At 38.8% G+C, this 72,089-nt stretch overlaps 1 protein-coding gene and 1 pseudogene across 1 annotated transcript; one reads left to right on the top strand and one right to left on the bottom strand.

Moving 5' to 3' along the window:
- Positions 1-35,122: 35,122 nt before the first annotated feature.
- On the top strand, positions 35,123-35,801 carry LOC149152780 (putative disease resistance protein At5g63020). Its single transcript, XM_089443602.1, has 2 exons — positions 35,123-35,426; positions 35,542-35,801. Exons 1-2 carry the CDS (start codon positions 35,123-35,125, stop codon positions 35,799-35,801), a joined length of 564 nt encoding a protein of 187 aa, XP_089299728.1.
- A 23,418-nt stretch (positions 35,802-59,219) lies between these two features.
- Positions 59,220-59,767, bottom strand: LOC149152779 (DNA replication complex GINS protein PSF3-like; annotated as a pseudogene).
- Between the last annotated feature and the right edge of the window lie 12,322 nt (positions 59,768-72,089).

Genomic DNA, 72,089 nt, shown 5'->3' with positions numbered 1-72,089 from the left:
GTAAACCTGTCGCTATGTTTTAGCGAGCCTAGTGACAGTGAAACTCGCTCTTGTCTGCATGGAGAAGTTTGTCACTATTGTTTTAATGAGTTTAATGACAAGGATAACTTAGTGCTTTTCAATTTTAGAGAATCTGAAAAGAGATGGAAAGGAAACTCCAGTAATCCTTTTTCGTAGTATAATCCCTTAAGCTCGAAAAAGTATAAAATAATATGAAAGGGATGGCTTTTCCATAGTTTTAACAATCCAAACAAGGCAAGCACTCGATCTTTTTGTGTAATGATCCCTCAGGTCCAAAAATATTAAAATCTAGAAGAGGGATGGCACTTCCAATCACTTTAACGAGCTGGAGAGGCCAATTTCTCAGCAATCTTTTCATATTTTACGAGTTAGATGAAAAGAGATTAAAGGAGACTTGTTTTTGAGGAACGAGTGATGTTTTCGAATAGCAACTGGTTCCAGGTAAGGTTTGGAACTTTTTAATCACAGCAGTGTAAGCAAAGTGGCTAATAGAATCACTCATCGCAGCTATTCCTCAAAAGGGTAAACAATCAAATGGAGGTGTATGATTGGCTAAAAAAGAGTGGAGGTGATGGTAAGAACATGACCAAGGTTCAAAAGCTGATAATTATGAGATCGCAAAGGTTATTTACCGGAAGTGGGTTCATTTTTTAATGAGCTTAAATTCTGGGGGAACATATGCTGATAACTAGATTTATTTTTTAACGAGCTTGAAATTTGCGGAAACATTGCTCGTGCCAGTGGTATAATAAGGATGTCTCATCAGTAGATTCATTTTTTAGGGATCTTGCCCCATTCACAACTTTACTCTGAAGCCTTTTGTTATGCAAGCTAGGACCGACCAACCTACGAGTTTAAAGGGTTAAGAGCCTACAAACTAAGAAAATAAATGGTCTCTTTTCACTTGCATGCAAAAATGTTTGCATGCCCCGAGGTATAACGAAATAGAGCTCCCAGGTTACCATATGGAAGTTCTTGCATTAGAAAGATTGCTCCATCCACGTAGCAGACAAAACACTTTCCTTGGAGATGTCCATCGAAATGGACAAAGGTGACTGTTGTCAATGCCAATCACATAACCTTTGATGAGGGAATCATTTTCCAGTCTGATCCATTTTCCTAAACGGACAGGATTTTCAAACTAGTCATATTCCTACACGGAAACCTACCTTATATCTGGGGTTTTCCTACTGAAGAAGACCAGGGCGCATGCCTCCTGGGTTTCAGTCACAATCACCGAATCACTCGCGCTCATCAAGTGGATGGACTAGAGATTGATGAGACATTCCTTGTGCAAAAAAGACCAGTTAAGGATGGCACTTGACTAGTAGCTATGTTTGAACTGGGGAATGAAAGCTGGTCTACGAGCTGGACCACTCTGCCTTCATGCAGGAAACACATCACTCGAAAGAGTGAGGAAATAATAGCTCCCATGCTATAAATGTAGTCACGCCCAAGGAGTAGATTATAAGCTAATGGCCCTTAGATTACCACCACGTTTAGATAAACGGTTTTCCTTCTCAAAGTTATAGGAGAATTTGGAAGGATCCCTAATGATCGACTGGTTCTTTTGTTGAAGCCTGACATATTTCGAATCTTAGGCAGAAGCGATGGCGAACCAAGCACTTTCCAAGCAGTGGAGGAAAGGATACTCATGGAAGCCCCTTCATCTATGATAGTACCAACCATGACCATTTTGTAAGCTTGTATTATGATTCGGAATGGTACATTAGATGGTAGGTGGGGTCTCCCTAGTAGATTCCAATCGAAGGAAATGACTAGATTGATTGGAGGAGGGACCGAATAGACGGCCAGATGAATCTCTGATGAACTTCATTCTTGCGGTAAAGGAACGAGTATATTACCCCCAGGTTCATCGGATTCTGTGTTAACAAAAAGAATTTGAACAGTTTCGTTCTCATTATCTTTGGTGACTGTATCATCTGAAGGTAGACCTTCTGAAGACAAGACTGGGCTGACTGCCTTCTCAACCTGTTGACTCTGGTCTTGTGTGGACTCAGAGGGTTTATCTTCAATGATAAATGCTTCAACCGACAACAAAGGTGTGTCAGTCGGATTTTCAACTAGTGATGGACTCGGCAAGAGTTTCTTGTATCCAGGAGGAATTCGTAGCAGTAAGCAGGATAGTTATCCAATACTCTTTTAGCTTCGTCTAAGAAGAGACAATGGTGGAGGGTATGATCGCCTTCACATAGTATACAAGGAAATTTAGATCTTCCATTTTGTCCATTGACTTTGTTTTCACTAGTTGACGGTGTACTTTCAACATGATCATTAGAGGTTGAGGACACCGGATTGTGCAAGTGGGGAGACTAATCCCTTAAGATCTGTGGGATGGAAGGACAATCTTGATGATAGTGGTCTCCTTTGCAAATGACACATGAAGATTTAGGTTTGGATGGTGCAGTGTGTGGATTTTTGCCAGACGATGCATGGTTGCCCCCTTTTGCCATTGGCTTCTTCTTCTTCTTCTCCTTCCCTTTCTTCTTCTTCTCAGTTACTTGGTTTTTAGTTTTACTAGCTTCACCAAGCGAAGAGGAAGAAGGAGAGGGAGAAAAAAATGAAGTAGAAGGTTGGGGGGTAACTCTAGTATCATCTGGTTGATGATTTGATTACTCAAGAGTCACAGTGTTTTGAATGATAGAGGTCGAGAAAAGCCATACTGGCAGGCCAATTGTAAGTCCTAGAAAGGACAATGTAGCCATATGAGGTGCACCAACATCTCCCCAAGGGAAATCCTTGATTGGTGGACTCCATTTTCTCAACCTAAGACCAATGAGGGAACAATGACGGTATTCCGATTAAAATAAATTTTATGACACTTTGACACAACTTGCTTTTTCAATTTTTAAGAATCAAGAAAAAGCTAAAGATGACTCTAGTTTCCTTCGATTTTTAATGAGCCTGAAGTGACAAGTGCTCATATGGACCTTTTCTTTTAAGGAGTCTAAAAAGGAATGAAAGTGACTACTCTGGAAATCTAAACAGAGGATTACCAAACCAATTGCAAAACTGTAGAATACTTTTTAAGATACGACAGTCAATCTTCCCGAATGTTGTGTTCAGTGCATTGCAATTGATAGGGCGGCAAACACGGCTTCCTAAGGATAATGGATATAGCTTATTGTGGTCTCCCAATATATACTCGACGGTACGTGGAAGCACAAGTCCGTACTGCCACTTTTCATATCAAGGAGGAGGAATCACCCAACCTACGATGAAAATGATAGTTACCAGGCTTTACGACATCGGAATACATCTCTAGCCTAGACTTCTAGATGTTGTGCATTAGATTCCAAATAACTTTTATGTTCATTGAAATTTATTTTACAGTTGATATTTCTTAAGAAGTTTGCCTTTAGGGTTCACCACGTGATGTAGATAGACAATTCCTAAATATGCAATCTAGGATGATAAACAGTCATTTACTTTTTTTTGCAATGAAAATCCTAGCTACTAAGGAAAGAGAAGTAAAATTCTTTCAACATAGAGTAGAGATCACACACTAAGATGCACTATCCTAAACCAATTTCCGCATGCAGTCTAAATGCAAATGCACATGCATGTATTTGTTTTTTTCTTTCTTAATGTGTGAATGACAAAAATAATGCTAAGTAAAAATCTGAAAAATTTTTCTTTCAAAGCGACAGTACTAACAATTTTCTTTTCAAAAAACGAAAGGAGGACTAAGACGACACTTTACAATTTCGAATTCAAAAACAAAAGGAAGACTAAGATGACACTTTGCGATTTCGAATTCAAAAAATGAAATGAAGACTAAGACAACACTTTGCGATTTCGAATTTAAAATTGCTTTCGACACTTGAAATACTATTAATTCAAATCAAATACAATGGAAAAAGTGTAATCGACTATCAAAAGAGGAAGACTTTACGACACTCTTTTCTTTGACTAAAAACGACACTTGTGACACTTTCAAATCAAAAGACGACATTTCGATTAAGCTACTATTTGCAAAGGAGAACTGTAAATGACAAAAAATACATAAAAACATTCACAATTGTCTATCAATGGAGGCTGAACAATGCAAAGGAAGAGAGTTTCAACAGCGATATATTGATCATAGACAACAAAGCTATTGAATAAAGCTGAAGGCAATGAAGAGAAAACCAAAATCTGGAGGCAGAAACAGTCTCACCTAATCATTGCACCTATAACACAAGGAAAGAGGGATGCATCTCACCTACAGCACACGGGAGGTGTGATGCATCCAAACTGCCAATGAGAGACAGTGTGATGGTCCAGGGACAAGACTAAGCTTGGTTTTTGCTCACAGTTTGCAGCTTAGTTCAGGGATTGAGGGTGAGCTAATGATAGGCAGTAAACACAAAGCATAGGGACTGATCTAATGAGGTTACATGAGCTACCACCAAGGCACTCAGGATGTTTGCAAGTCAGATGTTCAGTTCATAAACTAACCCACAGATTGACTGAAGCAGCGTTGATCTACTTTGCAGTTGCATAGCAAAAGCAGTTCAAAGGCTAGCTAGCTTAACTTCAGGCTCCATCTGTAGTTTATAAAGAAAACAAATAGAAACAAGCAAACAAGATATTCGTTCCCTAGCATAATTGCCATTTTGTTATCGGGAAAACTAGTGTCCATTCAGAGCTGCTAGTCCCACTAAGACGGGTAGCTATCTTAGAAACAAACAAACTAAAGTTACTTGTGTTTTCCTTTATGAGAAATAGATGAGAGAGAAGCAGAGAGTACCAACCCCAATCTTTCACTTCGCTCCTTGCTTGTTTCCTCCCTCCTTTGACAGCGCTTCGCCACTCCTTCCTCACTTGTCTCACTTCAAAGAACACTTGTAGAGTCAAAGTAGCATAATACCATCAAAGCATAGAGATCTATAACCATAAACAATATGGGATCAGATGTATATTAACCATACAAATTCATATATCAATACGAGATTCAGAAATATACAAGAATATGGAGGAAAACTCAAATAGCTTTATTGATAGAAGTAGTAGAAGAGAGTATTACAACCCATTGGTCTGACGCAGTGCCATCCTCCCAGCATGAAAGCCCTCTTCACCTCATGAAAAGCTAGATCACCCAACACTATGATGTTTCACAGAGAAACCAATAGCACTTCCTTACAAAATATAAAATTCCAGCCCTTGGATCTCGAGGATGAGGGATCCATATATAGATATTTGTAGGTGGGTGAGTTAGCTTCTGGAATTTTGATTAGTGTCATTTCTCTGATAGTTCTTGGTTCCACTTGGATATTTCATGATCTCTTACTCATCCTTGAGTGAATTTAGAGAGGCAAGTGTCAAATGAGCAGTTTCTAGAAGATTCTATGGGTTTCCACCTAGCAAACTTCCTTTACCATTTGTCTACTCTCTCCCATCGTACCCTATAGAAGGGCTTTTCAGTATGCATGACACCCCCCATGTGCAATAGGTGAGATGCATCGCACCCTGACCATGGAGCAGGTGAGATGGTCCAGTTTTGACCAGTTCCGAGTAGTTTTTTAGGGAAAACTTCTAGGAGATGATGTAATTAGCTGACCTTGTTGCTTTAGGGTGTGAAACAACACTTTTAGGGGCTTAGAATCCCTCGATTTATGGACATATGAGATTGGGGTTACAGTGCCCAAATATGTCTATAACAAAGGCGAGGTGAATAGGTACAGCAATGAATCCAATTAATAGAAAGTGAGTAGTGGTCGTTTCTCCGGATTTTCTTTCGGCAAAGTGTGACGGAAAAAAGGAAAAGTGAGAATAAAACATCTTGACATGGACAAGGAAGGAAGAAAGCAATATGAGTGTGACCAAAGAAAAGGAAAAGCAGGAGAGCTCAAAACCATGAAGGCACATGAGTGTGACCAAAGAAAGAAAAGGGGGAGAATAATAAAAATGCAAGGCTAGTAATGCAACGGAAAACAAACTTGCAAACATAGCAAAAGTAGAACGAATATGAAAAAGAAACTTGCAAAACAAAGTAAAACATAGAAAAATAAACTTGCAAACAGAGCAAAAGCAGAACGAATATCGAAAATAGAAGCAATATGAAGAAGCAGTAGATATTTATAGACAAAATAATATGAATGGAACACGAGGTAAATAGGCCCAGGAATAACCCAAGTAATATAGGGCGAGCAGTGGTCATTTCTTTGTTTTCTCTATTTCCGCAGAGTGTGAGGGGAAAAGAAAAAGTGAGAAAAAACATCTTGGGAACAATAAGGAATGTAGCAGTATGAGTGTGACTGAGGAAAGAAAAATCAGGAGAGTGTGACAGATGGAGGCAAAGGAGGAGAATAAAAAACGAGGAAGGCCAGAGAATAAAACTAAAAAAGTATGGTTCAATCATTTCGCAATCGCACAGCTTCTCGTCTAAATTTCTTTTGGAATTCCAATCTCAAATTTCGTGCAGATTTGAATTGTACAAATACCATTTCATGAACAGTCTTAATAGTTGACAATTGCGATTTCATGAAAAAAATTTGGTTCAAATATCTCATTAGAGTCACCACGTAAATTATCCTATTGAAAAGGAACTAAACCATTCCCCATTATGTTAATTTGACCATGACTTACATAACTAGATTCCAATGTATTGTAAAAAATATAATAAAAAATTACATTTGCATTAATTATATTATGACATTTCAAAATGAATAAAGTATTTGGCAAAACTGATATTAAAAATGTCATTTAAACAATATAAAATTATAATTTAACTAATCATTATATCAAAGACTTTGAAAATAAATATGATTGAAATCTCTCTCGGCAAAAAATGGTTATTTCCGCCATTGTCAAGGCCGAGGTATTCCATTGTCTGTGAGATCCTGAACAACTAGTGTAGGAGTACCTAGTCGAGGGAGGTGGCCTTTGATGGAATTATTTGAAAATCACGAGATCAACATTGGATATGGAGTAGCTGGTGATTGAAGGTTGATTGCAGCATGGGACGAATCTTGGATCATGCTCGCAATAAGCCCAGAAAGAGATTCAACTACCAAGTTAGGGAGCAAGGATGAGGAGTGTGGATGTGCAAAAGCAATCGAAGGACGAAGAAAATAGGATCCCAGGCATAGGGAGGAGTAGAGATCGAGATCCAAGTTGGCACGAGTCATTCCATGAACAATATTACAATGTTATCTTATGAATGCACATTGATTATGTGACATCCTTATTCTTGGTGGGAATTTTACAGCAAGAGGAGGTTGGACTCAAGTGTACAGAGGATTTCTTCTCGAAAGACAATAAGTGGGACTAAAAATATTGAATTATTCAACAAAAATAAAGAAGGTTCTTGAGATTCTTATTCTATTTAAGCACATTCACATCATTATGGTAGCAATTATATCGTCATGTGTTGTATGGTGGGGTCTTTCATTTGCTATTTTATGAAATTTTGTTATAGCCCTATTTATGGACTACATATATTTTAGGAGGCAAGGCGAAGCTAGTCCTTCCTTGGACAACGCACTTGGAAGTGGTTGTAGGAGTCATTGAATCATTAGATTACATGCATAATGGCTTTCCATGACCTACCATTCACAATGGCATGACGTCTTGTAGTATATTTCTTTTTAAAGAGTTTGACCGACAATAATAAAACATTTCAATGAAATCAGTGCAGATTTTATAACAGTTGCCATATCTTAGGCTGGAAAGGTGGCTACCAAAAACTTCAAATATCACTTGTAGTGATGGGTTTAGAATATTTGTGTATGTAAGCATCTTTCTAGTTTCAATCAACCATTTTCAAATTAAGGCTACCAATTTGTAGCCATATTGCTTAATAATTGTGAGTATAGTTGACAGGTTAAATAAAAAAGAAGTAAAGGGAGAATAATTTCTAAGTCTGTGGCTATAATATGTTTGGCTAAAAATATGATTAACAGAATCTCGCTATGAAGAATTAGTATGGGAGAAGATGGATCATCTTGAAGAGACTTTGGAAAACACCTAAAAACTTCTTGACGAACTAATGAGAATATATGGTCCTTTACACAAAACTACCTCTTTATTCCAAAATAATGATCAAAGAAAAGTAGTAGACCTTTCTCGAAAAGTGTCTATGATAATTTGTAGCAGAAGCACCCATGGGAAGCGAATGAAGGGCAGGGAAGAGGGGCTAAGCTCTTTGCACTTGAACCTAAATTGTAGAAAACAAAGTTAGACATAGACCTTCATAAGTTTGAGGAACTAGACACATGTCTGTCCAAGGTGGGGCAACCAGAATCATAGAAACCTAGTTGGGCTCCCAAGCCATCCATGCTTGCATTAATACAACCCAAACTTTGGGAGTGTCCGTGTGAAGAGGTCAGGCTCACAGTTGCCTCTTGTCTTAGTTGGATCATAGCTTTAACATCGCCTCTACCACCTTACAATAATGATATCATGATAGAGATATTGCAACTGATAGTAGAAGCCCTTCAAGGGTTGAACAACATCATGCCTCCTACTTTTTAGAAGCGGTGCAAAATTTTAGAGCTCATGGTAGAGTTTAGCTTTGGCACATTCATGTTGAATCTGGAATGTGAGGACTTAATCTTTCAGGTGTTCTAGAAATTTTACACCAACATTACATTAGCTCATCCAAAACATGTCAAAACAAGCATGCAGAATATTATTTCATTGTTTTTAGAAGGAGATGCCAACATCTGCAAGATACTGAGATCCAAATTGTGTATCATTTGGAGAAAGGAACTAATTGTATCACAAACTTCCTATGATTTAGTTGAAAAGTTGGTCATGAAAAACATAAAGTTTCTCAGAAGAGTGCTCACTAGGAAGCAGCTGAAGATGATTGAAGGAGGAAGCAAGAACAAAGAAAATAAAACCTATAGCAAGAATGAACTAAGAAGAATATAACTATGCTTTATCTGTAAAGGACCTTGGGCACTTAACCATTCATGTCCAGGTGATAGGAAGGAGGAAAAAAGGACAGAACAAAAAGAGATTCCATCAGAGCATGAGGATTCATCTAAGGGATCTGAGTAGCCAAGTAGATATGGTGAGCAATAACACAATGTTATTCGGAGAAACTTGCAGGACAAGCTAATGATAATCAGTTAACTTAACAAAATACATGAGGAAAGGAAGGAGGTAATTCTTCCTAATGATGTGGTAGACTCTTGTAGAACTAGGTCCATCCATGAAGAATATGAGCAGGCAATTAAAATGAGAGTCTACCAGTACGTCTATGTTTGAAAACCAGAGAGGATGGACAACAAATTGTCCCCACCAGTGGAGAAGATCAGGAAGAAGACATTCAAGGAGACTTAAATTAGGAACCAGTAATGGTAAACCAAGATGTTGAGCATGATCATGAAGGGGAGAATGACAAACATAACATGCAAGATGAACCATTCCCAGAGAGCTAGTCAAAGGCTCCAATTAAAGTGGTGGTCATAGGGCATCTATTGTGGACATGTACAAAGATATTCAATAGGGCACCATAATCAAAAGTAGAGGACTTTAGGGAAATATCCCACATTTCAAGATAGATCTTATGATGTTAAATCAGAGAGTTAGGATAGCTTGAGACACTATATTATAGGAGAATAGAAAAATTGATGAGCTCATAGGGGTATATGCTAAGTTAGCAGCTAAACTGTCTAGTGTAGAGGAACATCTCAAGTCCCTCAGTAGGTAGTATGAGGAATACAATTAGGAGTTTCATAGAAGCTCTCTACAATATTACATAGATAAGGCTTGCTACACTACCAACCCGCATGTATACATCGGGGATAGCATAGCAAAGTTCTACAAATGGATCTATATATTTTCCTGTAGATTCACAAGCTCATATAATCTACTAAAACAAGAGACAAGAATCTAATTCTACTCTTTACAGCAAAACAAAATAAAGATCGAGAAAAACAATAATAGCAAGATGAAGAACATCAATGGAACATAACACAATAAATATCTGAGGAAAGAAACAGCTCAAAACCCCACTATCTGTATTGCATTAATCATAAATCCAAGATGATAATGTAATGCTTGTTCTCCCAAGAATAATCCAAACACTCAGTCAAATCAATCTCCAACTCACAAGAAAACTCTTGGCCAACACTTAGCCAATTCTTCTACTCTCCAAGTCCCTATTTCCTTGTGCAATTCCTATTACTGATTAGGCCATAGTAAAGGGAAATCGGTGCATCCAAAAGTGCACAATCCCTTCTAATCTTAGTTCCTGATTGCATGCACAATTTGTACAACTCAGAAAAATCTACAACAAATAGTACACTATCCCCGCACTCTAGTCTCAACTGGGTCTTTCACAAAATTGACATGCATGAGTTTCTGATGAGGGAATCTTCAGTTTACTGGAGTAGCACTACCTAAGGCATTAGTGCACCAACTGACTGTTAACTCAATATTAGTTCCTCAAGCACTAATTTAACTGGACTTAACTCAGTAAACTGAGTTAACTAATTAAAAATCATAACTCATCCTGGACCCATATAATATAGGGAGAACATATACATGACTTTAGAAATACTTCCAACTCAAAATTCCTAAGTTAACTAAGTCAACTCACTCTTGTTAACTATTACAAGTTGCTATGAGAATAAAATTCGATTTTAATTCTTAGTTTAATTCAAGGACAAATTAAACAGGAATTCTTGGATTCTATTTTTATCATTTCTTGTTGTTATGTTCAACACATGTTGGGTGATCACGTAGAGCAACATGAGTTGAGCATCAAGCAGCATCAACATGGTAGACTTATTCCATGTGTAGGCATTCATGCATTATATCCTTCCCATGAGATGGATTGGCGAGAGATTATGAGTTGGAACTCTATTGTTGGGATACTCTTACCCAAGGGCATATTGCAGTTTGGGCCCTTAAGCATGAGAAGTGATGAGATCGTATCAAGCAGCATCAACATGGTAGACTTATTCCATGTGTAGGCATTCATGCATTATATCCTTCCCATGAGATGGATTGGCGAGAGATTATGAGTTGGAACTCTATTGTTGGGATACTCTTACCCAAGGGCATATTGCAGTTTGGGCCCTTAAGCATGAGAAGTGATGAGATCGTATCATAACCCACAGATCCCAAGAATTAGGTAGCATTGGGACCTGGGTGAATATATCAAGGGAAGGATTGGTTGGAGGATTGCTTGGGATCTAGGTATCCAAGGATCTATTTAGGATCATTTGGCATGGAGGCATGTAATAACACATTGGGTTGTATGGGATTTTGGCATCAATGGCCAAATGCTTCTATTGTGGATAGCAGTGGATTGCTTGAGGGCAAGTAATCTTTGGGCGAGAGGATTTGTAATATTCCTTTTTTCTGGATATTTTCAAAAAGGATGGAATCTACCCATGGTATTTACTATGGATTTTCCCATGGTATCTGCCCATGGTATTTTCCTCAATTTTTCAAGGGAAAATAATAAAATATGGTTTCTAGAGAGTCCATCAATCCTATAAAAGGGGATAGGAACTAGGCATTGGGATCATTTAGATCTTTTCTATCTTATTATATTTTGTTTAGAACATGGCTTAGCTAGTTCCAAGTTGATCTCAGGACGAAAACACCACGGTGAAATTTGTGGGGTGGATCCATTCATGTTTCACAAGTGGGATTTAGTGTCTTGTTTTTGTATTGCGTTGAGCAGCCATGCATGCCATCTATAGGGGTTCCAATATTATTGCATGGGCATGTGTTATTTTCTTCAACTAATAATATAAATAAAGGGATTCAATTCTAGATCACATTTGTGTTCTTGTTCTTGTTGAAGGTTTACTTCAATCAGAAAACAAAAGTGTGCTAGATCTATTAAAATTTATAATGTTTGGGATATTACATTATTATTATTACCAACACCACTAGAATCATCATCCCTTTTAGCTACTACACCACACTAGCCTTATTTATCTTTCCCTTTATTTTTGTCGAATCGAGACTCCACCTACACAACAACACAAACATAGCCTTTTGCAACTTCGAGCATGTTATCACTCAGTGAAAACCCTAGTTTTGGGGGTAAAATCTAAGGTAACCTCTAACCACTTTGGGACTAAAGTTTTCCCTTTAATCCAAAGGGGGACCTCTCCTCAAACTCAACTACTCTAGGTCACAAAAATAGCAGGTTTGTTAAATTCTTTATGACCATATTAATGTGGAAGTTGCTAAACTTTGTTGGAGTATGAGAAGAAATCATAGGGAAATGGAGTCAAATAATTTGACTTAAGAATCTTTGGAGTTTGGTTTGTAATGATTCAATGTTCCAAATGCATGTATTTCAACAATATGCTAGAAATTAATCATCTCTAGCATGAAAGGAAGAAAAGGAATACACTCGGAGCTTTGAACACAATGCATGATAATGATGAATTTTGTATTTAACTCATCAACTAGAAGGTGAATGATTGAATATAAGATATAGAGCACTGTGACATGAATTCTACATCTACTTCTTGATCCATATGAGAAGTTTAAACACTCAATGAATAATAAAGGAAGAACATAACACTAAGAAACAGACCACAAATTCTAAAAAATGAATTTTGGCACAAAACCCCTGTAATTTTTTCCATAATTTCTTATATTAATAAAATGCACATTATTACAATAGGTTTTCTCTTCAAAGTTCAATGCTTTACATTACAGAAATGGTAGTCTTTATAGGCTACTTACAAATTGTTCAAGATCCAAAAATAATGGATATCAAACCTCTTCATATATTTATAGCTTACTAAATCAAATAATCAAGGAGATGAGATCTAACCCCAAGTCGAGTTGATGTGGTGGCTCTCCAATTGATTGGGTGTTTTTTTTTTAGATAGAAAAATATAAATCTAGCAAATTCTTGAAAAATAAGCTTCAAATATCCATTCTAAACTCTCAAATTGTGATATATGTCAAAAATATGAAAGAGTATTTTGTTAATGGGTCTGTAACCGAAAAAAACCTCTTATTGTTTTCAAATATTGATCCCCAGTTATTTGAAAAATTCATTTTTGAAATAGTGACTAAAACAAGAAAAACTGAATTGAAAAATCCTGAAAAATAGGCTTCAAAGATCCCTTTGAATATCTCAAACCATTACACTTATGTAAAAACTAAAAGAAGTTTTTTTAAATAAGTTTATTACCAACAATTTTTTTTGTTTGTTTTTAAAATTTGATTTCCAATTGTTCGGAATCTGCACCCAAAGTTATTGTCTTTTATAGGAAAAAGACATATTAAAACAAAATTTTATCACTGACAAATTAACTATCAGTGCTCGCTTGATCAAATTCCTGCTCTTTCAATGACATGTGTTCCACCAGTGCATTATTTTCGACATAAAACAAAATTTGAATTTTTCCTTTACTGCTGATACTCTATTTGTTAGTCTAGTTTAACTAACCATTTTTACACATATGTGTTCCTACTCTTGTTGTCAGTGCATTTTTATTTTGAAAACTTACACTAGCACTAATATTCTATTTGTTAGCACTTTAACATTGTTTCTTACAACTCACCACTGAGACTGAAACTGCCAGTGCATTTAAATTAGTTTTTACAAATCAATGCTGAAACTAAAATTGTCAGTGCTTTAAAACTTATGACTAAGATTGTGATAACAAAACATATCATCTCCTAATTCTTCCATGCACACTCATGAAGATAGTACCCTGTCGGCACATCAAAGAAACCCATAGCATTGTGAGATTGTAATCCATTATGCAATAAACTAACAAACACGCTCTTCCAACAAGTCAATCCAAGTAATCACCATAAATTCCCTTTGAATGTTATAGAGTTAATTCGTTTAACTGAGGTTATGGTAAACATGGTTTAGTATGGACAAATTCACATCGTTAGAAAAAGTCAACTTCTATGGTATGCTACGACAACATCTCATGAGACCAAATAAAAATCAAGTAATTAATATTAAAAGTAGATATTTCAATAATATTAAGAAGATATTGATCAGTAGCATTCTGTTAACTTTAACAATAATGAATGTCAAGCCATGGCATATCTATTACATTTTTCATCTTGAGAGAATCTTACACTAATATATGTCAATAGAATATAAATTGAATCTTTTTTTTTTGAGATAATGTTGAACATAATATAATGCATGAGGTTATGATGTTCTTATGCAATGTCGAAATAGAAATATCATGGAAATGAGAGAGATATTCCAAGATGATGACTCGAAATATCTCTTTTATACCAATTTACCACCTTAGATAAAGGGTCTCCTTGTCTTTCCTCAATGACAAGTGTCCTCCCACCAATGGGAAACAATACTCCTACTATAACCAATATTCCTATTATGTATGATAACAATTAATACATGATAGCTCAACATCGTGCAGTCCCCATTGTGGGCAATATAATGTTCGAGAGTTTTGTAATTTAATTGTGCGTGAATTCCGGAGTGTGGCATGCTATGTGCAAAGTGCAAAGGTGTTTCTTCCTCCACACACAACATTTTGTGAATGTGAAGTGATTAATTTTAATTAATTTCTGATATTACTAGAATATAATCTATTCCTAAATTAATATGTTGTTATGCAACCAACTCACAAATAGATATATCAACGACTTAAAAATTATCCTGTTTGAGGGGGAAACTCCTTTACACTAGGTAAAATGAAAAATTCTTGGATGATACAAATGACAAGGCCTCCTTTCTATATATATATAGGAGTCTAAGGGGTCATAATATAATCAAAGCCTACATAACAATAATAATGTAAGGGCACAACAATAAAAATAGTGAGTTTCTATGCGGCAAAATAATAACAATATGGGGACCACATTGGCACAACAATAACAATAAGAGGACCACACTAACAATAACAACAAGGGGATACACTAGCAGTATAGTGACAATAAGGGGTTACACTAGTAGTATAGGGGTCTAACATTCCCCTCTCCTTACAAAAAGTGTTGTCCTCAATGCTTGAGTAGTTATGGACGATTTTGTATAAAATTCACATTCTCCCATGTGGAATCTTCAACGGGTAAGTTCTTCCACTTGATGAGATACTCTGAAATTGATTGATTTTTTAGTTGTCGGGTTCTTTCTTTCGCGACTTCTTTAGGTTCCAATATGATTTTTATTTTCTCATCAATTCCTGGCAATATTTTTTGAACTGGGAGCTTGTCACCTATGACCTTCTTTAAGCTTGAAACATGGAAAATTGGGTGCACTCAGGATGATGCAGGAAGCTCCAACTTGTATGCCATAGTACCATTCTCTTGCAACACCTTGTAAGGACCATATTACTTTGGTGATAATTTATTATCCTTCTTAGCTTGCTTGAGGGACATTTGTTTGTATGGACGTAGTTGTAAAAATATCGAGTCGTCTACATCAAAACTTATTTCACTACGATGTTGATATGCATGTTGTTTCATTTGATTCTGCACCAAAGTGAGGTTATCCTTTAAGAGTTGGAGAACTTATTTTTTATGCTTGATGTGATCTTACACTGCTTAAACCTTAGAATTTTCTCTTAAATATGATGTGATGGACGGTGGATGATATCCATAAAGTGCCATTAATGAGGTCATTTTTGCTACAGTATGGAAGGAAGTGTTATACCACCATTTAGCCAGAGGAAAGCTCTTGACCCATTGTGTTTGTTTATCATATATAAATAAATGAAGATATCCTTCCATACATTTTCTCACTCTCTTAGTTTGCTTATCAGATTGAGGATGATAAGATATGTTATGATATAATTGAGTACCCATACAAGAAAATAATTTTGTCAAAAAATTTCCAGTGAAAATTGAATCTCTGTCGCATACAATAATCTCTGCGTTCCCATGTAGCTTTTTAATTGTTTCCATAAATTCAGTAGAAACTATACTCACTTTAAATAAATGAGATAATGTACAAAAATGTGCATACTTGGTAAGTCTATGAACTACCACCATCATGAGACTCTTTCCTTCGAAGTTGGGTAAACCTGTGATAAAATCCATTGAAATATCCTCCTAACATTGACTTGGAATGGCTAAAGGTTTTAATGGAACCGTGGTCTTAATTAACTCAACTTTTATTTTGTTTTCAAACCAAAAATTCCACTACAAACTTCAAAATATCAGATTTAAGGCCCTCCCAAAAAAAATCATTCTTGACCCTATGGTAAGCTTTTAAAAATCCTGAGTACCCTCCTAAGCGATAAGTGTGCAATTCCAAAAGAATCTTTTGTTTGAGTTGGGAATTCTTACAATATATAAGTGATATTTGTACCATAATGAATCATTTTTCCATATAAATGTGTCATATGTACTGGGATCTTGCTGCAACTTTTGAATGATCGTCCAAACTTCTTCATCATTATTCCATTCATTCCTTGCTTCTGTTATCCAATCTGGTTAGATAATAGAAATGGAACAAAATTACAATCCTTCCACATCCTCATCCTTTCTTGAGAGTGCGTTTGCAACAACATTTTTCTTCCCTTTTTTATAGATGATATCAAAGTCATAACCCAACATCTTTGTGACGAATTTTTTTTTCTCTTCTGAAGATAATATTTGTTCCAAAAAGTATTCAATGCTATCATGATTTGTTTTTACCTTGAAGTGTCTTCCCATTAGGTAAGGTTGCCATTTATTTAGTGCATGTAGTATTGCCAACATTTCCTTCTCATAAAGAGGTTTGTGTAAATACTTTCCTTTTATTGCATGACTTTCAAAAGCAATAGGTCTTCCTTCTTACATTAAAACAACACCAATTCCATTTCCTGAGGCATCACATTCCTCAATAAAGGTTCTTGTGAAGTTTGGCTTAGCTAAGACCAGTGCTTGGCACATTTCCTCTTTAAGACGTTCAAAGGTCTTAGTTGCTTCTGGAGTCCAAGAAAATGCATCTTTCTTCATTAATGTTATTAGAGCTGCTTCTATGCTCCCATAATTCTTAACAAACTTGCGATAATACCCTGTCAACTTGAGAAATAATTGAAGATGCTTTATGGTTGTGGGGATTGTCCATTCCTTAATGGATTTAATTTTGATAAGATCTACCTTAACACCCTCATGAGATACAATATGACCCAAATATTCCACTTCTTGTACTCCAAAGAAACATTTGGATTTTTTTGCATATAATTGTTTCTCCTCCAATAGTTTGAGCACCATGTCAGCATGTTGAACATGATCCTTCCATGACTTGTTGTAGATTAGTATATCATCAAAAAATACTAACACAAATTTTTTAAGGAAGGCTTTGAAAATGGAATTCATCAAACCTTGAAATGTTGAAGGTCCATTGGTAATGTCAAAAGGCATGACCAAAAATTTATAATGACCCTCATCATAAACTCATGCATGTCAATTCTGAGAAAGACCTAGTTGAGACTAGAGTGCGGGGACAGTGTACTATTTGTTGTAGATTTTTCTGAGTTGTACAGATGGTGCATGCAATTAGGAACTGACCCTAGAAGGGATAGCGCACTTTTGGATACACCGATTTCCCTTTAAGATGGCCTAATCAGCTATAGGAATTGCGCAAGGAAATAGGGACTTGGAGAGCAGAGAATTGGCTAAGTGTTGGCCAAGAGCTTTCTTGCGAGTTGGAGATTGATTTTACTGAGTGTTTGGATTGTTCTTGGGAGAAAAAGCATTACATTATCATCTTGGATTTATGATTAATGCAATACAGATAGTGGGGTTTTGAGCTGTGGCTTTCCTCAGATATTTATTGTGTTATGTTCCATTGATGTTCTTCCTCTTGCTATTATTGTTTTGCTCGATCTTTATTTTCTTTTGTTGTAAAGAGTAGAAGTAGATTCTTGTCTCTTGTTTTAGTAGATTACATGAGCTTGTGAATCTACAGGAAAATATACAGATCCATTTGTAGAACTTTACTATTATATCCCCAATGTATACATGCAGGTTGGTAGTGCTGCAAGCCTTATCTATGTACTCTTGTAGAGAGCTGCTCTGAAACTCCCAGTTGTATTCCTCCTACTACCTATTGAGGGACTTGAGACGTTCCTCTACACTACGTAGTTTAGCTGCTAACTCAGCACATACCCCTATGATCTCATCAATTTTTTTATTCTCCTATAAGATTGTGTCTTGAGTTGTCCTAACTCTCTAATTTAGCATCATAAGATCTATCTTGAAATGTGTGATATTTCCTGAAAGTCCTCTATTGTTGATTCTGGTGCCCTGTTGAATATCTTTTACATGTCTGCATCGGATGCCCTATGACCACCACTTTAACTTGAGCCTTTGACTAGCTCTCTGGAATGGTTCATCTTGCATGTTATGTCTGTCATGCTCCCCTTCATGATCATGCTCAACATATTAGTTTAACGTTACTGGTTCCCCATTTAAGTCTCCTTGAATTTCTTCTTCCTGACCTTCTCCAATGGTGGGGACAATTTTTTGTCCATCCTCTCTAGTTTTCAAACATGGATGTACCAGTGGACTCTTATTTATAATTGCTTGCTCATATTCTTCATGGATGGACCTAGTTCCTACCACATCATTAGGAATAATTACCTCCTTCCTTTCTTCATGTATTTCGTTAAGTTGACTGATTATCATCAACTTCTCCTGCAATTTTCTCTAAATAACATTGTGTTGTTGCTCACCATATGTACTTGACTGCTCAGATCCTTTAGATGAATCCTCATGGTATAATTGAATCTCTTTTTGTTCTGTCCTTTTTTCCTCCTTTCTTTCACCTGGACATGAATGGTTAAGTGCCCAAGATCCCTTGCAGATAAAGCATAGTTCTCTCCTTCTTAGTTCATTCTTGCTACAGGTTTTATTTTCTTTGTTCTTGCTTCCTCCTTCAATCCTCTTCAGCTCCTTCCTAGTCAGCACTCTTCTGAGAAAATTTATGTTTTGCATGACCAAATTTTCAACTAAATCATAGGCAGTTGGTGATACAATTAGTTCCTTTCTCCAAATGATACACAATTTGGATCTTAGTATCTTGCAGATGTTGGCATCTTCTTCTAAAAACAATGAAATAATCTTTTGCATGCTTTTTTTGACACGTTTTGGATGAGCTAATGTAATGTCAGTGTAAAATTTCTAGAACACATAAAAGATTAATTCCTCACATTCCAGATTCAACATGAATGTGCCAAAGCTAAACTCTACCACGACTTCTAAAATTTTGCACCGCTTTTGAAAAGCAGGAAGCATGATGTTGTTCAACCCTTGAAGGGCTTCTACTATCAGTTACAATATCTCTATCATGATATAATTATTGTAAGGTGGTATAGGCGATGTTAAAGTTATGATTTGACTGAGACAAGAGGCAATTGTGAGTCTGGCCTCTTCACAAGGATGCTCCCAAAGTTTGGGTTGTATTAATACAAGCATGGATGGCTTAAGAGCCCAACTAAGTTTCTTTGATTCTGGTTGCCCCACCTTGGATAGACATGTGTCTAGTTCCTCAAACTTATGAAGGTCTATGGTTGACTTTGTTTTCTACAATTCAGATCCAAGTGCAAAGAGCTTAGCCCCTCTTCCCTATCCTTCATTCACTTCCCATGGGTGCTTCTGCTACAAATTATCATAGACTCTTTTCGAGAAAGGTCTACTGCTTTGCTTTGATCATTATTTTGGTCTAAACGAGGTAGTTTTGTGTAAACGACCATATATTCTTACTAGTTCATCAAGAAGTTTCTAGGTGTTTTCTAAATTCTCTTCACGACGATGCATCTTCCCCCATACTAATTATTCATAGGGAGATTGTGTTAATTATGTTTTTACCCCAACATATTATAGCCACAGACTTAGAAATTATTCTCCCTTTACTTCTTTTTTATCTAACTTATCAACTACACTCACAATTATTAAGCAATATGGTTACAAATTGGTAGCCCTAATCTGAAAATGGTTGGTTGAAACTAGGAATATGCTTACATACACAAATTTTCTGAACCCATTTCTACAAGTAATATTTGAAGTTGTTGGTAGCCACCTTTCCAGACTAAAATATGGCAACTATTATAAAATCTGCACTAATTTCATTGAAATTTTTTGTTACTATGGTTCAAACTCTTTAAAAAGCAATATACTGCAAGACTTCATGTCTTTGTGAATGGCAGGCCATGGAAAGACATTATGCATGTAATCTAATGATTCAACGACTCCTACAACCACTTTCAAGTGCACGTTCAAGGAAGGACTGACTTTGCCCTACCTCCTGAAATATATGTAGTCCATAGATAGGGCTATAACCAAATTTCATAAAATAGTAAATGAAAGACCTCACCATATAATACATGATACTATAATTGCTACCATAATGATGTGAATGTGCTTCAATAGAATAAGAATCTCAAGCACCTTCTCTATTTTGGTTGAATAATTCAATATTTTTAGTCCCACTTATTTTCCATCTAGAAGAAATCCTCTGTACACTTGAGTCCAACCTCCTCTTGTTATAAAATTTCCACCAAGAAAAAGGATGTCACATAATCAATGTGTATTCATAGGATACCGCTCTAATATTGTTCATGGAATGACCTGTTCCCACTTGGATCTCGATCTCCGCTCCTCCCTATGCCTGTGATCCTAGTTTCTTCATCCTTCAATTTCTTTTGCACATCCACACTCCTCAACCTTGCTCCCTAACCTGGTAGTTGAATCTCTTTATGGGCTTACTACGAACATGATCCAACAGTCGTCCCATGATGCAAACAACCTTCAATCACTAGTTGCTCCATATCCAATGTTGATCTCATGCTTTTGAAATAATTCCAACAAAGGCCACCTCCCTCAACTAAGTACTCCTGCACTAGTTGTTCAGGCTCTCACAATCAATGGAATACCTCAGTCTTGACAATGGCGGAAATAACTCTTGCCTTCAGTGCTTCATGGCTGTGTAAATCAATGAAACTCATGACTGTGTAAATCAATGAATTCCCCTCTGGCCTCTACAACCCAATTTCATGTGTAAAATGATCCTTGATTCATATATACACTATGTGGCCTTTACATTATAACAAACTCCCATAAACAAGTATGATGGCTTCACCCTGCAAATCAATGGATTGGTCCACTATTTGACCTAGTGTTGCGAGATATGGCCTCATGACCTAGCAATCTTGGTAGATAGGTGTATAACCCCACAACTTAGTGTTCTTTTTTGTGGTTTCTAACTGCACGCTACGTGAACAACCCCAAAGTTTTAGGTTCTTTAGCAAGGAATTTTCTTCGACCTCCAACCTCCATTTGAGAATATCATAGCATGGACTATTATGCAACTATCCTCCAACCTCAAGATACATTTTTTTTCTTTCAGAGTAAGATATATGTGATTAGAGCAGCGTTATTGACTCTACACTCCTAGAGGGACACGGTGAGTCAATACCCAATATGTAGAGAACATTGGCCTGCCTAGGCAATCCAAATGGATCCGTCCAACCTCAGGATGAGTGGCCTCTACAGTTTGATGGTCTCCTCAGCCCTCAAATGTTACATAGGAGAATAAAACCTTAATCCACCTCCTTTATGATCATAATAGTGGCCTTTCATCCTTCATGACAAAGGTTTTCACTTATTAAACTTGACTTCTCCTCGATTCAGATCTAGGTGAGATTTATCATTCAATCCTTTTTACCAAATGGGTTGATTTCTCAATCCTTTTCGTTGCGCAACACGAACCCTATGCTACAGGGAGATCTTGGTCTCATGAGAAGATCATTTTCCTCGATCTCCCATAAGAAAGGTTAACTCTAACAAATAAATCTCTTAGAGATAAAATTATTCATCTAACTGGGGTATTTAAAGAAAACCAACGAAATTGGGCGAGTTATTGGCTAGGGTGATTATGGAGAATCATCGAAGACTAGTTTCTCCTGACCCTCGATCTATAATAAAAATACAATCAGGTTGGCAGGATGCTAACTCTTATACCACTGTAATATCCCAAACATTAGAAATCTTAACAAATCTAGCGCATTTTAGCATTCTGAATAAAGAAAACCTTCAACAAGAAAAAGAACACATATGAGGTCTAGAATTGCAGCAATCTCTGTACAAGATATGCTTTGTTCTCACGAATTTTAGATTAGAAACGGTTGAGTTTTGAGCTAGTGGAATGGCGCTCAAGGATAAACTCAGAAACATATAAGTGTGAGAATGGAGACAGTATGCCCCAGTATCTCACGAAGTTCACCCAATGCCGGGATGAGCTAGGAAGTGTGGGGGTGACTGTCAGATGATGAGGATGGTGAGTCTAGCACTCCTTGACCTTCCTAAGAGTTGGCATAGCTACCAGGACTTGGTGAATGGAAGGGAGAGACATCCAGGATGGGAGAGACTTTGGTCGGATCTTGTGCACGAGGAGATTAGACAATGCACCAGAGACAGTTCTTCATCTATGCATGATGAGGAGAACTATGCCTTAGTGAGTAAGGCGAAGAAGGGGAAGGGGAAGGTTTCTCTTTCCGAATCTAGTTCTTCCAGTGATGGGAAGAAGGTTGACAAGTTGAAGGTGAGATGCTTTTGTTTTCATGAGTTGGGCCATTATGCTACTAATTTCCCAAAAAAGAAGTCCAAGAAGGGATCCGGGGAAGGATCTGAAGGTGAGGCACTTGCTTCACAGTTTGAGTTGGATTTCACACTCTTTGCATGCATGGTTTCATCCAAGATGGGAAGTGGTTGGTTTCTTGACAGTGGAGCTTCTTTCCACATGACCGGTGACAAAAGTTTGTTCAGTACTTTGGAGGAGAAAGATCTCCAGATACTCATAGGGATGGGTAATGATGAGAAGTATAGTGTCTCAGGTGGAGGCACGGTTATGTTTTAGAGGGAGCATAGAGCTCGCCTTACCTTGTCCGATGTCAAGTGTGTACCAGGACTGAAGAGAAACTTGGTGTCGATCATGATGCTGGAAGACAGAAGCTATGATGTAGTCTTCAGTAAGGGAAAGGTTTTCCTTAGACACATCATCACTAGACAGGTGAAGCAGATTGGTTCACGAGTCAAGAACCTGTATGCTCTTGAGGTTCAAGATGCATGCAAAACCTTGAGCAGCGAGGAAACTGATGGAGACTTGGTGGTTGAGAGGGAGCATATATTACCTCTCAACATGCAGAGCCAGAAGAAGTCTCAGATGATTGTGGAGGAGCCACAATTGGTGCAGCAGCTTTAGGAGGTTGTGGAGCAACCACAACAAGGGAAACTAAGAGGAGATCGAGTAGAGACATCTACACATGCAGAGACCTCCAATAGGGGGAAACTTTGAGCCAGGTGGGCTGAAGGATCACATGCAGCCATACCTCTCGGTAGGAGGTGGGGCAATATAGAGTGATCATCCCAAGGAGGAGGGGCAGGATCCTTGAGGTACCCAACCTCTTGCATGAGACCTTGCTACGGGAGTCCCGATGTGTAGTAGCAGGAACTGATTGATTGGGTAGAGACAGATGCAGATGGAGCGGCAGAGAGAGCGACAGTGCAGGGAATCCCAGGACAACACATAGAATGCAGGCTACAGCAATGCAAGAAGCACAAGTGTTTTGCACAGTGCTAGGTGGCACAGAGAGGTGTGCAATGGTGCGATATGCAAGGAGATGTTGCAGTAGCGCAGATGTCAGAGAGGGAGCACTTGTTAGCATCAAGTAGAGCTTCAGCATCAGATTATGTTCCTAGCCCAACAGGGAGGTCAGTTGGGAGGTGTAGTGCAGATGTAATGTTGGGAGATAGAACCAGCAGTAGCACGGATGTAGTCAGAGATCAAAGTGACAGAGGCTAGAGTAGTCAGATACTGAAGAGCACAGAGATGCAGAGTTTTCGGTCGACAGAGGCAATAGCAGTAAGAGACTTTGATGACAGAGCAAGTGAACCGGCCAAATGTGTTGCATGCAGAACATTCCAGAGTTACAAGATCGGGTTTGAGAGGGATCCTTTATTGTTGAGAGGGAGTGTTGAAACAAAACACAAGCATGCACACATAGAAGCATCAATCACACATATCAACACAGTATTTTCCCGGGGAAAGCATCTCACTAAAAGCCCAAACTATTTGTATATTATATTGATTGAGAACATGTAACAATACATAGTACAATACTCATCCCAAGTACTCAGTACTATCTCCTCATGCTACAGACAATACAGCTCAGATCTGATCTCCAAATCTCCCCTGCTGCTTGCCTGCCTCCACTGCACAATACCTGCAAGAGAATGAATGAATCCAAACTCGTTCCAAGTTCTTATTTACCCTGGAAAGTCACTCACACTAGAAATCATGTGAGCACAGGCTATCTATTGGGCATTCTCATGGGAATTACTTAATCTTGTGAAAATCTCATGCACAACTGACAGCTACAACTCACCCTTTCAATTATCTCTAGATGAGGTCTAGAATTGCAGCAATCTCTGTACAAGATATACTTTGTTCTCACAAATTTTAGATTAGAAGTAGTTGAGTTTTGAGTTGGTGGAATGGCGCTCAAGGATAAACTCAAAAACATCCAAGTGTGAGAATCGAGACAGTATGCCCCAGTATCTCACGAAGTTCACCCAATGCCGAGATGAGCTGGGAAGTGTGGGGGTGACTCTCGGATGATGAGGATGGTGAGTCTAGCAATCCTTGACCTTCCTAAGATTTGGCATAGCTACCAGGACTCAGTGAATGGAAGGGAGATACTCCTAGGATGGGAGAGACTTTGGTCGGATCTCTTGCAAGAGGAGAATAGACGACGCACCAGAGACAGTTCTTCATTTATGCATGATGAGGAGAACTGTGCCTTAGCGAGTAAGACGAAGAAGGGGAAGGGGAAGGTTTCTCTTTCCAAATCCAGTTCTTCCAATGATGGGAAGAAGGTTGACAAGTCAAAGGTGAGATACTTTCGTTGTCATGAGTGGGGCCATTATGCTACTAATTTCCGAAAGAAGAAGTCCAAGAAGGGATCCGGGGAAGGATCTGAAGATGAGGCACTTGCTTCACAGTTTGAGTTGGATTTCACACTCTTTTCATGCATGGTTTCATCCAAGATGGGAAGTGGTTGGTTTCTTGACAGTGGAGCTTCTTTCCACGTGACCGGTCACAAAATTTTATTCAGTACTTTAGAGGAGAAAGATCTCCAGATACTCATAGGGATGGGTAATGATGAGAAGTATAGTGTCTCAGGTGGAGGCACAGTTACTTTTCAGAGGGATCATGGAGCTCGCCTTAGAGCTTCAGCATCAAAGTATGTTCCTAGCCCAACAGGGAGGTCAGTTGGGAGGTGCAGTGCAGATGCAATGCTGGGAGATAGAACCAGCAGCAGCACAGATGCAGTCAGAGATCAAAGTGACAGAGGCTAGAGTAGTCAGATACTGGAGAGCACAGAGATGCAGAGTTTTCAGTCGACAGAGGCAATAGCAATCAGAGACTTTGATAACAGAGCAAGTGGACCAGCCAGATGTGTTGCATGCAGAACATTCTAGAGTTACAGGATCAGGTTTGAGAGGAATCCTTTCTTGTTGAGAGGGAGTGTTGAAAAGTCTGTAATCGGGCCAGGTAGCCTATGGATTCATCCTTCTTTTGGAAGGTGAGATATCCGGTGAATGCCCGTACAGTCGATCTCTATACAAGAAATACTTTGTTCTCACGAATTTTAGATCAGAAGCGGTTGAGTTTTGAGCTGGTGGAATTTGAATTTAATTCCAAAGCAAGAGTGAAACTTAGAAACATTCAATGTGAGAATGGAGATAGTATGCCCGAGTATCTCACGAAGTTCACCCAATGCCGGGATGAGCTGGGAAGTGTGGGGGTAACTTTTGAGGATGAGGATGGTGAGTCTAGCACTCCTTGACCTTCCTAAGAGTTGGCATAGCTACCAGGACTCGGTGAATGGAAGGGAGAAATTTCCAGGATGGGAGAGACTTTGGTCGGATCTTGTGCAAGAGGAGATTAGATGGAGCACCAGAGACAGTTCTTCATCTATGCATGATGAGGAGAACTGTGCCTTAGTGAGTAAGGTGAAGAAGGGGAAGGAGAAGGTTTCTCTTCTCAAATTGATCAGTTAGACCAAATATTCACAGAGATTATCCTGATTATACACTTATAAGCGGAACATGCATAATACATAACCTCCTCTACGTTGATCATCAATTTTGCGGAAACAAAACACAAGCATGCGCACATAGAAGCATCAATTGCACATATCAACACAGTATTTTCCCGAGGAAATCATCTCACTAAAAACCGCAACTATCTGTATATTATATTGATTGAGAACATGTAACAATACATAGTACAATACTCATCCCAAGTACTCAGTACTATCTCCTCATGCTACACACAATACAGCTCAGATCTGATCTTCAAATCTCCCCCGTTGCTTGCCTGCCTCCACTGCACAATACCTACAAGAGAATGAACGAATCCAAACTCGTTCCAAGTTCTTATTTACCTTTGAAAAGTCACTCACACTGGGAATCACGTGAGCACAGGCTATCTACTGGGCATTCTCATGGGCATTACTCAATCTTGTGCAAATCTCATGCACAACTGACAGCTACAACTCACCCTTTCACTTATCTCTACCACTTTTCTTCACTGAACTGTCCATGCACTGAGTTAACTGATGTATTCTTCAGTGGCATTATGAGTTTATGAATTAATTAATAACTAATTCACCCAACTCATCTCTAGTCTATTGCTCAGTTAGACTAAATATAACTAGTTTAATCAAGTCAAACTGAACACAACTCCATCAACTGCTCCTCCAACTCAACAGAACTCAACCACATGAGTTCTAACTGATGTCCTACATGCAACAACTCAACTAACTCATAAAGAAAGAATATTTCCTTCTGAAAGCTGCATGTGCCACATCTGTAGCTCAAACTGAAGTGCTCCAAGAGAATAAGATAATGTTTAGAGTCCAAATATTATTAAGGGCTAATAATATTTGATTGTTCTATATTTAGATTGACAGTCACTCCACTGTGATCTAAAAATAGAAGTCCATCTATTTTTCCCAACATGACCAATCATCCATAAACAGCATCTTGCAACTCATAGACATGATCCATATGTCTAAAAATAGACATAGTCTAAAAGTAGACTTGCGCCAAAAATTTGTCTCCGGGACCACTTAGTGAAGGCGACTCCTTTCCACTAAGATCCATCATCTTGTTGCATCTTCAACAAGCATTTCTTGTTGCACACTTTTCAACACTCCCTCTCAACAAGAAAGGCTTCCTCTAAAACCCGATCCTGTAACTCTGGAATGTTCTGCATGCAACACATCTGGCCGGTCCACTTGCTCTGTCATCAAAGTATCTGACTGCTATTGCCTCTGTCGACTAAAAACTCTACATCTCTGTGCTCTTCAGTATCTGACTGCTCTAGCCTCTGTCACTTTGATCTTTGATTGCATCAGTGTTGCTGCTGGTTCTATCTCCCAGCATTGCATCAGCACTGCACCTCCCAACTGACCTCCCTACTGGGATAGGAACATACTCTGATGCTGAAGCTCTACCTGCTGCTGACAAGTGCTCCCTCTCTGACATCTGCGCTACTCCAACATCTCCATGCATCTCGCACCATTGCACACCTCTCTGTGCCACCTAGCACTATGCAAAACACTTGTGCCTCTCACATTGTTGTAGCCTGCATGCTATGCATTGTCTTGGGATTCCCTGCACTGTCGCTCTCTCTGCCGCTCCATACGCATCTGTCTCTACCCAATCAGTCAGTTTCTGCTACTACGCATCGGGACTCCCGTAGCAAGGTCTCATCCAAGAGGTTGGGTACCTCAAGGATCCTGCCCCTCCTCCTTGGGATGATCACTCTATATCGCCCCACCTCCTACCTGGAGGTATGGCTGCATGTGATCCCTTAGCCCACCTGGCTCAAAGTTTCCCCCTATTGGAGGTCTCTGCATGAGTAGATGTCTCTACTCTATCTCCTCTTAGCTTCCCTTGTTGCGGTTTCTCCACAACCTCCTGAAGCTGTGGCACCAATTGTGGCTCCTCCACAATCGTTTGAGACTTCTTCTGGCTCTGCATGTTGAGAGGTAATATATGCTCCCTCTCAACCACCAAGTCTCCATCAGTTGCCTCGTTGTTCAAGGCTTTGCATGCATCTTGAACCTCAAGAGCATACAGGTTCTTGACCCATGAACCAATCTGCTTCACCTATCTAGTGATGATGTGTCTAAGGAAAACCTTTCCCTTACTGAAGACTACGTCATAGCTTCTGTCTTCTAGCATCGTGATCGACACCAAGTTTCTCTTCAGTCCTGGTACATACTTGACATCAGTCAAGGTAAGGCAAGCTCCATGCTCCCTATGAAAAATAACCGTGCCTCCACCTGAGACACTATACTTCTCGTCATTACCCATCCCTATGAGTATCTGGAGATCTTTCTTCTCCAAAGTACTAAACAAACTTTTGTCACCGGTCATGTGGAAAGAAGCTCCACTGTCAATAAACCAACCACTTCCCATCATGGATGAAACCATGCATGCAAAGAGTGTGAAATCCAACTCAAACTGTGAAGCAGGTGCCTCACCTTCAGATCCTTCCTCGGATCCCTTCTTGGACTTCTTCTTTGGGCAATTAGTAACATAATGGCCCAACGCATGACAATGAAAGCATCTCACCTTTGACTTTTCAACCTTCTTCCCATCATTGGAAGAACTGGATTCAGAAAGAGAAACCTTCCCCTTCCCCTTCTTCGCCTTACTCGCTAAGGCACAGTTCTCCTCATCATGCATAGATGAAGAATTGTCTTTGGTGCATCGTCTAATCTCCTCGTGCACAAGATCCGACCAAAGTCTCTCCCATCCTGGCAGTCTCTCCCTTCCATTCACCGAGTCCTAGTAGCTATGCCAACTCTTAGGAAGGTCAAGGAGTGCTAGACTCACCATCCTCATCATCCGACAGTCACCCCCACACTTCCCAGCTCATCCCGGCATTGGGTGAACTTCATGAGATTCTGGGGCATACTGTCTCCATTCTCACACTTAGATGTTTTTGAGTTTATCCTTGAGCTCCATTCCACCAACTCAAAACTAAACTGCTTCTAATCTAAAATTCGTGAGAACAAAGTATTTCTTGTACATAGATTGAGGTACCCAACCTCTTGGATGAGACCTTGCTACGGGAGCCCAATGTGGAGTAGCAAGAACTGACTGATTGGGTATAGACAGATGCAGATGGAGCGGAAGAGAGAGCGACAATGCAGGGAATCCCAGGAGAGCGCATAGCATGTAGGCTGCAGCAATGCGAGAGGCACAAGTGTTTTGCACAATGTTAGGTGGCACAGAGAGGTGTTAAATGGTGCGAGATACATGGAGATGTTGCAGTAGGGCAGATGTCATAGAGGGAGCACTCGTCAGTAGCAGGTAGAGCTTCAACATCAGAGTATGTTCCTAGCCCAACAGAGTGGTCAATTGGGAGTGTTTTTGGTCCAAGTGTTGTTGGACCAAAGTGGACCAGGCAAATGTGTTGCATGCAGAACATTCCAGAGTTACAGGATTAGGTTTGAGAGGAAGCCTTTCTTGTTGAGAGGGAGTGTTGAAAAGTGTGCAACAAGAAATGCTTGTTGAGAATGCAGCAGGATGATGGAGCTTAGTGGAAAGGAGTCGCCTTCACTAAGTGGTCCAGCAGGCAATTTATGGCGCAAAGTCTATTTTTGGATCACAGCAAGAGTGATCACAGCAAGAGTGATCACAGTAGGAGAGATCACAGTAGGAGTGATCACAGCAGGAGTGATCAGAGTCTATTTTTAGACTACTAGTCAAAAATAGAAAAGTCAAATATTATTGTCTCATAATAATATTTGGACTATAAACTTTATCTTATCCTCTTGGAGCACTTCAGTTTGAGCTACAGATGTGGCACATGCAACTGTCAGAAGGAAATAAGCTTTCTTTATGAGTCAGTTGAGCTATTGCATGCAGGACATCAGTTAGAACTCATGTGGTTGAGTTCTGTGGAGTTAAATGAGCAGTTAATGGAGTTGTGTTGAGTTTGACTTAGTTGAACTAGTTGTATTTAGTCTAACTGATCAATAGACTAAGTGATGAGTTGGGTGAATTATTTATTAATTAATTCACTAATTATTAACTCATAGCGCAACTAAAGAATACATCAGTTAACTCAGTGCATGTACAGTTCAGTGGAGACAGGTGTTAGAGGTTGAGATTGCTATCAGTTGTGCATGAGATTGTGCACATGCATGGATTGAGTAATGCCAATGAAGACTGCGTAGTGTTGGGGCCAATACCAAGAAATATAGCTTGTGCTCACATGATTCCCAGTGTGGGTGATTCTCTTGAGGTAAAAATGAGTTTGGTTCAGCCATTCTCATTCATTCTCAGCAGGTATTGTGCAGTGGAGGCATGCAAGCAACGGAGGAGATTTGAAGATCAGATCTAAGTTGTATTGTGTGTAACAGGTAAAGATAGTACTGAGTAGTTGTGAGGAGTATTGTACTATGTTTGTTACATGTTCTCAATCAATATAATATACAGATAGTTGGGGTTTTTAGCGAGATGCTTTCCCCGAGAAAATACTGTGTTGATATGTGTGATTGATGCTTCTATGTGTGCATGTTATTGTTTCTGCCTATGTAAATTGATTATCAACGTAGAGGAGCTTATGTATTGTGCATGTATTCTACAATAGTGCATGATCAGGATAATCTTTGTTGAACATGTGTTTATTATTCAAAATTTATACAAAGTCCACTTGTGAAAGTTGAATGGATCCACTGCTCAAATGTCACTATGGGGTTTTCATCCCTGGATCAACTTAGAACTGGCACCACCAAGTTTCCAACAAAGCATAATAAGATAGAAAAACTCTAAATGATCTGAATGCCTAGTTCCTATCCCCTTTATAGGCTTGATGGACTCTCTAGAAACTTTACTTTATTATTTTCCCTCAAAAAATGAAAGAAAATATGATGGGGAGATGCCATGGGAAAATCCATGGTAAATACCATAGGTGGATTCCGTCCATTTTGACCATATACAAAAAAGGGAATATTACAAATATAAAAATTAAAATTAAAATTAAAATTAAAAAAAAATAATAATAATAATAAATAAATAAATAAAATGTGATTGGTTCAATGACGAGAAATGATGCCAAGTTCAATATACTTCATCTAGGTATCATTTTAATGCAAGCTTAGAAGCAAAGGAAATGACCATGGTAGGTGGTTCCATGATTATATTTTGGGTAGTACAAATAGTTGTTTTTAAATACTTTGTTGTAGTTTGTTTGATTTGGAAAATATAATAGTAGATAAAGGATTTGAAAGCATAACATTCTTCATCCTTCACAAGTATAGATGAATTGGTAGTAGAGTATTTTATTATATTTCATAATTAATCAGTAGTCGAGAGGTTGCGACTAACTATATTCTTGAATATTTGGAGACTTTGTGTGGTAAATTTTTGTTAATATCCATCAAAGTTTATGAGAATGGCATCATCAATTGTGTTCGGTTAAAACAAGCTCAACAAGGATTGATAATTAATGAACTATCAAGAACTGATAAATACTGAAAATAAAACGCTCTCCACCCAGGGAATTATGTTCCATCAGAGGCTACCAAGCCAATAGAAAACTAAGAATAAGATTTCTAGAAAATTGCAAAATTATTTTTGAATTTATAAAACAATAAAAATATTAAGCATTTTCATGAAATTTTGATTAAAAATACAAAATAAATAACAAATTATGCACAACCAATACAATTTGATCGATGTCATAATCCCTTACTAGGCAAGTATTAAAAATTTATATGTACAAGAGAAATTTAATATATATATATATATATATATATATATATATATAAATAATTTAACTTTAAGAAACAACTTTAATTTTAAATAATAAAAAACATTTATGAAGAATATAAATTTTACTTTTTAACATTGTCCTCATATCCCTTTAATATTTTTATTAAACATATTATTAAACACCTTATTATTCCTTGCAGCAGCAGCAGGGTAATAACTTATTTTTAAAAATTGATGTTGACATTAAATCTAAGTTGTTCGAAAATTTATGAAACTTTTCTGAAGTTTAACCTTATAAATTAAAATATATTATTTTTAAACGATATTTAAATTCATTTATCTAAAACACTATTGGTTCAATTCTTTCACCTCTTATTATGTAATGATGGAAAATGTACTTCACTATTAATTTGTATTGTACAATTTAATGTACAACTTCCACTATAAAATGACATATGTAATCCATCACTATGTATAGAGACTGATGCTTTATGGAGAAACTGAGCAAGGGGAAGGATAGATATGATTTATTTTGATAAAAATCATTATGCAAGCGTGAGAGCTACTCGAGGCGTTATCTCTTTTAGTTGAAAAAATATATGATATCACACCAAGTAGTTGGCTATCTCTTTTAGTTGAAAAAAGATATGATATGACACCAAGTAATTGGACAATCGACAACGAATAGGATTGACATGTAGCAAGCTATATGAGCAATCTACATAACTTAAAATGATGTATGCGTACAGGAACTGGTGCAGAGAAGGACGTTGGGCTGGGAAAGGATAGATGTCACTTACTTTAATCTACCACCAAGTTGACGAAAAATAGAGGGAGGTAAGAATAAGGGCCGACTTATCTTGATCTCATGAACTAATACAGATATTCATGGAGTAGTTGGGGTATTGAATTTTGGCAATTAGCCATGCAGTCTCTTGCCTTGTTTAGTATGCTCATAAAAGTGTAATGATGGATGAAGATTATTGCCCTCTTAAACAGTAGTGTGTACGAACCTGTATTAATTCACAAATATTTCTAAACGATTTTACAGGGTAGATAAAGATTTTACTTCAAAACTCTTTTTATATTCCTACTTAATGTTGTTATGACATATTCAACATATAAAATATTCAACATATAAAATATGTTTTTTTTATTAAATATTTGAGAAATTATTTCTTTTAACTGAAAATTTTAATATGCCCTATATTTTTAGATTTTTTTGTATTTTATTATTTTGTATCTTTGAATTTTTATTTAATTGTCTTGCATTTTAAAATTTATATTAAATTTCAATTTCTAGAATGATACAATAATAAAATTGTCATATATACTATCAAATAACATATTGCATCATATAAAATAACAAATTACATCATATAAAAAATAAATTATCAAATAATAAATAATATATTTCGTTTTGAGAAATGGAGAAACTATTAAAAAATGTAATAGTTAGCTAAATTATTATTTTAGAGTACTTAGGTTACATAACTTTTAATCTATTGGTTCTTGAAATACACCTTGAAATAACCATTTTTTGTCGAGAGAGATTTCAATCATATTTATTTTCAAAGTCTTTGATATAATGGTTAGTTAAATTATAATTTTATATTGTTTAAATAACATTTTTAATATCAGTTTTGCCAAATACTTTATTCATTTTGAAATGTCATAAGATAATTAATACAAATGTAATTTTTTAATATTTTTTACAATACATTGGAATCTAGTTATGTAAGTCATGGTCAAATTAGCATAATGTGGAACGGTTTAGGTCCTTTATAATAGGAGAATTTACATGCTGACTCTAGTGAGATATTTGAACCAAATTTTTTTCATGAAATCACAATTGCCAGCTATTAAGACTGTTCATGAAATGGTATTTGTACAATTGAAATCTGCACGAAATTTGAGGTTGGAATTCCAAAAGAAATTTGGATGAGAAGTTGTGTGATTGAGAAATGATTGAACCATAATTTTTCAGTTTTATTCTTTGGCTTTCGTTGTTTTTTACTCTCCTCCTTTGCCCCCATCTATCACACTCTCCTCCTTTTTCTTTCCTCAGTCACACTCATACTCCTACATTCCTTACTAATGGCAAGATGTTTTTTCTCACTTTTTCTTTTTTCCCCTCACACTCTGCAGAAACAAAGAAAACAAAGAAACAACCTCTGCTAGCCCTATATTACTTGGGTTATTTCTGGGCCTATTTACCTCGCCTTCCATTCATATTATTTTTTCTGTAAATATCTATTGCTTCTTCATATTGCTTCTATTTTCGATATTCGTTATGCTTTTGCTCTGTTGCAAGTTTATTTTTCCATGTTTTGCTCTATTTTGCAAGTTTATTTTTGATATTCGTTTTACTTTTACTCTGTTTGCAAGTTTGTTTTCCTTTGCATTGCTAGCCTTGCCTGTTTATTATTCTTCCCCTTTTCTTTCTTCGGTCACACTCATGTGCCTTCATGGTTTTCAGCTCTCTTGCTTTTTCTTTTCTTTGGTCACACTCATACTACTTCCTTCCTTCCTTGTTCATGTCAAGATGTTTTATTCTCACTTTTCCTTTTCTTTTGTCACGCTCTGCCCAAAGAAAATCAGGAGAAATGACCACTACTCTCTTTATATTAATTGGATTCATTATTGTACCTATTCACCTCGCCTTCCATACATATTATTTTGTCTGCAAATATCTACTGCTTTTTCATATTGCTTCTGCTTTTTCTCTATCTGTAAAATTTATTTTCCATATTGTTTCTAATTTTTCCCTCTACTGTGCTTTGTCATTGAAAAATCCATGGAGGTTGTTTGCACTGGAGCAGTGGCCAACATAATAAGCATTGTTGTTAGCATTGTTATTTATCCACTAGCCCAACCCATAGATGATGTTATTCACTTGGATAGAAGCACACAGTTTCTGCAGGAAAAGCTAAGTAATGCCAAAGTCTTCTTAGATGACACAGTCAACCAATTTCAACATCAGCAAAGAAGTATCCCTCCCCCTCTAAATGATGGGTTGGAAAGGCTCCAACGTTCCCTGCAAGATGTGGAAAGCGTCATATAGCGCTCCCAACAACAGAAAGGTTGCTTAGATTGCCGCTTCTGCAAGCCCAGATTGTGTGGAAAAATTAGAGATTGCAAATTAAATATCATTGAGCGCTGCAGTGATCTTGAAAATGCCATTTCAACCAGAAGTTCTACTCTAGGGATTGTTTCTTCTGATCCAATGGAAGTAAAGGCATTACTTCAGCCAGTACTGGAGTCTAGCTTTGTGGGCTCAGGGATAAAAGCAGCAGAGATGTGGCTGAATAATTAGCTTGAAGATGTGGAAGATCATCAATTTCGAATAATAGGCGTCATTGGCATGGGTGGCGCTGGCAAGATGGCGTTGCTGAGAATGGTCTTTAACACCCACAAGAAAGGTAATGTGTTTGAAAACGTGATTTTGTTAACTACTTCAGGAAAGTTTAACATTGAGGAGTTGCAGAGTGTTGTTGCGAAAGAAATCAGTTTAAACCTGGGGATCGACAGTTCTAATGCTGCGATCAGTTCTGTTGTTCTTGACATGCAAAAGAGGGAACTTTATAATTATCTCAAGGAGAGGAAATTTCTTCTCATTCTGGACAATGTGTGGAATCAAATCCACCTGGAAGAAGAACTGGGAATCCCCTTGGGCAATTATAAAGGTAGTAGAGTGGTAATCTCTACTCACAGCAAAGAAGTGATTCAAAGAGGATATTGCTAGAAAAATTGTAGAAGAGTGTAAAGGTTTACTGTCGGTGATAAATGTTGTCGCAACAGAAATGTGGGGTAATACGTCTGCTAATGAGTGGAGTTTTGCTCTAACTAAAATGAAAAATGTAGATCTTTATTTTCTAAAGATGTACAGTGGCACTGATGAAGATCTCTATGGGCGACTCAAATGGAGTTACGGTCGTTTGAACGATCGTAACTTACAGAATTGTTTTCTATATTGTGGCACCTTTGCCGAAGATGCAAATATTGAGGTGGAGCAATCGTCCTGCAGGAAATCGGTCCAGATTTTGACTTGTTCTAAGTAGACATTTCTCTTCCTTTTCACCAATATGGAGCGCCATATCACAAAGAATGTCATGAAATTTTATCCACTCCTTTTCGCCAAAAATCATCCACCGCAAATCATTTCTATCTATAGCATGCTCAAACAAGCAACGTTCTACTAAAAGCTTTACATACCTGTGTCATGCATCTCTGCTACTAACCAACCCCTCCCCTATCCACATCTCCATGAATTTCTCCACCTCAATCTTTGCGTCTTCGGCAAAGGCACCACAATATAGAAAACAGTGCTACAAGTTATAATCGTTCAAACGATCGTAACTCCATTTGAGTCACCCATAGAGATCTTCATCAATGCCATTGTACATCTTTAGAAAATCAGGATCTACATTTTTCATTTAAGTTAGAGAAAAAATCCACTCATCAGCAGAAGTATAACCCCTGATTTTTGTTGCGGCAACATTTATCACCAGCAATAAACCTTTACACTCTTCTGCAATTTTTCTAGAAATATCCTCTACAGTTTTTGTAGGAGCATGGCCCGCATTGAAGGCAACTCTATCAAACAATCGTTATCCTTCTTCCATGGATAGGGGTTTTATCTATATGGAGTAGTCAGCATTTGCCCCCATTCTTTGAATCACTTCTCTGTTGCGGGTAGAGATCACCACTCTACTACCTTTATAATTGCCCAAGGGGATTCCCAGTTCTTCTTCCAAGTGGATTTGATTCCACACATCATCTAGAATGAGCAAAAATTTCTTCTACTTGAGATAATTAGAAATTTCCCTCTTTCGCATGTCAAGAACAGCAGAACTGCTCTCAGCATTAGAACTGTCGATCCCTAGGTTTAAACTGATTTCTTTTGCAATAACACTCTGCAACTCCTCAATGTTAAACTTTTATAAAACGGTTAACCAAATAACATTTTCAAACACATTACCTTTCTTGTGGGTGTTAAATACCATTCTCAGCAATGTCGTCTTGCCAATGCCACCCATGCCAATGATGCCTATTACCCAAAATTGATGATCTTCCTCATCTTCAAGCCAATTATTCAGCCACATCTCCGTTGCTTTTATCCCAGAGCCCACAAAGCCAGACTCTGGTACTGGCTGAAGTAATGCCCCTACTTCCACTGGCTCAAAAGGAACAATCCCTAGAGTAGAACTTCTGGTTGAAATGGCATTTTCAAGATCGTTGCGGTGCTCATTGATATTTAATTTGCATTCTCTAATTTTTCCACACAATCTAGGCTCGCAAAAGTGGAAATCTAAGCAACCTTTCCATTGTTTGGAGTGTTGTATGATGCTCTCTGCATCTTTCAGGGAAAGTCGGAGCCTTTCCAACCCATCACTAAGAGGGGGAGGGATACTTCTTTGCTGATGTTGAAATTGGTTGACCATGCCATCTAAGAAGACTAGGGCACTACTTAGCTTTTCCTGCAGAAACTGTGTGTTTCTATCCAAGTGAATAACATCATCTATGGGTTGGACTAGTGGAGAAATAACAATGCTAACAACGCTGCTTATGATGCTGGCTACTTCTCCAGTGCAAACGGCCTCCATGTCTTTTGTAACAACAAAGCACAACAGAGGGAAAAGCAGAAACAATATGGAAAATAAATTTTGCAAATAGAGAAAAAGCAGAAGCAGTATGAAAAAGCAGTAGATATTTGCAGACAAAATAATATGTATGGAAGGCGAGGTGAATAGGTATAGCAATGAATCCAATTAATATAAAGTGAGCAGTGGTCGTTTCTCCCGATTTTCATTGGGCAAAGTGTGACAGAAAAAAGGAAAAGTGAGAATAAAACATCTTGACATGGACAAGGAAGGAAGGAAACAATATGAGTGTGACCAAAGAAAAGAAAAAGAAGGAGAGATGAAAACCATGAAGGCACATGATTGTGACCGAAGAAAGAAAAGAGGGAGAATAATAACAGGCAAGGCTAGCAATGCAACGGAAAACAAACTTGCAAACAAAGCAAAAGTAGAATGAATATCAAAAATAAACTTGCAAAACAGAGCAAAACATAGCAAAATAAACTTGCAAACAGAACAAAAGCAGAATGAATATCAAAAATAGAAGCAATATGAAGAAGCAGTAGATATTTACAGACAAAATAATATGAATGGAAGGCAAGGTAAATAGGCCTAGGAATAACCCAAGTAATATAGGGTGAGCAGTGGTCATTTCTCTGTTTTCTCTGTTTCCGCAGAGTGTGAGGGGAAAAAAGAAAAAGTGAGAAAAAACATCTTGGCATCAGTAAGGAATGTAGCAGTATGAGTGTGACCGAGGAAAGAAAAAGTAGGAGAGTATGACAGATAGAGGCAAAGGAGGAGAATAAAAAACAGGGAAGGCTAGAGAACAAAACCAAAAAGGCATGGTTCAATCATTTCGCAATCGCACAGCTTCTCGTCCAAATTTCTTTTGGAATTCCAACCTCAAATTTCGTGCAGATTTGAATTATACAAATACCATTTCATGAACAGTCCTAATAGCTGGAAATTGCGATTTCATGAAAAAAAATTGGTTCAAATATCTCATTAGAGTCACCACGTAAACTCTCCTATTGAAAAGGACCTAAACCATTCCCCATTATGCTAATTTGACCATGACTTACATAACTAGATTCCAATGTATTGCAAAAAATATTAAAAAAATTACATTTGCATTAATTATCTTATGACATTTCAAAATGAATAAAGTATTTAGCAAAACTGATATTAAAAATGTCATTTAAACAATATAAAATTATAATTTAACTAACCATTATATCAAAGACTTTGAAAATAAATATGATTGAAATCTCTCTCGGCAAAAAATGGTTATTTCAAGGTGTATTTCAAGAGCCAATAGATTAAAAGTTATGTAATCTAAGTACTCTAAAATAATAATTTAGCTAACTATTACATTTTTTAATAATTTCTATATTTCTCAAAATGAAATGTATTATTTATTATTTGATCATTTATTTTTTATATGACATAATTTGTTATTTTATATGATGTAATATGTTATTTGATAGTATATATGACAATTTTATAATTGTATCTCTAGAAATTGAAATTTAATACACATTCCCCCATGGTTAGCTTGATATTATGGCACTTTCCAAAGTAATTTATAGTTCCTCCATTTGCAACCATCACTTGACACTTTGGTGCTAGATATAGGAAGCAATTCAATTCCTTGGCTATCTTACAATGAATAAAATTATGGGTACTACCTGAATCAATCAACGCTATTACCTTTTATTCTTGATATGTCCTTCTATCTTGAGAGTTTGAGGAGTGGTAATTCCTTCCCATGCATTACAATATATAGTTGAATTTATTTTTTCTTTCTCTAGGGTTGGTTTTGTTGATGGTGCTGGACCTGCCAACATGTTAAGGGGATCTCCCTGGTAAGAAGCCCCAATTAGGGTTCAGATAGTTTGATGTAGGAGCCCCAACAGTGGGTCATAAGGTAATCCCTTGACCTCGATGTCGCATAGAGGAAAGTAGAATAACTCTGTCAAAAACAAGGGAGTGACTGATGCAATGGGTCAAGGAAGTCGTATGAGAGGTTCCAACAATTTGAAGGGGGAAGGAGGTGAAAGTGAGTTCCAGGTTGAAAGGGATCATTCCTAACTTGACTAGCAACACACAACACAAAAGACATGCAAAGCTTCTCGCAGAGCAGTCCACTCGGATGCAGCAGCCACATCATGCAAGGTAAGATAACACGTACAGTACTCACGGATCTGTCCAAGATGAGTGCGACAGTTGTTATGGCAAGGTTCAAGTGAAAGGTCTCTTTGATTTCCGACAAAGCAGTTGACACAAATGGTGACAACATTAACAACATATGCAACATGTTAACAACAAGATTCATATAATTTCATGTGAATTAGTTCATACACAAGTACGTAAGTCAAACAACATATATCATTAAAGAAACCAAAGCAGTCCAACTACAATAACAACATATGCATGAAAATGTGTTGGTTCTTATTATATAAAGAAGTGTAAGTCACAATCATACAATACATCCACATAAACCAGCTAGCCCCAGCAGTGGAATGTTACAACCACATCCACCTGCTCCTCCAAAGAGATGTACAAGCTCTGTGCAGTGGAGAAGCCAAGGCACGTTACAATATTGTCCAATGTCCAAGCCTTCTTCAAGATAATCTCAGTAGAAGCTTGGCTGACCAAAATCCTATACAATGAGTTATGAGGGACTATTTATAGTAAAGGGTGGGGTGACCCTTGACATTCCCCTTTGTGACAATTCAACTACCCTCACAACTCTTCACCTACTCTATGACTGTTACATCCAACTATTGACACTTGACTTACACTTGACATGACTCAACATTACAATGCACATATATTCATGTGAGACAACATGGCTTGAGCAAGCCTTGCAAGACATCATTGACACTCGGTCCACTTTGGTGAGACCAACTCTTTGACATGCTTATGATGGTGAAGCTCATGAGCTGATGCCAAACTTGGTCATTCGTGATGGTGTGCATGCACCTCATGGTGACATCTTGCTAAAGCAAATTCTTACTTCCATTGCAACCGGTGCATTGGTTCCACCCCTTCATCCAACTTGTCTACTAACATGTGCATGGTATTCTTGGGTACGTCTGAATCGGAAGCACATTGATGCATAGTGTCCATGTTTATCTTCAAGTGTGTTTTGGTGGTCATGCAAATCAACTTGCCGAAGTACTCGTTTGGCTCTAGTTGGACTTGTTTCTTGTCTTCGCCTTGGTGAGTGTGTTGAATGGGTTGGATTGCATGACTGCGCACAATGACATGCATGCTGTTGAATCCCTTGTAGGTGATCAACCACACAGCTCACCATGTATGCTCTGTGTTAGCTGCTGGGATGAATCTTTAACTTGTTCGGGCACAATTTCATTCGTGAGTGCATGTTGCGCCCATTGCTATTCCTGATCCTATTGCAACTCATTCGTCTATCTATGCAACTTCATGCTCTTCCTGAGTTGCTTCTTAAACACATGCAACTCTTTCTTGTCACATCTTCTGCCTTCACGTGATCTTCATGTTGCGCTGTCACTCCAAAGATGGAGTCTCCAAAGTTGCTTTCATCATAATGAACCTATTTGAGCTTGCAACCTTGTTTCACCTCTGTGTTGTCAACAACACTCCTCTCGCACTCGTTGCATTTGGCATGTCATCTTCAACTGTTGTTAATGATGTTACTTGTTGTGATGCTACTACTTGATGTCCTTTTTTACAAACAACTTGATGTCTTAGCGAGTAGGCAAGCTCATAGACACTTTATTGACTACATCCCCAAGTGTGCTCTAAACGGTGTCCTCATCTCTCATCTCCTAGAAGCCATTGTACCTATACTTTTGAGAGGCTGATGAACACCTGCTATACCTGGAGACATGGCAACACTCATAGCAAGCAATCTGTCACTCGAAAACCAAAATGAACATGAGAACTAACTTGCAACGGACCTGGGTGAATGATCATGAAGGTTGGGAAATTTTGACCGTGAGGTTGGGAGACCAGCTGTTAAGACTAGTCAAGGCACAGCATGGGCTGCTGGGAGACTAGCTGACTATTGGAACTATGAATGCATAGTCCAGTCTAGGTGCTGACTGTTGGGATTGCGCAATGCACAATTCCAACCGGGAAGGACTCTTGGCCTAAGGACATATCTGTGCAATTTCATGGGCCAAGCATCCATTGTCCCCCAGAAATGCACAAAACAGTCCTGGAGGCTGGTGCCAAGTAGGAATGTGCAAATCTAGAGAGGAAGGGGAGCCTTCCTTTCCCAGATTGCACAATACAGCCTTGGCGAAGGCAGAGCCTGGGCCAAGCTAACGGGGGACTGAAAGCAAGTAAGTCAATGAATGCATGGAGACACTAAGTGATAGCATAAGTGATTGATAGTGCATGCAAAACATGAATGAAAGATTCACCAAAACAGATCACCATGCATGTGGGTGAGGGAGTTCGCCGATTTGGCAAACGTCCGTGCAAAACAGTTTCATGCATGTGACATCAATGAGATATGAACGAAAACTGAAACAAAGCTAGGAAAAGCTAGTATATATGTAAAAGACAACAATTGTTCAAAGAAATCAAGAAAATAGTACTCCTACAAGCGAAAACACAAAAAGCGACAGAAATGCAGCACAAGGCATGGGAAGCAGGCTTACCCCAAAACAGCTGAGTAGAATGTGTCGAATTCTCCTATATGTTATGTGGGATGTCAAAGTTGCAAGGTTGATATGAGGAACAAGCTCTATAGCATCTGGTTGATGAGTTTTGATAACATCGAGGTTGTGACATGCGTGCCACGAATTTAGGGGAAGCAACACTTGGTGGGAGATTTTGGAATTGCTCCTTGCATGTAACCTCCAACTACTAAACATAGATCCATGAAACAAGGGATTCCTTTGTATGTTGCCTTGGGAGAATCAAGCCACGCATGCAAGTATTTTTTTCTTAGTCCCGGAGGGAACCGGTCAACTCAGTTGCACATGCAAGGGACTCCTCAACTGTTGGAGAAAAATGTGCAGTTCTAGCTAGGAGCTGGGCTGGTTGCTCAGGAGATTTGTGCAATTTTTGGGCAAAGTAGCTGACTATTGCCTAGATTTGCACAAATTCTGGGCTGAATAGCCTGCTGCTAGGAAAATTTTCACAAATCTTGCTGGGAGGGTGGTTGGCAGGGTTGCGCAATCCTGGAGCCTAGCAGGCCGTCATAGAGGATTTCACTATTCTTGGAGGGAAGGTTGGTTTCCCTCTAGAAATGCACAATTTTCAAGGGAAGCTGCTCAACCTACAACTGGACCATGTTCGGGTGAGCAGCCTGTGAGGGGGATGGATCAACTATGATCGACAGTTTGCCGTTATGCGAGGAAAGCACTTGAATCTTAAGTACTTGACGAAGCAAGACAAATTTTTGTGTAAGGTTGGTAGGGAGGCTCCAAAACAGGCTAAGGAATAATTTTGGAGGGTGGTTGTAGCCGTTACAACACTTGGTGACACACTGGTAGAACTCCAGCTCTTTGCATAGGCCTTTTTCATGAAAAGAAAGTCTAACACCTCCAGAAGTATTGTTCAGTTTTCAACTCATCTTGGTTTCACACTAACTTGATTGTAAGATGTAGCATCTGCCAAACCCTTGGTCAATTGAGACACATCCCAAGCCAAAGAAACACAGTTGTTTCGATTAGGGTGAAGGGGTATATAAGTGCACAAGCAGCATAGTCGTTAGAGTATTAGTTTCATCTCTGGTGTTTCTCCACTACCAGCAGGCCTGGACAGTACCTCGGTGGAGTCACATAGGAAAACAAGCATGGCTTCACTGCCATTGAGCCTGGTCAGTACCCAGGTGGAGTTACTTGCATCACTTCCCTGTGTAAGAAGCCTTTCTCTTCTTTCGCCTTATTCATTTTTCATTTTTAATTTTTCTTTTAATTTTTTCATTTTTCAATGTGCATAGCACTTATTCATTTCAGAGGCAGAAAATGGATCCCGAGTTATTGAGAGCAAAAGAGGTTATTCCAACAAAGAAGTATTTTATTGTATCTCTGATGTGCCTGTTAAGTTTTTTCTTCCTTACCTTTCTCTACTTGACTAAGCTGACAAGGGTTAACCCTAAAAACAATTGATAAGAGAAGGTGACACTAGTAAGCGTGCAAGCATTGTGTTTACACCAAGGTTTACTTCAAATAGTGCATATTTTAATTCAACATATCATGGACTAAAAGTAACAAGATCATCATACAGAGGCAAGACGACAGATAACCAAGTAGTGATAGTTGTACAAGCCCTCTTGTACTTTACCCAACTCGTTTCAAGAGTCATACATGGTTTCATGCAAAACTAAACTATGAACGAAACAAGCGAACGAACTAACAATCAAAGCAAAGAAAGAGCAGAAGCAAAAATTAAATCGAAGTAAGTAAACAAACAAGCAAGTGAAAAAACAAGCAAACAAATCAGGTAAGAAAACAAGCATGAAAGAAAACAACTGAAAGAAAACTCTACTCCTACTCCTACACTAATAGTACATGGGCATGATCACATGAAGTGATACTTCCAATGCATCCACCAACACATTGGTAGACCCTTTTTGGTGAAGGCTTGGTCCGCGAGCAACCCAATTGTGTGAACTAGCAAGCAAGAAAGGTATAACAATGAATACAACCACACTTCCTGATTCAAAGTGCCCAAGGGACATAAGTGAGTGCATGTGCATGACAAGCAATCCACAGACTTGCCATGGTGTTATGTGACACTATGTGCAACTTTGAAGCATATGCACACTCTTGATTGTGACATGAATGTAAAAGAAATAAACAAAGATAATTGGCGTTGCGCACAAGTGCTTGCAATGTAAGACTCCTCCAATGCATAAGTAATGGGATCATGCAGTTCGAGTGGAGGAAGTAAAATCTGAGTGTTAGATTGATCTTGAGTGCATAAAAATGAGTGCTAAGGAGCCTTGAGTGTTTGACGAATTTCTTGATTGGAAGTGAAACCAACCTTAGGACAGCGAGGGCCTGACATAACCATCAGCTCGGGCTAAAGTGCCTCAATGGTCTGTGCGGTTTCGACTTCATTGATAGATGGATCTTCATAGATGAGTGGATTAGACCAATTAACAATGAGTGAATCAACATCGTGATCAGATGTGTTAGAGTTGGTCTTGTCAATCCTCCGGCAGAGATCAAACATGCTCTTACAAAGTGATTTTAAGGTGTCAAGGTCAAATTTTGTCATTTCAGTGAGTCTTCAAGTAAAATTTGATCACTAGGCATTAGGTCTAGGGTTTTCTTTCACTCCTTCCAAAGTCGTCCAAATGTCGGTCAATGTCACTAATCATCTGATTCTACCATCATTCAGAGGGTTGTCATCATCATGTCAGGTTCCAATGGGTCATTTTACAACTTGTTCATGCTTCAGTTGCGCCTAGGTAAGGTCATTTCCCTCTCCTAGGGTTTTGAAAGGCAATTTCTCTTGGACGGTCAAATCATCGGCAAAACTTGTATCCTGATGTTCATACACCTTCCCCTATCTTTAAAGTACCTTATCAAATACTTCCCATCACTGAGATCCCCCAAATTCCTCATTTTCGCACAAACCCTAGTTTCTTGCTACAACTTGGCAATTTTCTACGTTGGCTCAGTGTTTTGACTTTTTGGACGCCTTCCCTTCACTCAATTTCTAAGATTCCACTTTCCCCTACTTCCTAACATCCCTCCCTACTTCCCAAAATTTCCTCAAGAATTTAGAAGCTCCCTATCCCCTTAATTTCGCTTCATTTCAACAAATCTCTTGTTCCACACATCGGGGTAGGTTTTACTCAAATAATGTTTCTGAGCAAGGAAAGATGAATTTGGAAAAACTGAGAGAGGTTTTTGTCCAAAACAGGAAAAGGAAGAAAAAAACTCCTTCACTTTTTACACAGGTGTCATGTTTTTAGAGAAATGTCAAAAATACAATTTCCTCGGGAGAATTGATGCACCTCGGAAGTGACCTTGGGAAAATCAAATTTTCTCCTAGCTCAGTTGGCCAAATGACTCGCTTAATGAGTCAAATGATAACTAGACACAAAGAGAATTCCAATGAGCTATCATGGGCTCAATTTTCAATTGAGTAAGGCATCCAAAAGTTGACTGTAACAGCACTCTACCTTGAGGCAGCCTCACTGGGCACATTTTGACCAGTCTTGGGAGATTTGACTCTTGATATGGCAAATGAACTCCAAATTGAAAAATTCTAGTTGGGCTAGAAATTAGACTCAAAGACCTTTCCAATGAGCTATCTTGAACCCAATTTTGACACCAGGAAGGCCTCCAAAAGTCACCTGGAAAAAGGCACGGCGCACAGAGGGAGCGCGGCGCACTGGGAGAAAATTTCCAGTGTAAATTTACAGTGGCGCGGTGCACATAGAGAGCACGGAGCACAGGGCTAAAAGGCTTGAAATTGTGCAAAATAACCTCAAATTTCTTGTGAATCCCATCAAATTGCAAGGTAGGCTCTATAAACTCACTTGTGCATCAAATTTGATAAAGATATGGTGGTTTTTGTGCCTATGATTGAAATGAAACAAAACTCATAAAGCAACCACAAGAAAACACAAAGGGCCATTTGGCTAGGGTTTGTGCAACAGTGATATTGTTGCCAAGGTGTTTTCCTACCATACCCCTATCACTAGTTCCCCTATGTCATTTTCCCTTAATCATTACCCTAACACCACTAGAATCATACTCCCTTTCCCCCTTCCTCCTATGGCTCAAAAAACCCAAACCCTACCTTGCCCACAATACAAAACCATACCCTATTAAAATACCATAAAACCCCTTGTATATCCCCAAATAAAATCTTCCTATAAACCCCTATCCCCATTATATTATCCCCATCCTAATGCTCCCTTTTTAATTGTCCCCTTGGTGGTAGATTGTCAAAGCAAACTCCAGCTTCATTAAAATCAAAGGACAGCCTAAATTCAACTTACAAACAGCAGTCATGGCATCAGAAGTTTCATCAGAATATGAGGAGGAGACCCACAGTGACACAGCTTCAGGAGAAAGGGCCCACATGAGACATCACCGGAGTGACAAATATCTTAGGGATGAGCCAAACACCCTCACTGAGCTGCAGGCATGCCCCCTTGCTATGTCTTGTTTCCAGCACGTAACCTGTTATGAATTTTGTCAAAGGGTTGCAAATGTCATAGTCCATCATGAGTTGGCCTGTCTTTTTTCACTTCACGTACATGAAGGTCAATCTGTCTTGGTTGGGGTCACTTTCACATTGACACCCGAAACCATATCAGTGGCAACAAGCATACCAAACATTGGAGAATAGTGGCATAAGAAGAAGAAGGTGGATAGGCATCATTATGAGCCTTACATTAAGGCCAGCTATTTGAACCAGCTCACCAGAGTTTTTCCATTCAGATTTTTGAGAGATGAGTATGCCCCGCTCATGAAATTGATCATGAAGTATTTGAGTTGTGAGGGGAGGTTTTCTCGCTTTTATGCATATCACATCAGGTTGCTCATGCACTTTACCAGGGTTTCGATGATGAACCTCCCATTTTTCATTTGCAGTAACATAGAGAAGATGAAAAACTTCATGCAGCATAAGACCCCTCGACAATAGCTAAACAGTGTTTATCATTTTGCTCTTATCCGGATTTTGGTGGACCATCAGTTGGGATTGCAGGGTATTGCTTGGGAGGAATTCATCTCCCGTGACTTCTTCAGCACTCCGCAGGTAGTATCAAAGACAGAGCATGAGGTAGGTGGTCCTTCACATCAGTATGAACGCCATGAGACTACTACCATGCCAATATACATCACATACCAGAAGGGCAGTAGACCTTTGTTTGCAGCAGCAAAGCAAGTGTTATCTCCACCCGGGGTGGAAGGGGCCCCGCTTCCGACATCAGCATCGCAGGAGCAGGGCAGAGGTAAGGAGCCAGTACATGATGAGGGGCCTTCAGGAGAGCCATCAGGTGAACGAGAGACCAAGTTTGTTCTCCTTCACAATGATGAGACCGATACAGAGCCAACAAATGCAGAGCTTAGAGAGGTCATCCAGGAACAACAGTCAAAGATTGAGGCCTTATCCCTTGACTTGGAGAGGGCCAAGTGGAACATGAAGTACCTGGAGCAGAGAAACAAGTAGCTTGAGGACCAACAAGTGATCATGGAGCTGCAAAACATTCGAGGGCATCGCCAAGCTGCTCAAAGAAGAAGGGTTGAGCTCACATCTTTGGAGCAATAAATAAATAAGGATAGGGAGGCCAACCTTGAGAGGGTCAACATGCATTTGGAGAGGCTACTAGACAAGGCCGACAAGGACCTTGCTCTGTTGAGACACATGGAATTTCACTACAGGGCACGAAACATGAGCGCCAAGGCCCGAATAAAGAGTTTAAAGGCAAAATTGAGGAAAGCAAAAAGGATGGCAAAAGAGGAAAAAGAGAAAGATAGGCTTAGAATCTTGGCTAAGGCTTCCTTTGCTCAGCATGGCACCCCATAGGGAACCTCCAGCCAAAATTTCAAGAAATTTGGGGACTTTTTGGTCACATGGAAAATTTTTGGGCAAAAAACAGGGATTTTCTCCCTGTGCGCCACGCCACTGGCGCGACCCTAAAATTCTAGAGCTCCAAATGAGGAATGGCTTGCAGTTTTGGATTCAGCATGGAAAATCATGACTACTGGTGTCCGGGCAAGAAATTTGGGCAAGATCTGAGCCTCCTAGAGGTCAAAAACACCCAAAAAATGGCCTCTCTACCACTTTTTTGACACACAGAAAGCAGTCTTGGGAGAATGGAGATTTGGAGGGGCAAATGAGCACCAAATTCAAAAATTCCAATTGGGTTAGAAATTAGACAGGACAGGATTTCCAACAAGCCCACTTGGGCACATTTTGGACACCTTCAAGTGCCCCAAAACAGGCCCCAAAGTGGCGCGATGCACAGAGAAATTGGCGCGGTGCACAGAGGAAAAACTGCCAATTTGCTCCCGTTTCACGAAATTTCGGTTCGCGACTTCTCCAAGTGGGCCCGGTCATCTACACTTTGGTTTTTTGGCACCAAAGGTGGCATTTAAAGTGTTTTTTCTCCAGATTGGCATCTATCCAAGTGGCGAAGGAAGGCAAAGGGTCACCCCGGCCAAATGTCATGTTTGTGAGCACTGCACCTGTAGCTGATGGTTGGCTCTCCATCTCCATTTTGTAATGATTCGAGTAACTCCCCAACCCTTGGGCGTTCTATCTCTTCCTCACACATTCTATATATTGTATGTAAGCTATTTGCAAAAGGTTGGTTGGCTTGTAACTTCTGGGAGACTGTGGGAAAGAAACTCTATTTCTTCACTGTGTATTTTTTACAGAGAATTAATGAAAGGCAACGGCTCTGTTTCATGAGATTCTTGTGGTTGTGAGTGTAGCAAATGTGTTTCTTATGTTTTCATATGTATTTCGTTATGTTTCATAATTCAATTCATGTTCATTTCCAGTGAAATTTTCTGAGTGAGATTAGGTAGAATTCAATTTTATTGCTCTGCCTGTGGGAAAATTTCATGTTCAGTGTTCTTCTTCTGTTGAAAAGGATTCATGTAACTATGCCCTTTTCACTTTCTTCAGCAATATTTTCATTCCGCGTTACCTCAAACTAAAATTGCTACACTTTCCGCCTGCCTTGCCTCACGGAATAATCTGTGCCTTCATATTAAATTCTCTGTTCTTAGCTGATCGTTGGTCCCATACCATCCCAGAAGCTCGGTCATTCATGAAAATTGTTTCCCGAATCCCTATTCACTTACTAGCCTAAGGTAAATATTTCATTGTAAGTCATCTCAGACCATTTTCGATTATCTATTCACTGAGCGTGACTCGGAGAGAGCCCTCTCCTGTTCTGGTAGGGCTAGCTACCAAATTGAGCGTGGTTTGTGGTTACCCTAATTTTTGCCTTCATTCAGCCTAAGGCAGATTTAGGTGCTAACATAGTGGCGACCATACTGGGGACGAATTTTACTTGTAGATTGTCTTGCCCTAGTTGATATCTCAAGTTCCGATCTGATTTTTGATGGTGAACAATTATCAGACATAAGAAGATGGTTGAAATCATTCACCTGGCAACTCCATTCACTGAAGAATCTAGCAATCGGTGCTTCATGGTGACTCCACTACAGAGAGATCAGTAGCTTTGACATTTTCAAGATGGATCGGATTGCAAGAAGATACGCTCCCATGAGCCGAGATCACATCCCAGGTTTTCCAAATAAAATGCCCATGGTAGATTGGTCAAATAATTTGCCTGTGTTCAGAAATGTGGAAGGTAATGACGTTGCTCTTCATCTGGTGAAATTTCACATTCATGTGCATAGATTAAAGATCAATTTTCTTGAAGACTGTTTGATGAAAATGTTTATGGCTACCCTGGAAGATGAAGCTCGATCTTGGTATGAAATTTTTCCGCCTACTTGTATTTAGTGTCTAAAGGATTTTCATGCCCTGTTCATTGAAAGATATATAGACTCTTATCCATCGTTAAATCTAGTTCATGACTGTTGCAAACATGCTTCTACTTTTATTGAAAGCCTTGAAAAATACTATGAGGATGATAATTTGATGGATGATGAGATCATGGAAGCCTTGTACGAGAATCCATTTCAGCAACATGAAGAGAAACTAGAGGAGTCCCATCAAGATGCTCAAGAAACATTGCAGCAGAATCAAGATTGTAATACGGTGGAAAATGAAGGAATTTTGCATCTTGACAGTCAACATGAATTACATGAAATAGATCAGCAGGTTGAAGAGTTCTATATGGCCGAAAATGAGGAAAGAAGAAGTTTTATTTCAGATCTGGTTGAAATAAATGAGGATACGCAGGAAAATGATGTTCCAATCTTAAAAAAATGATGATGATAAACCAGATCGAGAGAAAGATTATGATGAGGAAAAACATGTTCCAGATCTCATAGAAGAGAATTGCATTGTTGAGGCTGCCTCAAATGAAGAAGACAAAGTTACAGACCTAACTGCCCTCATCTCATCAGAACACAACCTTCCTAATGAGGTAATTCAGTCGATTCATGAACAACAAGAGGATATCTTCGTTCAAGTAGGTGAAAAAGTTTCTCTGGATGAATTTATGATAGATGACAGAAAGGTCATGCTTGAGTTTCACGAAACATTTGAAGTTTCTTTTCTTATGATTAATGAATGTAATGAGAATCTGGTTGTCATATCATATGAAGATAACCTGCAAGATGTTCATATTACCGAAGATCAGACCATTCATGATGCCATTTCATATTCTTCTTCCTATGTTTCATGTTTTGAAATGTTTTTTGAAATGGAGAGCTGCTTATCTGCTTGTTCAAAATTTTTTGAGGACCAAGAACATACTGTTACTGAAGTACATTATGAAGAAAGATCTGAAGCAAGAGAGAAAGATATCTCGTTTTTCCAGCAGGAGGTCAATTTTCATGTTTTTCAGGATCCAATGGCAAATCTGTTGCAGTCAGCAGTGAAGGTGTTTATTGCAGTGTTCAGTGATGAAGGAGATCATGGTCAACAATGTTTTTGGAGGCCCAGCTACTAGTATCTGTTGTTGACCAGAAGATATGATCCAGAGAATCAATCAAGGAGGCATCTACTTGATTCATTGCATTGGAAGACACATTACACATGATTGTACATATTGCATTAGTATGCAGGTGGCTGTCATCATGATTTGAAACCCTCGAATCTTGATGGACTGTTGCCATTGAATAAGTTTTGTCAGTTCTTGTTTTAGTTAAGTCAGTCATGAGTCATTTCCTTTTGCATTGAGTCGGTTTTTTCAGTCATGTTGGTTTCATAATTAAGTCGGTTTAAGTCAAGTTTCAGTCAATAAATGAGTCGAAGTCTTGTGTTGGTTTGTCAAAATGATGACTCCATAGCCCAATGGACGAAGGCACTATCTAGCTCTTCCAGAGATCTGTTGTTCTTGGCACCTCCAAGGAGCTACCATCCCCCATTGGAGCCAATGTTAGATTCAATCTTGTCAATCCTATGGCAGAGATCAAACATGCTCTTAAAAAGTGATTTTAAGGTGTCAAGGTCAAATTTTGTCATTTTAGTGAGTCTTCAAGTAAAATTTGATCACTAGGCATTAGGTCTAGGGTTTGCCTTCACTCCTTCCAAAGTCATCCAAATGTCATTCTATGTCACTAATCAGCTGATTCTACCATCATTCAAAGGGTTATCATCATCATGTCAGGTTCCAATGGGTCATTTTACACCTTGTTCATGCTTCAGTTGCACCTAGGTAAGGTCATTTCCTCTCCTAGGGTTTTGAAAGGCAATTTCTCTTGGACGGTCAAATCATCGGAAAAACTTGTATCCTGATGTTCATACACCTTCCCCTATCCTTAAAGTACCTTATCAAACACTTCCCATCACTGAGATCCCCCAAATTCCTCATTTTCGAACAAACCCTAGTTTCTTGCTACAACCTGGCAATTTTCTACGTTGCACCTGTGTTTTTCCTTTTTGGACCCCTTCCCCTCACTCAATTTCTGAGATTCCACTTTCCCCTACTTCCTAACATCCCTCCCTACTTCCCAAAATTTCCTCAAGAATTTAGAAGCTCCCTATCCCCTTCATTTCGCTTCATTTCGACAAATCTCTTGTTCCACATATCGGGGTAGGTTTTACTCAAATAATGTTTCTGAGCAAGGAAAGATGAATTTGGAAAAATTGAGAGAGGTTTTTATCCAAAACAAGAAAAGGAATAAAAACCTCATTCACTTTTTACACAGGTGTCATGGTTTTATAGAAATGTCAAAAATACAATTGCCTCAGGAGAATTGATGCAGCTTGGAAGTGACCTTGGGAAAATCACGTTTTCTTCTAGCTCAGTTGGCCAAATGACTCACTTGATGAGTAAAATGATAAATAAACACAAAGAGCTTTCCAATGATATATTATGGGCTCAATTTGGAGTTGAGGAAGGCATCAAAAAGTTGACTGTAACAACACTCTACCTTGAGGCAGCCTCACTGGGCACATTTTTACCAGTATTGGGAGATTTAACTTTTGATAGGGCAAATGAACTCCAAATTGAAACATTCAATTTCGTTGGAAATTAGACTCAAATACCTTTCCAACGAGCTATCCTGCACCCAATTTGGACATAGGGAAGGCATCCAAAAATCACCTGGAAAAAGGCGCAGTGCACAGAGGGAGCGTGGCGCACTGGGAGAAAATTTCCAGTGTAAATTTACACTGGCGTGGCGCACATAGAGAGCGCGGTGCACAAGGCTAAAAGGACTGAAATTGTGTAAAATCACCTCAAATTTCTTGTGAAGCCCATCAAATTGCAAGCTAGGCTCTATAAACTCACTTGTGCATCAAATTTGATAAAGATATGGTGGTTTTTGTGCCTATGATTGAAATGAAACAAAACTCATAAAGCAACCACAAGAAAACACAAAGGGCCATTTGGCTAGGGTTTGTGCTACAGTGATATTGTTTCCAAGGTGTTTTCCTACCCCACCCCTATCACTAGTTCCCCTATGTCATTTTCCCTTAATCATTACCCTAACACCACTAGAATCATACTCCCTTTCCCCCCTCCTCCTATGGCTCAAAAAACCCAAACCCTACCAAAATAAACCCAAACCCTACCTTGCCCACAGTACAAAACCCTACCCTATTAAAATACCATAAAACCCCTTGTATATCCCCAAATAAAATCTTCCTATAAACCCCTATCCCCATTATATTATCCCCATCCTAATGCTCCCTTTTTAATTGTCCCCTTGGTGGCAGATTGTCAAAGCAAACTCCAGCTTCATTAAAATCAAAGGGCAGCCTAAATTCAACTTACAAAACAGCAGTCATGGCATCAGAAGTTTCATCAGAATATGAGGAGGAGACCCACAGTGACACAGCTTCAGGAGAAAGGGCCCATAGGAGACATCATCGGAGTGGCAGACATCTTAGGGATGAGCCAAACACCCTCACTGAGCTGCAGGCATGCCCCCTTGCTATGTCTTGTTTCCAGCACTTAGCCTGTTATGAATTTTTTCAAAGGGTGGAAAATGTCAGAGTCCATCATGAGTTGGCCCGTCTTTTTGCACTTCACGTACATGAAGGTCAGTCTGTCTTGGCTGGGGTCACTTTCACATTGACACCCGAAACCATATCAGTGGCAACAGGCATACCGAACATTGGAGAACAGTGGCATAAGAAGAAGAAGGTGGACAGGAATCATTATGAGCCTTACATTAAGGCCAGCTATTTGAACCAGCTCACGAGAGTTTTTCCATTCAGATTTTTTAGAGATGAGTATGCCCCACTCATGAAATTGATCATAAAGTATTTCAGTTGTGAGGGGAGGTTTTCTCGCCTTTATGCCTATCACATTAGGTTGCTCATGCACTTTACCAGGGTGCGGATGATGAACATCTCGTTTTTCATTTGTGGTAACATAGAGAAGATGAAAAAATTCATGCAGCACAACACCCCTCGATAGCAGCTAAACAATGTTTATCATTTTTCTCTTATCCGGATTTTGGTGGCCCATTAGTTGGGATTGCAGGGTATTGCTTGGGAGGACTTCATCTCCCGTGACTTCTTCAGCACTCCGCAGGTAGTATCAGAGGTAAAGCATGAGGTAGGTGGTCCTTCACATCAGTATGAGCACCATGAGACTGCTACCATGCCAGTATACATCACATACCAGAAGGGCAGTAGACCTTTGTTTGCAACAGCAAAGTGAGTGTTATCTCCACCCGGGGTGGAAGGGGCCCCGCTTCCGATATCACCATCGCAGGAGCAGGGCAGAGGTAAGGAGCCAGTGCATGATGAGGGGCCTTCAGGAGATCCATCAAGTGAATGAGAGACCAAGTTTGTTCTCCTTCACGATGATGAGACCGATACAGAGCCAACAAATGCAGAGCTTAGAGAGGTCATCCAAGAACAACAGTCAAAGATTGAGGCCTTATCCCTTGACTTGGAGAGGGCCAAGTGGAACATGAAGTACCTGGATCAGAGAAACAAGTAGCTTGAGGACCAACAGGCGATCATGGAGCTGCAAAACATTCGAGGGCATCGCCAAGTTGCTCAAAGAAGAAGGGTTGAGCTCACATCTTTGGAGCAAGAAATAAATAAGGATAGGGAGGCCAACCTTGAGAGGGTCAACATGCATTTGGAGACGCTGCTAGACAAGGCCGACAAGGACCTTTCTCTATTGAGACACATGGCATTTCACTACAGGGCACGAAACATGAGCGCCAAGGCCCGAATAAAGAGTTCAAAGGCAAAATTGAGGAAAGCAACAAGGAGGGAAAAAGAGGCAAAAGAGAAAGATAGGCTTAGAATCTTGGCTGAGGCTTCCTTGGCTCAGCATGGCACCCCATAGGGTACCTCCAGCCCAAATTTCAAGAAATTTGGGGAATTTTTGGTCACATGGAAAATTTTTGGGCAAAAAATACGGATTTTCTCCCTCTGCGCCGCGCCACTAGCGCGACCCTAAAATTCTAGAACTCCAAATGAGGAATGGCTTGCAATTTTGGATTCAGCATGGAAAATCATGACTACTGGTGTCCGGGCAAGAAATTTGGGCAAGATCTGAGCCTCCTAGAGGTCAAAAACACCCAAAAAATGGCCTCTCTGCCACTTTTTTTACACACAGAAAGCAGTCTTGGGAGAATGGAGATTTGAAGGGGAAAATGAGCACCAAATTCAAAAATTATAGTTGGGTTAGAAAGTATACAGGACAGGATTTCCAACAAGCCCACTTGGGCACATTTTTGACACATTCAAGTACCCCAAAACAGGCCCCAAAATGGCGCGACGCACAGAGAAATTGGCGCGGTGCACAGAGGAAAAACTGCCAATTTGCTCCCGTTTCACGAAATTTCGGTTCGCGACTTCTCCAAGTGGGCCCGGTCATCTACACTTTAGTTCTTTGGCACCAAAGGCGGCATTTAAAGTGTTTTTTCTCCATATTGGCATCTATCCAAGTGGCAAACGAAGGCAAAGGGTCACCCCGACCAAATGTCATGTTTGTGAGCGTTGCACCTGTAGCTGATGGTTGGCTCTCCATCTCCATTTTGTAATGATTCGAGTAACTCCCCAACCCTTGGGCATTCTATCTCTTCCTCACACATTCTATATATTGTATGCAATCTATTTGCAAAAGGTTGATTGGCTTGTAACTTCTAGGAGACTGTGGGAAAGAAACTATGTTTCTTCACTATGTATTTTTGACAGAAAATTAATGAAAGGCAGCGGATCTGTTTCATGAGATTCTTGTGGTTGAGTGTAGAAAATGTGTTTCTTATGTTTTCATATGTATTTCATTATGTTTCATAATTCAATTCATGTTCATTTCCAGTGAAATTTTCTGAGTGAGATTAGGTAGAATTCAATTTTATTGCTCTCCCTGTGGGAAAATTTCATGTTCAGTGTTCTTCTTCTGTTGAAAAGGATTCATGTAACTATGCCCTTTTCACTTTCTTCAGCAATCTTTTCATTTCGTGTTACCTCAAACTAAAATTGCTACACTTTCTACCTACCTTGCCTCACGGAATAATCTGTGCCTTCATATTAAATTCTCTGTTCTTAGCTGATCGTTGGTCCCATACCATCCCAGAAGCTCGGTCATTCATGAAAATTGTTTCCTGAATCCCTATTCACTTACTAGCCTAAGGTAAATATTTCATTGTAAGTCATCTCAGGCCGTTTTCGATTATCTATTCACTAAGCGTGACTCGGAGATAGCCCTCTCCTGTTCTGGTAGGGATAGCTACCAGACTGACCGTGGTTTGTGGTTACCCTAATTTTTGCCTTCATTCAGCCTAGGGCAGATTTAGGTGCTAACAAGATGATGAGGTGAAGAGACCACAACAACCAATATCTTTAAATTCAGGATGTTGGTCAGCATCTTCATGGTTTGATGAATTACATAGAGGGGTAGATGAGGAGGAAGGATGTTCACCCTCTGTGTTTTTGCAAAAATCAGATGAAAGATCAAGTGGATTTCCAATGAATGATTGGTCCTCTCCATTTTTGGATGATGGACTAACATACAATGTGTCCTATGAAAGATCAACAATGGATGCATCCGTGGATGAAGACACACATGTGAAATTTGGGACGGCAGGTTCACCAATGATGTTAGGAAAGAATATAGAGATCTCGAACGGAAGGGATTCATCCTTTTCCGAATGTCGATGCTCAAGCTCCCACTCATACTCTTCATGAATGATAGCGCATGTTGGTTTTACAACACCAACTCCGTCAGTGGGTTTTTCCTCATTCAGAAGAAGTGAAGAGTCCAGAATGGATGAACACAAGACAACATCATCCGGAGGAACACCTAGGTGCAAATATGGAGGTCGTAGAAAAGAATTCATCTGAGGACTTGAAGGACTCACAACCAAATCTACGTGAAAATTGAGTGAAGTGATGTTGGGAGGGTTTGAAAGATGAACATATGTGTGAGCATGATCCTCAACATCGTTGGGCAGTGGTGGAGCTGTTGAATAAGAGGAAGGGAGACAGTCAGTTGAGACAGTGCCCTCTTTCACATGAGAATGTGTAGCTCCATCAACGAAGAATGTTGAGTGAGGCTTGATCTCAAACTTTCTCTTCGGACGGACAAATTTCTTAAGGCAGTACTCGAACCGGTCCCAAAGATAAGAAAAATTAATCTAGCTCCTCGAAGCTTGAAACTGCACGTCACAGAAGCACTACCAAAAATCAATAACGGATTCATTCGGAGCCCTCTGTTGTTGTAACAGTGTCGATCAAGATTGTCTAGATAAAAATGATATAATGTGTCTTCAATAAGATCACATAAGTGCTCAAATGAGTGCACAGTGTCAGCTGGTAGGCTGAGCACCTAACGAAATGGAGATTCGCAAAGCGTTTATGCAGGCAACAAATCGGTTTGTTCGTCATAAAACTCATCTTCCTCATGAATCATGGAAAGAAAGTTATATAAGTGCTCATGCTAGGCCACTTCGTCTTCACCATCATACGTGTGAGTGGACAAGAGATTGAAAATCATCCCCAAGATGGAGACATCTTCATGATTCGAAAAACACCTCGGGGGAACAAGAATGCAAGACTCTATGAAATATATGCAAAGGTTCAAAACTGGATGAGAGGACACTGCTTGTCATTAGGCCCTCCTTCTAGTGCCAGAAATGTTGACGGTGCTAGACCCACTGACATGTCAAGGGGATCTCCCCAAAAAGAAGTCCCAATTAGACCTCAGACCATTTGGTGTATGAGTCCCAGCAGTGGATCGTAAGGTAATGCCTTGATTATGATGCCTCACAGAGGAAACTAGAATAACTATGTCGGTAGCAAGGGTGTGACTGAAGCAATGAGTCAAGTAAGGTGTATGAGAGGTTCCAATACTTCAAAGGTGGAAGGAGGTGAAAGTGAGTTCCAGGTTGAAAGGGTTCAGTCCCAACTCAGTTAGGAACACAAAACACAAAGGACATGCACAGGTTCTGGTGGAGCAGTCCACTCGAATGTGGCAGTCACATCATACAAGGTAAGATAACACATACAAGGCTCATAGATCAGTCCAAGACAAGTGCGACGATTTTTATGGAAAGGTTCAAGTGAAAGGTCTGTCTGATGTTTGGCAGAGCAGTAGACATGGATGATGACAACATTAACAACACATGCAAAAAATTAATAACAAGATTCATATAATTGCATCTAAATCAATTCATACACAAGTACGTAAGTTAAACAACATATATCATTGAAGAAACCGGAGCAATCCAAATACAATTAAAACATACGCATGAAAATGTGTTGGCTCTTATTATATAAGGAAGTGTAAGTCACAATCATACAATAAATCCATGTAAACCTGCTAGCCCCAATAGTGGAACGTTACATCCACATCTACCTGCTCCTCCAAAGAGATGTACTAGCTTCATGCAGTGGAGAAGCCAAGGCACGTTACAATATTGTCCAAGCCTTCTTCAAGATAATCTCAGTAGAAGCTTGGCTGACCAAAAGACTATACAATCAGTTATGAGGGACTATTTATAGCAAAGGGTGGGGTGACCCTTGACATTCCCCTTTGTGACAGTTCAACTACCCTCATGATTCTTCACCTACTCTATGACTATTACATCCAACTGTTGACACTTGACTTACACTTTACATGACTCAACATTACTGTTGGACACCTAATCCTCTATGGGTTAGTGTGGAAGAAAAATAGACTAAGGAAGTCCAAGAGACCTTGGGATGTGGAACCCAACGGTCACACCATGTACTATAAATGTATATCATTTGTTAATTAAAAATGCACTCTCATGTTTTATCTTTCATATTATGTTTCTGCCATGTGTGTGTTTAACATGGTATCAGAGCGGGCGATATCCTGCCCTGCTCATATTTGAGCCACTTGTTTATGGCCTTTCTATGCATGTCATTTTTTCCATCAAATCTGCATCATAAAAAAATTCCCATCTAAAATCTAGCTACAATCTCTATGGGGTAGTTTCATATTGATTTTGTGGCATCTCTCATGTCAGTTCTGCCATTTTCTACTACTTGTCAGAACTTGATCATTTTATTCCTCATTGAGAGACTAGGCACTAAGCGTTATTGGTTAGAGTTTCATGGTCCAAGAGAGAAATGCACATGAGCATGTCTTTTATATCTATATTTGCGCAGTTCTGGAGAAGTAACTCCCTTCTACCATTTCTTCAGAAGTCTAACTCTGTCCCTCTGCCAATTTTCCTGGATACGAGTCTGTTGGTGGTTTGACTTTGTCCCTCTACCAATTTTCCTAGATATGAGTCTCTTGGGGCTGCCGATGAAGCCTAGCATTCTTGAGAAGCAAGAAACGACGCGGTCTTTCAAAACTGGTGCAATCTTTCAAAACTACCATGCGGTCTTTCAAAACTGGTGCCTCCACACAGATGCCTTCTCCAATCTTGGGCCTTCAAGTCGCCACTTCTTGAAAGCTTTCATTGAAGTGTAAGCTGCACCAAACAATTGGCTTTCTTCCCTCATCAGAAGCTGTAAAAATTTTGTTGTTGCAGAAAAAGCGAAGCTATGAGCTTTGCAAAGAATGTCTTTGAAACACCCACCCAATGTGTAGAGAAGAAAGGACCCAAGACTTCTATCTGAAACTAAAGGTGCAAGTTTGCATCCTAGCTCGTAGAAGTAGGGCATCAACTTTTGAGGTTGACACAAGTAGGATCAGCTTGCATTTCCTTCCTAATCCTGTGGTTATAGAATGTTGGATTATTGGTCGAGATGTCTTCTCTAGTCCACAGATCCTGGGCCAACCGGAAGGGTAGCTCCACCTTTGCACCTGCTTCTACATTGTTATTTTTATATCCAGGATCTAAAAGGCCCACTCCATTTGCGTCAACCCGAAACACTACAGACACTAGTTCCTGCACCATGAGAATGTGGTCAATGTCATAGTAATATTCCATAATCAATCATCGTTGAGTGGGAGATGGATTTCAGTTTCAATTTCAGATTGGGCACAATGAGCGCAATGATATTAAATGAGTTGAGGACACATAAACTATGAACCAGTGGTATTGTAGTGGACTGGAGATGATTCAAACAAGTTGGAGCGAGGATTGTAATGCTAGTTAGTAAAAAAAGCATAAGAGAATTCAGAGATCTGCTCTTCCCTGATCGTAGATGCCAAACGACTCTTGGAATTCCCTAGCCAAACCCTTTAGCTCTACGATAAAGCATTATGAGATTAATATTCTTTGGGTAAGTTTCCATTCAAAATGTTGCAAAATATGCGCTATGACAAATTCTAAAACTCGTGTTCCCAAGTTTTGTCCAGTACATCCTCTTCTGCCTGCTCCGAACAGAATCAACTTAAAATCAATGGAGCTGCCATCTTCCATGAATCTCTCTACGCATCCATGACTGTCATTCAGATATGCCATTGAAATGCTCTATGATGACCCTAGAAATTATGTTTGCATGTAAATGTGATGGGGACAAATTTCTGAGTAGCTAAAGCGTGAGCATATCATTGTTTGAAGGGCGTATTCCTCATCTAAAAGCCAATTCTTATTACAAATTGTTTGTGGGCATATAAATAGAAATTTGGCATTGAACAAGTTTCTCTGTCCCATCAGAACTGGTAGCATTTCAAGTCAAGTTGATTACTCATAGTTGGACGAATTGAGGTATTCTGAGGCAACATAAACACAAATTGAAGGACTGAACCTTTCTAGAAGCAGCAACCTGGTATTTAGCCCTCCTAGGGCTCTGCATCATAACAAGAGGACAATTGAGTTCTCAACAGGAGCATCTAACCCACTGTGAGTTGTTTCAGACATGTTGAGGACCGATACTACATTTCTGGGCTGCAGGTAATCTCAAGAAGGAAGTCGGGCCTATTGCAATTGGTCTCAAAGGTCTGTGGGTTAATATAGGGTTTACACGAGATCAGCGTAAAATTGCAGATAGTAGAACTCCGTTAAATTTAAATTAATATTAGATCTGGTTTATTAAATCATTGACAATTGCAAATAATACTCTACTTGGTAAAATGTTGGTTGCATACATTCCTTGTTTACTGGACAGCCAACCCTATTTATTGTTGATTTGAGGAGAATCGTATTGCTGTTAATAATCCTTATATTATTCATACATGTCTACTGTTACTATTGAATGATTTGTATATTACATGAAAAAAAGGTCCCTTATTACAGCAGGAAACATCAACTAAACCTGACTCTATTAACCAGAAGGGCAAACATTTCATCAGTTGTATCAACATCTTAAAGAAAATTTCAAATCAACATTGGAGAAAAAGGGTGACTAGATATTGTAAGCGGGTGTTGCTCCTTCCTCATTGATCCATAGCTGCAATCAGTTTTGCAAGCTGTAATTTTGACCTTAGAGAAAATGACTCAAATTGGTGAAGTATTAGAGTTTTTGAAAACTCTTATATAGTCTATTGTTGATGACACATTCCAAATCAGCAAAGTCTCTCTCTTAGAAATTTAGACATGTCTACAATATGCACAAGAACAGATTGAATTTTTGCAGCTTGAACCTCAACTACAATAGGAAGAATTGCAGCATTGGAGTCATCATTCTGAACCTGTTTCTATTTAGAAGATTGAAACAGACTCCCATAAATAGCAAGCCAATAATGTTATAGTTCATGCAGATGCAGAAGTTCAACTTGCACTTCCCAAGCCCATCATCGGACCTTGGGAATATCTTGTCCATAACAAGCATAGAACTGGTCTTGGATATGACAAGGACGTGCCCTTTCATATTCCAGACTACTCCAAACCAATCCAATTTCAAAGTGTTGGATTCTTCAGGACGGTTCATCTTCACTTGCTCCTCGTGACAGTTCACCTTCAACTATTTCAGATTTTGGTTCTCTTCCACAGAAGCCACAACAGATTGTGAAATGCCAAGACTGTGACCGAGTTGGCCATCTGAAATATCACTATTTTGATCTTCATCCATGTAAGAATTGTCATAAAACTAGTCATTCTTCAAACAAATGCTTCATAAACAAACCTCCTGCAAGAACAAAGATTCATCTTAGATGGATCGCTTCTTGGCAATGGGCATCAACAGCCAAGAAGATATTTTAGTCACATGTCACAACTTGTTCAAGAGTATTCAATAGTATTGCAGTTGATTTTTCTCCATCATCTCACCTTGTATCTAACAAGGGGGGAAATGATGGTCATCTACAAGCTTCAAAGCCACTTTAAGCGAGCCTGAGCCACAACCTACCATACCAGATTGAGAGTTGTAACCAAAGACAAAGATGCCCATGAGCATGCCTTCATTTGGTAATGCCTCTTCAAAAAATCTGGGACACTTCCTCTAGTAGAAAACTTTAGCTTCTTTCCAGTTTCAAAAGATTTCCAAGAATAGATTTGGGGACACTTCCTCTAGCAGAAGACTTCATCTTCTAGCCAGATTTGGAAGAGTTCCAGGAATTGCATTAAGAATTCCAGAGTTTTTGGTCATCCTTAAATCATCACAGGTTGAGAATTCCCTTTTTAGGTTGAAATTCTCCCTTTTATGCGTGGTGAGACCTCCCTTTATTGGTTGAATGTTTCCCTCTTCAAAACAATAGGAGCACTTCCTCTAGCAAAAGACTTCAGCTTCTTGCCAGTTTTGGAAGAGTTCTAGGATTTTCACTAAGCATTCCAATGTTGGTGTTCATCCTTAAACCACCGCTCTTTATACCATCATTTCAGAGAGCACATTTAGCCTAGTGTTGCCATGCATTTTTTGCACATTTTGTATTACAGCTCTCTTCTTGGACTCATACATGACCCTTCAGATTAAGGGGGGGAATGTTGGACACCTGATCCTCTATGGGTTAGTGTGGAAGCGGAATAGACTAAGGAATTCCAAGAGACCTTGGGATGTGGAACCCAACAGTCACACCATGTACTATAAATGTATATCATTTTTAATAAAAAATGCACTCTCGTGTTTTTTCTTTCATATTATGTTTCTGCCATGTGTGTTTTTAACAATTACAATGCACATGTACTCATGTGAAACAACATGGCTTAAGCAAGCCTTGCAAGACATCACTGACACTTGGTCCACTTTGGTGAGACCAACTCTTTGACATGCTTGTGATGGTTAAGCTGGTGAGTTGATGCCAAGCTTGTTCATCCGTGATGGTGTGCATGCACCTCATGGTGACATCATGGTGACATTTTTCTGAAGTGAACTCTTACTTCCATTGCAATCAGTGTATTGGTTCAGCCCCTTCATCCAACTCATATGCTAACATGTGCATGGTCTTCTCTGGTATGGTTGAACTGAAAGCACACTGATGCACAGTGTCCGTGTTGATCTTCAAGTGTGTGTTGGTGGTCATGCACATCAACTTGCCGAAGCACCCATTTGGCTCCAGTTGGACTTGCTTCTTATCTTCGCCTTGGTGAGTGTGTTGAATGGGTTGGATTGCATGTGTGTGCACAATGACATGCATGTTGCTGAATCCCTTGCATGCGATCAACCACACTGCTCACCATGTTTGCTCCGTGTTAGCTATTGGGATGATATTTTAACTTGTTCGGGTGTAATTTCATCCATCAGTGCACGTTGCACCTTCTACTATTCTTGATCCTACTGCCACTCATTTGTCTATCTATGTAGGTTCATGTTCTTCCTAAGTTGATGCTTCAGCACATGGAACCCGTTCTTTATCACATCTTCTTCCTTCACGCGATAATCATGTTGCACCATCACTCCATAGCTGGAGTCTAAAGTTTCTTTCATCACCAATGGACCTTCTTGAGCTTGCAACCTTGTTCTACCTTCATGTTGTCAACAACCTTCCTCTTGCATTCCTTGCATTTGGTATGTCGTCTTCAGTTATTTTTCATGATGTTGCTAGCTATGATTTTGTCGCTTGATTTCCTTGTCTACGAATAGATTGATGTCTTTGTGAGTAGGCAAGCTCATAGACACTTGATCGACTGCATCCCCAAGCGTGCTCTGAATGGTGTCCTTGTCTTTGCTCTCATGTAAACAATTGTACCTGTACTAATGAGAGGCAGATGAACACCTGCGATACCTGGAGACATGGAAACACTCATAGCAAGCAATTTGTCAGTCGAAAACCAAAATGAACATGAGAACTGACTTGCAACATACCTGGGTGAATGATCATGAAGGTTGCGCAATTTCGACCGAGAGGTCGGGAGATCAACTACCAAGACTGCTCAAGGCATAGTCTGGGATGATGGGAGAATGGCTGACTACTAGAACTGTGCAATGCAAAATCTAGTATGGCTACTCACTGTTGGGATTGTACAATGCGAAATTCTAGCTGGGAAGCACTGCTAGCCTAGGGATAGATCTACGCAATTTCTTGGGCCAAGCAGCCACTGTCCTCCAGAAATGCACAAAATAGTCATGGAGTCCAGTTTCGGGTAGGAATGCAAAAATCTGGAGAGGAAGGTGAGCCTTCCTTTCCTAGATTGCGCAATGTAGCCTTGGTGAAGGCATAGCTCGGGCCAAGGTTGGCCTAACTCAACAACGGGCGACTAAAAGAAAGTAAGTCAATGAATGCATGGTGAGACTAAGTGATAGTAGAATTGATTGACAATGCATGAAAAACATGAATGAAAGATTTAGCAAACAAATCAACATGCATGTGGGTGAGGCAATTCTTCTGTTGGGCAAACGTTTGTGCAAAACAATTTCATGCATGCGATAGCATTGAGATAGCAACGAAAACTGAAACAGAGCTAGGAAAATCTAGTATATATGTAAATGATAGCAAGAAATCAAAGAAATTAGGCAAAAAATACTCCTGCAAGCGAAAACACAAAAAGTGACAGAAATGCAGCATAAGGCATGGGAAGCGGGCTTACCCGAAAAAAATTGAGCTGAATATGCTGACTGCTCCCAGATGTGATGTGGGATGTTAGAGTTGCAAGGTTTATGTGAGGAACAAGCTCTACAACACCCAGTTGATGAGTTTTGATTACATCGAGGTTGTGACATGCATGCCACGAATCTAGGGGAAGTGACACTTGGTGGGAGGTTTCAAAATTTCTCCTTGCATGTAACCTCCAACTGCTAAACATAGATCCCTCAAACAAGGGATGCCTTTGCATGATGCCTTCGGAGAAGCAACCCATGCATGCAAGTCTATTTTGCTCAGTCCTAGAGGGAACTGGTCAACTCAGCTGCACTTGCAAGAGACTGCTCGACTGTTGGAGAAAAATGCACATTTTTGGCTGGGAGTTGGGCTGGTTTCCCAGGAGATTTGCACAATTTCTAGGAAGAGAAGCTGACTACTGCCCAGATTTGCATAAATTTTGGGCTGAACAACCTGTTGCAATGAAAATTTGTGCAAATATTGTTGGGACAGTGGCTGGCAGGATTGCAGAATCCTGGAGCCCAGAAGGCTATCAGAGAGGATTGCAAAATTCTTGGAGGGAAGGTTGGTTTCCCTCCAGAAATGCACAATTTTCAAGGGGAAGCTACTCAGCCTACAGCTGGACCAAGTCCAGGTGAGTAGCCTATGAGGGAAATGGATCAACTATGATCGACAGGCTGCCTTTGTGCGCGGAAAACACTTGAAGCTTGAGTACTTGATGAAGGAAGACAAAGTGTTTTGCAAGGTTGGTAGGCAGGCTCCAAAATAGGCTAAGGAAAAAATTTGGAGGGTGGTTGTAGCCACTACAACAGGTTCCTAGTGTATATCCTCTTCTTTTGATGTTTCTTGTTCGTTTTCTTCCTCTTCACAATATATGTAAAATAATTTGTTCTCAACACACTTATGACCTTTAGTGTATTTTCTTTCACAACTGTAACAAAGCCCTTTTGGTATTTTTTCTTCCAATTGTTGTGGTGTCAACCTTGTAAGTTGTGGAAGGCTAGGAGAAACAACACTTACATCTTTATTGTTGTGGTAGACTTCCTTGTTTCCATAATTTATCTTTCAAATTTTCTTGCCACCTTGAATACCTTCTCCAATGAGTCAGGTTCCTAAAGGCGAACCTCATGTTGGATGTTATCCTTTAAATTCCCTGTAAAGACATAAATTCTATGTTCCTATGGAATATCATTTATGCTTATATTCAATTTTTGGAAGTCCTCAATGTGCTCTTCCATTGAACCCTTTTTTTAGATCTATCAATTGGCTAAAGGTGTTGTTCTTTGTATCCTGATAATGTTCTATCATTTCCTCCATAAAAATTTACCAAGTGACAAGTAGTTGACGAGAACAAAGCCATTGATGCCACACAAACTAATTATGTTCTAAATAAAAAGTTGCAATACATACCTTTTGTGTGTATTTCACATTATGGAGATCAAAATATTGCTCCATCTATAGTGTCCATGTTATCAGATCATTTCCATCAAACTTCCTCATATCAATATTTGGAATATGGTGGGTCTTCAATCCAATGTTGAAATCCATGAAATCATGAATAACATTTCTTTTGTTCTCATCATGAGTTTCATCTAATATCTTTTTGCCATTAGGAATCATTTCTTGTAGAAACTTTCTCAAACCTTCTTTCAAAACTTCCATGTTTTCTTTTAAACCATCCTTCGAACCTTCCATGTCCCCTTTTAATAAAAAATAGGGAAGGACAGCAATGTAACAAGAAAATCCATGGAAAGAATAAAACTAAAAAAGCATGGTTCAATTATTTCACAATCGCACAGCTTCTCGTCCAAATGTCTTTTGGAATTCCAACCTGAAATTGCATGCAGATTTGAATTGTACAAATACCATTTCATGAATAGTCTCAATAGCTGGAAATTGCAATTTCATGAATTTTTTTGGTTCAAATATCTGATTCGAGTCACCATGTAATTATTATTATTATTATTATTTAATTTTCAGGTCACGGCCAATTTAGACACCAAATTGGTGTCCAAGACCCCCCTGTTTGTGGGACAAGCGACCCACCTCCATCGAACAATTTGACTACTAACTCTACGAAGGCATACATACTCTACCCCCTCTGGTTTTGAACCCATGACAATATTAAAGGGACACGAGCACAATGTTAAAAAGTAAAATTTATATTTTTCATAAATAATATTTTTATTTAAAATTAAAGTTGTTTCATAAAATTAAATTATATATATAGATATATATATATGAAATTTCTCTTTTACATATAGATTATTAATACTTTCGAAACAATACGATGGGTCAAAGTACATTTGTTGTGCATAGTTTGCTATTTTTTTTAAACCAAAGTTTCATGAAAATGCTTAATATTTCTAATTTCCTATAAATTCAAAAATAATTTTGCATTTTTCTTCAAATCTTATTCTTAATTTTCTATTGGCTCAACGAGCTCTGATGGGGATAATTTCCCTGGTGGAGAGCATTTTGTTTTTATTATTTATGAGTCCCTAACAATTCATTTAAAAAAAAAAAAAAAACTAATTTTCTCTCTAACACTGAGACTATTATGCATGACTCTATTATTCTTCACACTACTACTCTTCCCAATGTTGTAGGCCCCTTATGTTTGTAGGGGCGGGGGGGTGCTAGGGGGGCCAAAGCTCCTCACATTGTTGAAGAGAAAAGCTCTACACATTGGCAAAGGTCCTTGTCTGTGAGGCTTTCCACACAGTGAAATCTCGAAACAAGCAAAGCTCCACACAATTGTAACAAATAGCTCATTGTGAATTATTTTTATTAACTATCCCTATGACTTATTGCATAATTCGAATATAATAAACATCCTTGATTGTGCAAAGGTCCTTGCATGCGTTAAAAACTCTAGCAAAGACGAACCATAACAATAGCAAATAACAAAGGAAAATATTAGATCTATAAAACCTTTGTTCGATAGGAAACCACCTGAATGTGGAACTTGTTGTAACAGAACACCATTGATGATGCCATTCTCATAAACTCTGATCGATATCAAAAAAAATTTACCACACGAAGTCTCCAAATATTTAGGAATATAGTCATTCGTAGGCTCTCAACTACTGATTAATTATGAAACATAATAGCATACTCTACTACCAATTCATCTATACTTGTGAAGGTTGAAGAATGTTACACTTTCAAATCCTTTACCTACTATTATATTTTCCAAATCAAGCAAACTACAACAAATCTATTTAAAATTGCTTCTTTGTACTACCCAAAAGATAATCATGGAACCACCTACCATGGTCATTCCCTTTGCTTCTAAGCTTGCATTAAAATGATACCTAGATGAAGTGTATATAACTCAACATCATTTCCTATCATTGATCCAATTATATTCTTATTTGTTTATTTGTAATATTCCCTTTTTCTAGATATGGTCAAAATGGATTGAATCTGCCCATGGTATTTACTGTGGATTTTCCCGTGGAATCTACCCCTGGTATTTTCCTTTATTTTTCAAGGGAAAATAACAAAATAAAGTTTCTACAAAGTCCATCAAGTCTATAAAAGAGGATAGGAGCTAGGCATTAGGATCATTCGGAGTTTTTCTATCTTATTATGTTTTCTTCAGAACTTGGTGTTGCCAATTCTAATGTTGATCCCGAGACGAAAACCTCGTAGTGACATTTGAGTGGTGGATCCATTCAGGTTCCACAAGTGGGCTTCAATGTCTTGTTTTTTTCTTGTGTTGAGGAACCATGCATGCCATCTATAGGGGTTCCAATCTTATTGTATGGGCATGTGTTATTTTCTTTAGCTAATAATATAAATAAAGGGCTGAAATTCTAGATCCCATATGTGTTATTGTTCTTGTTGAAGGTTTACTTTAATCGAAACACTAAAGTGTGTTAGATTTGTTAAAATTTCTAACGTTTGGAATATTACAATGGTATTAGAGTTGTGCATCCTACCAGTCTGAGGGTGTTTATATTGCAGATCGAGGATCAGAAGAAACTAGTCTTCAGTGATTCTTCATAATCACCCTAGCTAGTAACTCGCCCAATTTCGGTGGTTTTCTCTAACTACCCTAGTTGGATGAATAATTTTATCTACATGAGATTTATTTGTTGGAGTTAACCTTTCTTATGGGAGATCGAAGAAAATGATCTTCTCAAGAGGCCAAGATATCCCTGAAGTAAAGAGTTCGTGTTTTGCAATGAAAAGGATTGAGAAATAAAACCATCTAGTAAGAAAGGATTGAATCACAGATCTCACCTAGATATGAATCGAGGAGAAGTCGACTTTAATAAGCAATAATATTTGTTGTGAAGGATGAAAGGACACTATTCTTATTATAAAGGTGATGAATTAAGGGTTTATTCCCCTATGAAACATTTGAGGGCTAAGGAGACCATCAAAATGCAAAGGCCATGGATCGTGAGATTAGAAGACTCCATTTGGATTGAATGATTGAGCCAACGTTCTCTACATATCGGGTATTGACTCCTCGTTTCCATCGAGGAGTGTAGAGTCAATCATGTTGCTATAATAACATATATCTTACTCTAAAAAAAAAAAAAAAAAATCGTGAGGTTGGAAGATAATAATCAATGCTACAATATTCTCACGTGGAGGTTGGAGGCTGAAGAACATTCCTTGCTGAAGCACCTAAAGCCTTGGGGTTGTTCACACAGAGTGCAGGCAGAAAACAAAACAAAGAACATTCAGTCATGGGGCTATACACCTATATACCAATATTTATAGGACATGAGGCCATATCTAGCAACGTTAGGTCAAATAGTGAACCAATCCATTCATTTTTTGGGTGAAGCCATCATAATTTTTTATGATAGTTTGTTATCATGTAATGGCCACATAGTGTATATATGAATCAAGGATCGTTTTATACAAGAAATTGGGTTGCAGAGGCTAGAAGGGCATTCATTGACTTACACATACGTGAGAATTCATTGATTTATACTGTCGTGAAGCATTGGAGGCAAGAGTTATTTCCGCCATTGTTAAGACCAAGGTATTCCATCTATTGTGAGAGCCTGAACAACTAGTGCAGAAGTGCTTAGTTAAGGGAGGTGGCCTTCATCCACATTATTTCAAAATTGGACATGGAGTAGTTGGTGATTGAAGGTTAATTGCAGCATGGGACCATTCTCGGACCATGCTCGCAGTAGCCTGGAAAGAGATTTGACTACGAGGTTAGCAATTGAAGGATGAAGAAACTAGGATTGCAGGCATAGGGATGAGCAGGATTGAGATCCAAGTTGACACAGGCCATTTGGTGAACAATATTACAATGGTATCCTATGAATAGGCATTTATTATGTGGCATCCTTGTTCTTGGTGGGAATTTTATAGCAAGAGGAGGTTGGAATCAAGTTTATATAGAATTTCTTCCTGAAAGATAATCAGTGGGACTAAAAACCTTGAATTATTCAACCAAAACATAGCAAGTGCTTGAGATTCTTATTCTATTGAAGCACACCCACATCATTATATTAGCAATTATAGCACCATATATTGTATGGTGGGGTCTTTCATTTTCTATTTTATGAAATTTGGTTATAGCCTTATCTATGGACTACAATATTTCAGGAGGCAAGGTGAAGTGAGTCCTTCCTTGGAAAGTGCACTTAAAAGTGGTTGTAGGAGTTGTTGAAGCATTAGATTGCTTCCATAATGGCTTTCCTCAACCTACCATTCACGAAGACATTAATTCTTGCAATATATTTCTTTTTGAAGAGTTTGAACCACAGTAACAAAACATTTCAACGAAATTAGTGCAGATTTCATAACAATTGCCAGAGTTTAGTCTGTAAAGATGGCTACCAACAACTTCATATATCACTTGCAGCGATGGTTTCAAAAGATTTTGTATATAAGAATCTTCCTAGTTTCAACCAACCATTTTCAGATGAAGGCTACCAATTTGTAACCATACTATTTACTAATTATGAGTGTAGTTGACAGGTTAAATAAAAAAGAAGTAAAGGGAGAATAATATCTAAGTTTGTGGCTATACTATCTTTGGGTCAAAATATGATTAATAAAATCTCCCTATGAAAAATTAGTATTGGAGAAGATGGATCTTCTTGAAGAGACCTTGGAAAACACCTAGAAACTTCTTAACGAACTAGTGAGAATATGTGGTCCTTTACACAAAATACCTACTTAGAAAAAAAAATTATCAAAGCAATAGACCTTTCTTGAAAAGAGTCTAAGTTATTTTGTAGCAGAAGAACCCATGGGAAGTGAATGAAGGACAATAAGAGGGGCTAAGCTCTTCACACTTGGATTTGAATTGTATCAAACAAAGTTAGCCATAGACCTTTGTAAGTTTGAGGAATTAGACACATCTTTGTCCCAGTTGGGGCAGATATAATTGAAGAAACTTAGTTGGGATCTCAAGTCATTCATGCTTGCATTAATACAACCCAAACTATGGGAGCATCCTTGTGAAGAGCTCAGGATCACAGTTTCCTCTTGTCTCAATTAGATCATAGCTTTAAAATCACCTCTGCCACCTTACAATAATGATATCATGGGGGAGATATTGTAGCTGATAGTAGAATCCCTTCAAGGGTTGAACAACATCATGCTTCATGCTTTTCAGAAGCGACGCAGAATTTTAGAACTCATTACAGAGTTCAACTTTGGCACATTCATGCTAAATCTGGAATGTGAGGACTTAATCTTTCAAGTGTTCCAGAAATTATACACCAACATTACATTAGCTCATATGGAACGTGTCAAAACAAGTATGCAAAAGATTATTTCATTGTTTTTAGAAGGAGATGTTGACATCTACAAGATACGAATATCCAAATTGTTGATCATTTGGAGAAATGAACTAATTGTATCACTAGTTGCATGTAACTTAGTTGACACGTTGGTCAAGTAAAACATAAAGTTGCTTAGAAGAGTGTTGACTAGGAAGGAGTTGAAGAGGATTAAAGGAGGAAGCAAGAACAAAGAAAATAAACCTGCAGCAAGAATTAACTAAGAAGGAGAGTACTATTCTTTATCTTCAAGGGATCTTGGGAACTTAACCATTCATGTTCAGGTGAAAGGAAGGATGCAACAATGACAGAAAAAAAAAAAAAAAGATTCCTTTGGACCATGAGGATTCATCTAAAGGATCTAAGAAGTCAAGTATAGATGGTTACCAACAACACAATGTTATTCAAAGAAACTTGCAGGACAAGTCGATGATGATCAGTCAACTTGACAAAATACATGAGGAAAGGAAGGAGGTGATTCTTCCTAATGATATGGTGGGTCCATCCATGAAGAGTATGAGCAAGCAAGTATAAATAACAGTCCATTGGTACATCCATGTTTGAAAACCAGAGAGGATGGACAACAAATTGTCCCCACATGTGGTGAAGGTCAGGAAGAAGACA

This window comes from Pinus tabuliformis, chromosome 9, assembly GCF_031772625.1.
Source record: "Pinus tabuliformis cultivar Carrire ecotype Pingquan chromosome 9, CPIR1, whole genome shotgun sequence".
Taxonomy (NCBI): domain Eukaryota; kingdom Viridiplantae; phylum Streptophyta; class Pinopsida; order Pinales; family Pinaceae; genus Pinus; species Pinus tabuliformis.
This window is presented reverse-complemented; position numbering and strand designations above follow the sequence as displayed.

What these genes read in the sequence shown, in the direction of transcription:
- LOC149152780 (XM_089443602.1), top strand. Translation starts at nt 35,123, where the DNA reads ATGGCGTTGCTGAGAATGGTCTTTAACACCCACAAGAAAGGTAATGTG. An exon ending in CCCCTTGGGCAATTATAAAG is followed by an intron (nt 35,427 to 35,541) that starts GTAGTAGAGTGG and finishes TTGTCGCAACAG; the next exon opens with AAATGTGGGGTAATACGTCT.